This window comes from Micropterus salmoides, unplaced genomic scaffold (assembly GCF_014851395.1).
Source record: "Micropterus salmoides isolate LMB-PRFRI ecotype aquatic unplaced genomic scaffold, ASM1485139v1 Ms_hic_scaffold_9, whole genome shotgun sequence".
Taxonomy (NCBI): Eukaryota; Metazoa; Chordata; class Actinopteri; order Centrarchiformes; family Centrarchidae; genus Micropterus; species Micropterus salmoides.
The window spans coordinates 23990922-24060324 of record NW_024044681.1 but is presented as its reverse complement, the minus strand read 5'-3'; the positions used below and the strand labels follow the sequence as shown (position 1 = coordinate 24060324).

At 40.4% G+C, this 69403-nt stretch overlaps 8 protein-coding genes across 16 annotated transcripts in view; all 8 read right to left on the bottom strand.

Moving 5' to 3' along the window:
* heatr6 (HEAT repeat containing 6) overlaps nt 1-6858 on the bottom strand; it is a gene marked incomplete at its 3' end in the record, with an annotated part of 7606 nt that extends 748 nt beyond the window's left edge. Inside the window, 15 exon segments of one of the 2 annotated variants that reach the window (XM_038709336.1) lie at nt 142-228; nt 404-526; nt 615-1006; nt 1082-1181; nt 1465-1671; nt 1748-1922; nt 3432-3676; nt 3783-3947; nt 4062-4163; nt 4272-4386; nt 5374-5489; nt 5576-5716; nt 5841-5948; nt 6092-6217; nt 6538-6678. In XM_038709336.1, coding sequence (XP_038565264.1) covers nt 142-228; nt 404-526; nt 615-1006; nt 1082-1181; nt 1465-1671; nt 1748-1922; nt 3432-3676; nt 3783-3947; nt 4062-4163; nt 4272-4386; nt 5374-5489; nt 5576-5710 — 1962 coding nt within the window. 2 annotated transcript variants of the gene reach the window in all.
* A 2234-nt stretch (nt 6859-9092) lies between these two features.
* Nucleotides 9093-11285, bottom strand: dynll2b (dynein, light chain, LC8-type 2b). Its single transcript, XM_038709133.1, has 3 exons — nt 11133-11285; nt 10305-10451; nt 9093-10201 (listed from the first exon to the last, which is right to left on the bottom strand). Exons 2-3 carry the CDS (start codon nt 10434-10436, stop codon nt 10064-10066), a joined length of 270 nt encoding a protein of 89 aa, XP_038565061.1. The 5' UTR covers nt 10437-10451; nt 11133-11285; the 3' UTR covers nt 9093-10063.
* A 3506-nt stretch (nt 11286-14791) lies between these two features.
* On the bottom strand, nt 14792-19413 carry srsf1b (serine and arginine rich splicing factor 1b). Of its 4 annotated transcripts, XR_005443084.1 has the most exons (6): nt 18945-19413; nt 17687-17874; nt 17417-17589; nt 16075-16398; nt 15706-15794; nt 14792-15348 (listed from the first exon to the last, which is right to left on the bottom strand). XR_005443084.1 is itself a non-coding variant. In XM_038708736.1 (4 exons), exons 1-4 carry the CDS (start codon nt 19136-19138, stop codon nt 16198-16200), a joined length of 756 nt encoding a protein of 251 aa, XP_038564664.1. In that variant the 5' UTR covers nt 19139-19413; the 3' UTR covers nt 14792-16197. The 4 variants fall into 4 exon arrangements, 1 of the variants encoding a protein (XP_038564664.1); XR_005443082.1 differs by having other exon boundaries at nt 15706-16398; XR_005443083.1 differs by having other exon boundaries at nt 14792-15794.
* A 1563-nt stretch (nt 19414-20976) lies between these two features.
* Nucleotides 20977-30797, bottom strand: pigs (phosphatidylinositol glycan anchor biosynthesis, class S). Its single transcript, XM_038709194.1, has 12 exons — nt 30691-30797; nt 29656-29795; nt 29411-29522; nt 29233-29322; nt 29031-29122; nt 28467-28707; nt 28213-28355; nt 28010-28124; nt 27760-27905; nt 25857-25957; nt 25567-25777; nt 20977-21551 (listed from the first exon to the last, which is right to left on the bottom strand). Exons 1-12 carry the CDS (start codon nt 30743-30745, stop codon nt 21273-21275), a joined length of 1725 nt encoding a protein of 574 aa, XP_038565122.1. The 5' UTR covers nt 30746-30797; the 3' UTR covers nt 20977-21272.
* A 4275-nt stretch (nt 30798-35072) lies between these two features.
* On the bottom strand, nt 35073-45048 carry aldocb (aldolase C, fructose-bisphosphate, b). The gene is made up of 9 exons (XM_038708775.1): nt 44897-45048; nt 39079-39195; nt 38290-38501; nt 37584-37638; nt 37330-37490; nt 37099-37182; nt 36798-36972; nt 36164-36363; nt 35073-36071 (listed from the first exon to the last, which is right to left on the bottom strand). Exons 2-9 carry the CDS (start codon nt 39188-39190, stop codon nt 35979-35981), a joined length of 1092 nt encoding a protein of 363 aa, XP_038564703.1. The 5' UTR covers nt 39191-39195; nt 44897-45048; the 3' UTR covers nt 35073-35978.
* A 1187-nt stretch (nt 45049-46235) lies between these two features.
* rskrb (ribosomal protein S6 kinase related b) lies at nt 46236-54921 on the bottom strand. The gene is made up of 13 exons (XM_038709580.1): nt 54501-54921; nt 52848-53138; nt 52632-52715; nt 52210-52278; nt 51309-51378; nt 50290-50397; nt 49896-49936; nt 49076-49103; nt 48723-48812; nt 48470-48558; nt 48065-48175; nt 47825-47938; nt 46236-47712 (listed from the first exon to the last, which is right to left on the bottom strand). Exons 1-13 carry the CDS (start codon nt 54528-54530, stop codon nt 47476-47478), a joined length of 1362 nt encoding a protein of 453 aa, XP_038565508.1. The 5' UTR covers nt 54531-54921; the 3' UTR covers nt 46236-47475.
* Nucleotides 54922-55293: 372 nt separating this feature from the next.
* cct8 (chaperonin containing TCP1, subunit 8 (theta)) lies at nt 55294-62137 on the bottom strand. 3 transcript variants are annotated; one of them, XM_038708791.1, is made up of 16 exons: nt 62078-62137; nt 61452-61542; nt 61254-61333; nt 61004-61153; nt 60661-60841; nt 60481-60542; nt 60255-60392; nt 59633-59811; nt 58989-59055; nt 58810-58897; nt 58605-58720; nt 58268-58339; nt 57965-58129; nt 57584-57703; nt 56588-56727; nt 55294-55582 (listed from the first exon to the last, which is right to left on the bottom strand). In XM_038708791.1, exons 1-15 carry the CDS (start codon nt 62135-62137, stop codon nt 56620-56622), a joined length of 1677 nt encoding a protein of 558 aa, XP_038564719.1. In that variant the 3' UTR covers nt 55294-55582; nt 56588-56619. The 3 variants fall into 3 exon arrangements, with proteins under 3 accessions (XP_038564719.1, XP_038564717.1, XP_038564720.1); XM_038708789.1 differs by having other exon boundaries at nt 56592-56727; XM_038708792.1 differs by lacking the exon at nt 56588-56727.
* Nucleotides 62138-63650: 1513 nt separating this feature from the next.
* On the bottom strand, nt 63651-69188 carry LOC119895911. Of its 3 annotated transcripts, XM_038709326.1 has the most exons (6): nt 69055-69188; nt 67824-68150; nt 67392-67696; nt 67181-67276; nt 66467-66505; nt 64526-64655 (listed from the first exon to the last, which is right to left on the bottom strand). In XM_038709326.1, exons 2-5 carry the CDS (start codon nt 68130-68132, stop codon nt 66475-66477), a joined length of 741 nt encoding a protein of 246 aa, XP_038565254.1. In that variant the 5' UTR covers nt 68133-68150; nt 69055-69188; the 3' UTR covers nt 64526-64655; nt 66467-66474. The 3 variants fall into 3 exon arrangements, with proteins under 3 accessions (XP_038565252.1, XP_038565253.1, XP_038565254.1); XM_038709324.1 differs by lacking the exon at nt 66467-66505 and having other exon boundaries at nt 63651-64655; nt 69055-69187; XM_038709325.1 differs by lacking the exon at nt 66467-66505 and having other exon boundaries at nt 63651-64655; nt 67824-68146; nt 69055-69118.
* Nucleotides 69189-69403: the final 215 nt, after the last annotated feature.

Genomic DNA, 69403 nt, shown 5'->3' with positions numbered 1-69403 from the left:
ACTTTTGATTTCCTTTTGACTAAAACACCCAGACCTTTAGTCAACTGAAATTTTTTCTCCCCTTACTAAGACTAAGACTACATTTTAAAATGGCTGACAAAATTAACACTAGTCTATAGTATAGAGACAGTTTGTACTTACTTGACTCATAGGGACTCGTGAGCTCTCTGGCACGTTGTTCTCTGCTCTGTACTGCTGGATTATTCCTGTCCCCAACTCCTCTAGTAACTAAATAAAAGACAAAGACATATTTTCTTATGTCATTTCTAAATATTCATTTTCAAAAATGGTCCTTTAAACCACCTGTAATGTGGAATCTTGGAAGACAAGCAAGCACACACAAACCATGAGTGGTGTGAAGGTCACTTACAGATGGGCACTGAGAGAAACTACAAGGTGTTACCTTTGCTCCGTGCAGTTGTATGGAGGGGTCTGTCTCCCCGAGGCAGCGAGCGCTCACGTGCCCGATCTCACACAGACATGCTTGGGCTAGAGAGAAATACCCACGCACCAGGTGGGACATGACCTGAAACACACAGGATGCATTAAAAATAATAATAAAATACACCTTCTGCAATGTCTCGTCTCTTCCTGTCTCACCTATCATCTCTCACCTGTAGAGCTTCTAGTCGGACAGGGGAGGGCTCTAAAGCGGCGCCTTCTCCTGTCCCCGCTCCCTCGCCGTCTGATTGGTCCTCTCTGGGCTGAGTCACCAGCAACACACACAGCTGCAGCAGCCATGGCGGGGCGCTGTCCTCCTCCACCGGCGTGCGGGGAACGCGGGGGGAGTGTGTGCGCGAGCTCTGCTGGGAGGGTGTGAATGGTGCACGAGAGGGCGAGGACACGCCGTCTCTTTGTCTCCAGCTGAGAGCAGAGTCCTGCGGCGAGAAAGAGCCAGAGCTGCTGCCCTCCGGCTGTCGGAGGAGGAGCTGCACCTCGGGGAGAGGAGCCTGAGTCGTCACCAGGGCCCCATAAAGTGTCAAGACTGACACTCGGACATTCACGTCTAAAGACAGAAAGCAGTTGTATTAAAAGACGCATGTTTTACTGTAAACACTGTGTGCACTGACGAAATACAGACCTCTGTGGCGCACATAGGGACGCAGCTGCTTCCAGAGCGGGCCAAGCAGACCAGGTCTGAGACGGTGGTAGGGAGCGTTCGCCACCAGGTAGGCCAGACACTAACAGACAGGAGAGGTGGGGAAAATCTCTCAATACATTAAAACACAACTTGTTTCATGCTCATTCTCTTTTATGAACTGAATTTAAGAGGTGTACGTTTCAGCCAGCCCATCTTTTTTTGGTCCAGAATGAAATATTTTTTGCCAGATTGTCTGCCATGAAAGTTGGCACAGATATTCATCCTTATGACTTTGGTGATCTCCCGACTTTCATTTAGCACCCCCAGAAGGTCAAACTTTCTGTCTCAGGGTTCAGGCTTGGGCTGAGGGCATGTTATCATACCTTTATGACCTGTGTGAGGGTCTGAGGCGAGGTCTCAGCCAGCAGAGCCAGACTGAGAGAGCGGTGCAGTTCTCTGACGGCAGTGGCCAGCGAGAAGGAGAAAGGGGTGTAAGATGTACGAGGAGACGCCGTATCTTCAGCCACGGCCAGGAACTGACGGGAGCCATCCAGCATGGCCGACAACACCTGAAGCGCGCTAGCACGCACCTGGAAGGAGAGAAAAGAGATGCTACAGCCATACGTGCTGAGGAGGATTGTAACATGAGTGAGGGTAATGTTGTACCTTTGGCGAGGGGTCCTTCAGTATAATTGTGAGAAGAGTTAGAGGCGGCGGTCCCCCAATCGGAGAGTCAGGGATAAAGGAGGACCAGTACCCGTACAGAGTCCTCTTCTCTACACCTTTCATCACCGCTAGAAGACAGTGCAGTGCTGCCTGACGCACCCGACCGTGGTAAAGCCTGAAAGAGAAAAATACTGCAGTATATATATATATATATGACCTAGATTTCTCACTCATACATGCAGGAAGTGTTGAAGTATTACAAACTGAGGAAAAGCACCCAATCCATTCACTTTGTCAACATGTAAATCTTTTAATGCTGTGACGCCCTGTAGGGTCATGTGTGGGCGTGGCCACTCTCTATCTCTTGCAGGCGAAGAGCTGAGAGTGATTGCAGTAACTCTGGGCACCTGGACTGTTGCTGCGTTCCAGACCGGTCGGAACTGAGAAATTTCCAAATTGAAATTTCCAACTTCCGACCTTAAAGTGTTTCAGTTGCATGGTGGTGCAGGACGCTAAATTTAAACAAACATGGCTGACTGTGACAACCTTATGTCTCTTTGGCAAGTTTATGCACAGTTACACCCTCAGCAGTGCACCTGGTGTAAATTAGAAGGATGGCCATTTTATTAAAAACAAGTGACAAATATACGTTAGGCTACTTGTTAAATGTGTATCCTTCTAGCTACATCAGTTGGTAATCCTGAAAAGTCTGCAAAAGTTGTTGGCTATATTTTCAAATGTTTTCATATTTCTGGCCATTTTAACATATTCCTGAATAACTTTTGGGCAGAAAAGATGTCTTTCAGAGATTGTTTACTGTAACCAGCAACCTAATAACACTGACAACATATTTCTACATCAATTTACATGCAGAAAAAAAGTTTTACTTTTTGATACTAGTATGCATTCTTTTAATTTAATACTTTAATTTGCCTTTTAGTTTATCGTTTACCATTTACAATGTGTGCTTCCATGGGAGCTGACACTGTTGTGTGACGTCATTCGGCTGCTACTCGTGTTCACAAGTAGAAAATCCGACTTCAAGTGGTGTTCCAGGATAGTTTTTCTAGTTTGGAGGTTGGAAATTTCCCAGTTCCGAGTTGCCTGGAATGCAACATAATTGCCCTGTAGAGTATTTTTAATGCCTTACTCATTCTTAAGGCTGATGCTGCTGGACTGAGGTCACACACCTCCATGCTAACTTACAGCCCTCTGTTTCCCTCCACAGGTTCCAACTTTGCTTTGGTTTCTGGACATGCTGTTTTAGTTGTGGTTATTGTTTCTTGCACATTACAACACCCTTACACACATCTTCCATGCATCCATCATGCTGCCATGACATGACTGAAACCACTGATGTTCATACCCCATACTTTATCACCTTTACATTGGTACAAGTATTAATTTGGCTTATTTTGAGTTAAATAAATATATTTTGTTAAACATTTACCATGGTGTGTCTCCCTTTTGTTGTGGCCTGTTGAGCCAGGTCATAACAATGCATAAAGTTAGTTTTGTTCCTCAAATGTAACTTTTTTCAAGACATTAGCTTGTAGTAATGAAATGCATGCAAAGGAAAATAGCTTCAGCTTTAAGTAAAAGAAAAAACACACATGCTTGTACTAACAAAAAAAAAAAAAAGATGGTGGTAACATGCGAGGATATGAGCAGTGTCTCTCTTTACCTTAATTTACTCTGTGCATTGCCTTCTGGGTCGGAAAACTCAGAGTCAGAGCTGGTTCTTTTCCAGGAGGGGTAGAGAGAAGGGGCAGAGGGTTTAGACCAGGACTCCCCCTCGACTCTGCCTCCCTCTCTCCCCCCTTTCTCAAGTGCAGACACTGCCTCTCGTTCATCTTCCTCTCCATCGTCCCCTCTGCTCTCCTCTGTGCTCATCTTCTTCCCCTTTCCTCTGGGTTTCCTCTTTTTATTCTGAAGTAAGACGTGAAAAACATTTAAACCAAAAATGTGTGTTTCATCACTGATATAGAAAGTCCTTACTACAACTTATACCAACAAAAGTGAAGGCTTGTCTTACCCCTGAGGTCTTGCCTGGCACAGCGGCATCCTTTGGTGCTTCTGAGGGTTTTGGTGGTTCCGTGGGTTTCAGTGCAGAGAGACCCTCGTAGTGAGGAAGAGGCGCTGGGTAAAGCACAGGTGGCCACTCGACACTCACACCAGGAACTCCCTGGAACATGAGTCTCTGCAAAAAACATTATATAAACTCATTTAAACTGTCATGTAGTGTTTATGCAGGAAAAAGGACATAAAATGATAATACAATAAAATAATCTGTAAATGTGTTACAATTTTGCACCTTAAGTGAGGCCAGTACAGACCCAAGCTCCTCTCCTCCACCAAACTTCCACTTCCCACCTGAGAGGCAACACTGGAGTCCCTTCAGTGTTGCCTGGATCACCTGCACAGTAGATACAAGGGCAGGCATTGGTCAACTATGATTACATGTATTTTTCCCCCCATTGAACTCTTTCTACACAACCAACTTATTTTCCGTAATTATCCGTACCATGCAGTAGAAGAGCTCATCGGTGTTGGGAGGTCTGGGTGACTGCAGTGTTTTCAGGAAGACGCTGAAAGATACACTTCTGTATTGATCATCCAAAGGTGGCTGACCAGGGATCCTGGAGAAGAACAAGCCAGCCATTACAACCAAGGTTAAAAGAATGAATAAATTGTCAGCACAACACTGCGATTACATCACCTTGACATGGCATACTTTTAAGAAAGCATTTGTTTTTTAAACACATCCAGCAGTTATGGAGCAACATGCTCTTATTGGCACAGATGGGGGAGTGGTGGACTATGTTGCAGCAGCAGTTTGGTGAAGTCTCTATGGAGGTTTTGCCATTTTTTGCCATGACTTTGGGGCCTCATTGGAACCCACTGTAACGGTTAGAAATCCATGCTGAAAACAGCTGCAGCCCTCTGCAAAACTACAAGCTTTCAGTGCTTCAAATAAAATCCTTAAAATCTCTATTGACATGCAAAGTAAATGCAATTTCCAGACAAGGTCTTACAGTCTAAACATTATAAGGGACAGGGTGACATGTTGGTGTTAGCTGTTATGTTATAATGTCACTGTGTTAAGGCTGTTATATTCAGCTAGGGCAGAAAGGTCTGTTTATCGTACTCACTGTGTTTTCCACGATGTCAGTGAATGTGTGATATGCCTAGAAGCCTGTCAATCGTTTATTTTCTAGATTTAATGGGGACGGATGTTGCTGTTGTTCCTGCTAGTCTTGGGGAGTGTGTGTGTGTTAGCAGAGGGGCACAGAGTTGATAACATGAGGGTGTTAGCGTGTGTAGTACACTGCTGACAGCCAGGTTTGGTTTTTTTGGAGATGGCTACAGCCCACAGTAGCCTGTATTTTGTTCTGTAATAAAGTGCGAGCGAACCCAGCTATCGTCTTGTAGCTTCTTGTTGAGGGACGGTACAATATCTAATTTCCCCTCTTGTAATGTGCATCTCAATGGGGATATTGAAAGTTGATGTTCAACTGCTTCATCTCCGCTGCACCCAAAATGTCCATATTCATTTGTTCTGCCTCCAACATTGAGAGTGATGAACCCGAACTCAAAGAAATTAGATCGGACAAACAGTGACCTACCTGAGACAGATGTTGGCCATACATGTAAGAGCAACACGGCGTAATTCCAAATTTGCCTGAGATGGGGAACTATACAGCAGGAGGACTCCATCTTCACCCAACAAGTTGCTGAGGTGCTATGAATGAGAAAAATCTCATTGTAAATATTTCACAGTTATCATATATTACAATACACTTCCACAGGGCTTGTTTAAATACCTACATGGTGGCACTGAGGTCCATTCCCATACACTATTGTGGAGAGTGCCAGGAGGATATCCGAGTGTGTCCACGTACTGCACACTTTCAGCGCACTGGCGGTATAGTTCACCAACACATCCAATGTCTTCTCATCCATTATCACCTAAAGAAACAGTGAGTAAGTAAGAAAAAGCAGGACATGGCCAGCTTGAAAGTGCAGTGTTTATTGGCACATGAGTCGATGAGTAGTATAATCTCGACTTCTGGTCCTAAAGGCTGTGTGTTACCTTTAGCTGATTGAGCAGATGATGCACCAGCTGGCAGAGTTTGATGACTAGATGTTCTTGACTCAGTGGCACAAGACAACTGACGTGTTTCAACAAACTGCACACGTCCTGCAATGGAAAATAAGTAGAGCAACAGTAAAACAAAAAAATCCTTGACGTCACATATGTTGAAGGAGTTTGGCTTTCCTATTTGCATCCTTTTTTGAAGTAAATTTTAAGTGCGTTTACTGCCAGAGCAAGACTTGACTTACAGGGTTCTTTATAAGTTGCTCTCACAGGGAGGCGGCTAGTGGCTCTGATATGGGTGGTTGTTTCCATGTTGGTCGCTTTGATGTTGTGAGGGCATATGTTGGCTGCTACGGTGTTTTGTGTGGCCTCTAGGTGGTTGATAGGGTGTATATACACAGATTAAAGTAATGTTGTCCTCCGCAGAATGTTTTCACTTAGGACAAAATCAAATTTTACCTGACCTTTGATCACACTACTTGCTTTCATTTGCTTGTTGTTTTCAGGCATAGGCAGTTACTGATGCAAGAGAGTTAAATAAATTGCATTTTTATGAGTACATCTTCAGTGTTCAGGCATCTTTAACGGGTTGGGTTGCTCAGTCACACCCACTTGAGTTTGCTCTGAAGTACCAATTCATGGTTTCAAACAGAAACATTAGGCATATAACGTTATAGGTCAAAACGATTACCTCTGGTCGGATGTTGATACTGGGCTCGAAGGTTTTGTTGTAGTTTTCGGACAGGAGCTGGTCGAACAGCAGGTTGAGCTCCTCTCTGAGCTGGTCCGAGTCTGCTCGCAGGGCTCTGAGCCTCGCGGCGCAGCGGGAAAACTGTTTCTCGGCGTCCGACAGCGAGCCGAGCTGCCAGCCGTCCGTACGGAGCGGCGTGAACGGGGCGGCCTCCGCGGACAGAGCCACAGGGGGGAAAACGGGGACATCGCTGCGCCTCACATGAGCCTGTGGTGACAACCCGGTTTGAGCAGCCATACTTTTGCACTCGGAAGTATTTTATTTGCTTGGTGGTTCTCGCCCTTCTTTTCAAGCTTCACATCTGAATGTCAGGCTCATGACTGCCCCCTGCTGTGTAAACCAGACACACAACACCTAGAGCTCAGTTTCCAGTCACTCAGTACCCAGTTTCATCCTTTCCCTCACTAGTGGTGGAAGAAGTATCCTTTAATTAAGTAAAAGTAGGCCTACTGATGTCATACTGTAAAAATACAGTCAGGAAAATATACTTAAAGTATTAAAAGTAGTCTACTCAATGCAGAAAAATGTCACCTGTGCCTTTATCATATATCATTAGAAAAGTATAAATTATGCATTAATATAAAAGCAGGATTTTATTGCTGTAATAGGTAAGAGTCGAGCTCATGTTTAACTACAGTATTTTGTATTGGACTGCAACTAATGATTGCTTTCATTATGGATTAATGTGATGATTCTTTTCTCAATTAATCAATTAATTGTTTGGTTTGAAAACAAATAGTGAGAAATGCCATCAGTTACCCAGAGCCCAAACTGACACCTTCACAATGCTTTTTTTTTGTCCAACCAAGAGTCCTAACCTCAAAATTATTATAAATAAATTAAAATAATGACAGTGATGAATCAACTATTCGTTTTATCTGTACTTTGGTACCTTTATAAACTCAACATATGTTTTGAAAGCAAACATTTTAATTTGTAAAGTAACTAAAGCTGTCAGATAAGAGATTAATGAGAGTAGTGGAGTAGAAGTAGAAGTGTCATGAAAAGAAAATACTCACTTGAGTACAGTAAATATACTTAATTACATTCCACCACTGCAAACTGTCATAAATTACATTTAATTAAACAATATAACAATGTCAAAATACAGCATTACAAGAGAAAGTTCAGAGGGTTAAAATAAGTATCAAAAGATTAAACAATTTTTACAATTGTCCCTTTTACATATTTATGTAATATCTGCAGCATATAAGTGACCAAAAAAATCATGTTTTGTAAATCACCAGTTAGAAGGAGCATAAATTAAGAATTCAAAGTAGATTATAAAATCAAGAAGAGGATCTGTATTGTACCATGTGTTAAAATGTCTTGTTAAAAACCAATGTAACATGTTGAGGTTTGGTCATGTTTGGTTTTCTTGACTCATGTCTTCTAAAACAGAATATGAAGAAGAGACAAAAGCCAACTGAAGTGAACACGTTTATCCAAAAAAAGATCCAGTAACTTCAAAATAAGATCTATATTGTCGGTTGCAATACATAATAAAGTCATAAATGCAGATCATCACCAAAGAGAGTAGATCACATCACTGAATGACATGGATTTGATTTCTGAAGATTGATTGTGTGTTCTATCATGGTCAGTATGTTGTAGCTAGTTTCAGGGGGAGCAACAAAGAAGGTTTTCTGTGTTTTCTGAAAATTGTTTCCTCCTACATTTAATCTTTTATACATGTTCTTTTTAAATTATTATTATTATTACTATTAGTGTTTATGTTGTACATATCTGTATATTGTTTTTCATCCTTAACCTTTTCTCTCACTATTAACTTCTCTTTATCAATATACTCTTTATATTAGTCTGTCCACATTTACTAGGGTTTAGGTCAGAGCTGTGGTATTGTTTCCGCGTTTCCCTCTCCTCTCCTTGAATGTTCATTCAAGGCCGGGAGAGGATCTCTGTTCCCCAAAACATAGAAACCTAGACTGTGTAAATGATTATGCATCCCTTTGCTGAGGGCCAGACGCCCGAAGCTGCCCTAAGCAGCAGGTCTCTGGACCAGCTGTATACGTGTTGTAGTACTTCTGTGTTTTCTCTTCTATTAATAAATTCTTCAAAGACAACTGTTTGTTGTAACTCAATTATTTGCTCAATCTCTCACCAGCAATATACAAATCAGAAACAGAAGAACATTGTTTCACACTCACATGCTTGTGATGCGCTGATGCCAGTGTGTTCCAGTATTTTTTTAATGTAAAAAACAAAGAGTCCCATAACACATACTAATAAAGGAATGCTACCCTGTCACCTTGAAAAAGACTTTAAAACCCCCTTTTCACTTCAGCTTTTTACATTTGTAGGGTAGTATAGTATAAAGTACTATAAACAAAGTCACATATACCTGGAAAGTGTACTGTTTTGTTAATGTTATACTTCCCTCTGCTGGATATTTCTAGTCCCATGTTTCCTTGAACGCTTCAAACACAACTATAGAAACTAATTCACCTCAGAAGCCTTCCAGTGTTATACAAGTCTCAATTTTCTCAGCTTTTATTATTCAACAGCTTTATTTATTCCCAGTGAATAAACACATTTGCCACCAAACTTAAATCATACAAACAATACACAGATGGATATTTTGTGGACACAAGCAGAGGAAGTGACCACATCTGCCCATTCTGAAAAGGCAGTATGTACCCTGCCTCCAACAAAATTTGTCCTAGAGTATGTAAAACCAGTCTGGAAGGAAAAAAAAACAAAACAAACCTAGACTTGCTTGCCTGACAGGACATCAAGACATGTGGTCATAGTACATGCAAGTGAAACAGATTCAAGGCACGCGTACACATTTTGAACCAATTTACAGTCTCAAAGTTGTTTTGTGCTCAACATGTTGAAAATAATCACAATACCAAACTGCACCCTAAATTACATTGCAGATATACACACAGCAGTAACATTGTTAATAATCACAACTAAAATGAAACAGGAATGTTGAAGCATGTACAAAACCTTACATCTTAGATCGTATTCTTTTTATTAAGTGTAAGCAACAGTCATGGCATTTTTATTCTATCTCAGTTGACACTGAAAATTAAAGAACGGCATTTCAAAGAAAACTCTGTTGCTCATTTTAATGTCATGAAAATAAGTTATTATACAACATACCCATATGAAACAATGTACAAGGCCCGCGCATCACTGCACTGAGAAAAGAATACCCGGAAATTATGAGGTCATGGCAAGTCTGTCAGATGAGCAAATGCTGACTGAGAGCTGGTATAGGCAAGACATTTTCTATGAACAGCACATCACCAGTCCAGGCATCACTAAAGCGCCATCCGCCGATGGTGGTTGTGTTGTAAGTGGCAAACAATAACAGACTGAAGCAAGCATGAAACCAGGAGGTAAGAATGTCTGCAGAAAAGTGGTAGCAAATGTACAGCGTGGCACAAAAGTGTTAAGGGCTGAATTAAAAGTAGTTTTAGGAGGACATATTTAGATTTCAGCCGGACTTGAAAAGTAGAATGGCCACCTGGCCCAGGTAGAAGTAGATGAAATGCTTCGTCTCATGCGTCACGTAGCTGCCAAAGTTCCTCCCAACAATGCAATGCCACGTGGGGTTGTACTTCTTGTCAAACTCCTGCAGGGGATACAAACATTATTAGCATATCACAAATAAGGCAACTTACAACAGGTTCCAATAAATGTCACATTTGCAGCAGTTTGAGATTAATCTTAAGTACTTTTTTGACATAGGCGGCAATATCCTTCTCAATGTTGTACTTCTCCATAGCCTGCATGGCACAGTCCACTGCATCCTGCTGCATGTCATCAGACATGTCAGCATTCTTTATCACTGCCTTCTTGTCAGACATGGTGGCTTTTTTTGACTGCGCAGGAGAGAAAAAAAACCAAATCACGTTCAAAGACATTTTCAGAGACAGTTCTTACTAGTTCAGCAACACTGATCCTCGTCATCCCACAACTACAACACTGCTGCCGCCACCACTTAGTAGGTATCACTGCCTGTAGTTATGAGTCTGGCTGTTTGAATTGATCATTTACAAATGACAGCTAAATGAGGCTGGCACATTATCCAATCAATTGAGTTGGAGGCCTCATGGAAGTTATGTGGAAAAACCTTCAGATGTACACTGACACAGTTGATCTGGAGCATACAGTCAAAGACAAATAAGTGGGTTTGTCAATCAGACACAATGGGTTTGCAGCATGACAACTCTGCTACATTGTTGAAAAAGATGCACCTGCAGTGTGAAGCTGACAGCATTTTAACTTTAGCTTACTGCTGCTGGTAAAGTAACACTTGTCCCTCGCCATTCCTGCACCTATTCAACAACAACAACTTTCTCCTATAATATAACTCAAGCTGCCAGGTTTGCAAACAATGCAAAACAAAATAAAGTAGGAGCATTGCACAGCTTCTAAGGACAAATACAAGGCGAGATTAGCATGCCCGCAACAGCAGCCTCGGCGTCCAGCCTCACCTGCGCACAATGAAAAGGTTTTAACACACAGAGCGACACACACACTATCAAACGCATTAAACTTACCGTCTCACAGCGAAGTTATAATGTCTAGAGGTGTTCGTTAAGGGAAGCTGCAGTGTTCTTCTTTCATTTATGCAAGGAGAGCGTGCGTCTCTGCTCCGCCCTCCAAATCACAGCCTCCCTCTTATTGGCTGGAGTGAAGCCTCCACCCTGGTGACAGCGTTCTTTCACTTGCGGACAGTGCCTGCATCTTATTTCAACCCAGAATGCACCGTTTTCCCTTCCCTCCCCTCCCCTCCCCTCCTCTCCAGTCAGAGGGAGTCATCGATCCAGGTGATCAGGTCGATCGATGGTATTGATCTGCATAATTTAAGAGAGCTTGCATGCATTAAGATCTAGTTTGCACCCCAACAGGGGGGGCAGGAGCTGAATACGTGTTGTTGAGTTTTGATATCAACTGTAAATAGACAAAAGAGAAGTGCACCAGTGCAGAAAAAATCCTTTTGTGGATTTTCATCCAAACTAAATTTAAAGTAAGCATGATGAGGTAGGGTGATTTGGACATTTGGTCTAATGGGACAGTTTCACTACACAGGGTTTATTTTCTGGCCTAATGAGTGAAAATAACTCGTTTTGCTGTGGGTTACATACAGTGCATTCTTGCATTTTTGAGTAATTGGTATAACATGAACTAATCTAAACTAAGGCATATATAGTACCAGTCAGATAGTGTAAGTCTAAAGCTGTTTTCAATTTTCAGCTTGTCTGTAATTGTGTGTCCAGTCCTCTGATTGGAATATATTAGATGGACAGAGTAATCTATGAATTTCTATGAACTTGAAAAAGAAGAACAAAGCTTTGAGATACTGGAGATTATACTTAAATTAAAACTCTTCTTTTGCAGCAAAAGACTGGCCTCAACTTTCCTTGTTTCCTCCCAGCCCTCCCTCTTCCCCCCAACTGGTTGCCCACTATTTGCCACTCTGTTTAGGTGCGTGGATCCATCCTGCCCCTACCAGCTTTCCTCCTGGTTTTTTTTTTCCCGAGCTTTACTCCTCTTAATTAATTTATTTTTTTAATTTGAAAAACAATCACTCATCAGGATGCCATCAGTGATTGCATCTCTGAGGACCCACACAAAAATATGCATTTTCTTTTAATTGTTTGAAAGCCAATTTAGTTTTTCGGGTTTTGATGGACAGGGCCAGAGGCCAGGATCCTCTCCCGGTAAAATGCTTCCATGCTTCTGCTCCATGTGTCCATCCTGAAGCATAATCCTAATCTGATCCTGAATCATGATCCGGCTCTGGACTGGGGAGACAATGAGCCCAGTCCAACCCTTAAGAATACCAGCAGAACCAAAGAGAAGGACGCAAGTTAGAATCCTTCGGAAATACTTCAAAAATGTCAATAAATGTATTTAAGAGGGAGTTTACTTTGAGAGAAACAAAGATGTGGTGGACGTGTTTTATAAATATGGGGAGATACCCCAGGTAAGGTCAATATCCAACACCCGTGCTGCACCTCGAAGGACAGATCTGCGGGGAATAGTGGCACAAAACCCGGGACAGTCTGCTAACTAACGTTAACGGCACCGACAAAACAGTATGACTAAGCGGACAAGCAATAGTTAGAACTTTAAAGAGTTATCAATATTTTTAACGGTTGTACTCGCTCAACTACACAATGTTCCTCGTATGTGTACACATACCTGGCAATAAAGCTGATTCTGATTCTGATGTTAACCTGGCACTAGTTTTGTATCTGTTAATGAACGTTTCGTTCATTTGAACGAATCTTTTTTTTGTTTTTGACTCAGGAGAAACGAGTAGTCTCAGTGAGTAATTCGTTCATTTTCAAGCATGCGTGAATAGTCAGACTCTTATGTTCACTCGTCACACGGCAGCTGCATGGGCTCCTCAGCACAGGAAACAGAAATGATTAGTTCGCAATTTACAACTTTGGGTCTTTGTATTTGAGTTGGTCAATTGTCACATGACAGTTCAGCCACTGGGCTGTAGAGCAGACATGAATGATTCGTTCACCACACACCGCATTCGGCAGGCTGACTTCCTGTCTGCTGGAGAATGAGTCAAGTCAGTTGTCAGGTAAGCAGTCACTCGACTGACATTAAATAGCTATTTTGTTAATTATGTGATATTTAATAAAGCATAATGTTATCACAGCGCAGTGATGTTGTTCTATAGCTTTAACACAGCCATACTGCAACTTTAGTCCTGCTAATGTTTACAGCTAACAGCTGATGAGAGTTATTCTGGGTCCTCTCCACTTCAACTTCAAACAACTTTATCTATCCCCGTTGGGTAATTCAGTTTTAGCCTGCCAGTCCTATCAAACAAGACAAAAGTCAGTCAAGCATTCAGAAATCCTGTCAATGATATCATATTGCATTTGGGCACCAGTACAAAGCAGCCAATACACAGGTCACAGTACATGGACCAAGCAGGGACCATAATTCAAGAAGATAAATAAATAATGAGATAATAAATACAAAGTAAATAAATAAATACAGAGGTTTACAGATGCCTAGCACATGTCTAGTTGCCGCTGTCAGCAGTATTCAAAAGCCTGATGGCAGAAGGAATAAAAAAAATTGCATATCTGTTAGTGTAGAGGTAACACTGTCCTGAGGGCATTAAACATAATTCAGTGCCCTGACAGGGTTCTGCCCGGAGCTGAATTACCTCCTGAGGTAGTTTCCTCTCCAAAACAAACGGACCCGGTAATTAAAACATTAAAAAAAAAAACACACCCGCAATATTAGCCCTGTGGTCTGTTTACAGCTAACAGCTGATGGGTCCGGGTCCAGAGAACGTAAATTTTCCTTTTTATTTATCAACAGAGCCGTGCTGTTGTTCCACAGCTCTTGACTGGTAAACAACCTGCCAGCGTTTGAGAGCGATGTGCTCGTTTTTTTTCTGTCTGCAGATCCGGACCTAATGTGGCTCATTCTGTGTCCACACCTGCCAAACTACTGCGTTTGTTTATTTCTTTGTTCTTTTCTCTGTGCTGGAGTTTTTTTTGTTTTTTTTTTTTAAAAGAACTTCATGGCTTTATCCAGATCATTATTAAGTGTGTTGAATTTTAATAATAGTGTTTATTCAAATAGTGTCAAGCTTATTACGTCAAAATATTCCCAGCAAATCTTTTTTTTAGCAAAAATTGTGAAAATGGACAGGTTTAGCCGGGGTAGTGGCTATTGAATATGACAACATATTTCTGTGGATTTTACACGGTTTGAATCTGGTTGTGGCACTGTGGGGCTTTATTGAAAAATGAGAGAATGATGAGAATGACTTTGTCAACTGAAACAAACCAGGCAGTCTTCGGTGTTTGAGAACTGCGCTGTTTGTTTGTTTGTTTTTTTACATCGCCCTGTAGCGGGTTACAGCTCCGCAATAACTAGTTCAAATGAAATAAGTTACAAAAAAATAAAATAAAATAAGTTCATTTTACTCAACAAGATTCAAAGATCTGATTCAGTAAAAACACAAATTTTCTCATCACTACCTGGCACTGAGACTATCCACCGGTCTTTAGTTAGCCCCACTGATCAATCAGATAGCTTAGACCCCAACGTCATCACGTAATATACAAACGTGCTACTGCAGGATGCACAAGGCTGATGACAGATGTCGGCCTCAGGTTTGGGTGACACAATTTAGGAGAAATACACAGAAAGGATGACAGAAAAACATAACCTAATTTATTGAAAGTTTTATTAAAAGAGAATAAAGCTTTAAGATACTGGAGATTATACTTGAGAAAACCAGAAATCATCCTCCTCAGGAAAAGACTGACCTAAAAAAAGAGATACAAACCACAGTCCTCCCTCTCCCCTCCCTCCTCCACTGTTAATGGATGCCCACTGTTTACCACTCTCCTTAGCGTGTGGATCCATCCTGCACCTCCCAGCCCTCCTCCTGGTTTTGCTCTTCTTTTTTGTATAATTAAAAAAAAAGACAAATAATCGCTTGTCACAGTGCCGCCAGTAACTGTGCCTCTGAGGTCCCATACAAAATGGAAAAAAAAGGAAATGAATTTGGATTATTTGAAAGCCAATTTTGTTTGATTATTTCACTACAATGTGTTTTCCGGTTTTGATGGACTTATGTGGACAGGGCCGGGGGTCAGGATCCTCTCCCGGTAAAATGCTCCCATGCTCCTGCTCCATGTATCCATCCTGAAGCCTATTCCTAATCTGATCCTGAATCCTGATCCGGCTCCGGTATGGGGAGACAATGAGCCCAGTCCAAACCTTCAGAATACCAGCAGAACCAAAGAGAAGGAGGCAAGTTAGAATCACACCTTCGGAAATACTTAAAAAAAAAAAAAAAAAAGTCAATAAATGCATCTGAGAGGGAGTTTACTTTGAGAGAAACAAGGGACACCATCTACAGTCAATCCCAAAAAAAACTAAGATTTACTTTGGATACTAAAAGATGAGCAAAAGCAAAAAACACAAGCTTTGGGTCTCCAAATACAACTTGTTACACCTGAAAACATTCAACAGCACTCTATTGTCAAGTGTACGTTAAAAAGAAAGAAAAAAAAAACTAAAACTGAACAGCCTTATAAAGCAGATTTCACAGTTGACAAGGCACAGCCATCATACCATTGGCGCCATATTTGACTCCTCCTCCTCCTGTTTATCTTAATATGAACTGTTTCCTCTCTTCCCATCCTATCCTGTTCCTCTGAACTCTACAGAGAGACACACAAGAAAGTCAAAAGGACAGTAGTATATGCTTAAAAGAAGGAAAATCTTTCCAAACAAAACTAAATAAAGCATACAACGAGGACAATTAGTAGAAGAAAAGTAAAAGAGAAGGAGCAGAGATGGCTAGCAGAAAAACAATGATGAGAAGGGATAAAAGAAAGAACAGTCAGAAGGGGCCATGTACACAGACCAGACTTATCTGTTCTGCAAAAAATGAAAACTAACAAAAACTCAAAAACTGCAACAAAAATTGGGGGAACACACAAGACGGTTTAAACGGGGGAACACATCTGATGATGATCCGTGGTGGGTATACAGGATCTGTTGAGTGACGTGAAGATTTCCTCTCCGGCTCTGATTCACACCACTGCTTTAGCTGAAGTGAATCTAGGTGCGGGAGCGAGAGCGGGAGCGGGAGCGAGAGACTGAACGCCGGGGACGTGGAGACCCTCTGCTGCGACGTGGGGAGTAGCTGCGCGACGCACTCTTGCTTCGGCTGCGGCTCCTGCTGCGGCTCCGAGAGCGAGAACGGCCATAGCTGGGGCTGCGAGGACCGTCGGTCTTCACACGAATGTAGGCCGTCTCTCCCTGAAACACAATCAAACAGATTACTAAGCATGTGTAAGTTGCTACTTAAGACTGAAGTAGAAGGAAACACCTGCAGTCACAATACATGTTTTGGGAAACATCAGTGCTTAAAATTGCATTGTATAATTAGTGTACTTATAAATGCAGGTCCAGTTTCTTGACCTACAAAACATCTACAGATAGGTAACTAATTAAATTAAAAGGAAAAAAACAAAACAACATGAATTGTCTGTTTGGAATCAGGCCACCACGAGGCTCCAAAACTGGAGGGATGACCACCATTCCTCCACTAGATAGATAGATAGATAGATAGATAGATAGATATACCCAACCTTTTAATCAGGTAACCTCAGAGATCAAGAGAGACTCGAGTACAGCAGATAAAAAGATAAACACACTGACATAAAGTGACATGGAGTGACACAGACATCACTAAATAGATTTTAAGATTAAGATTTATAGAATTTGGTTTTAGTGATGGTGATCGAGAGCATTGTCTCACACGTTAGTCCAAAATCTTCCATAGGTGTGAAACTGGGTTGAGATCTGGTGACTGTAAAGGCCGTAGAATTTTGTTCACGTCATTTTAAAAAACTCAAACCATTCAGTGAGCCTCGGTGCTCCCAAGTGTCTGCAGTCAATATGTTTCTCCATTCTTTAAATTCAGGTTCTCCCAGTTTGTATATTGTGGTTCATTTTGGCTACTTCTGCCCTGACCTTATTTTCTAGAACTTATAATAGTCAGGTTTTAAGCAATTATGTTTTAGCAGCTTATCCAATATTTTGAAATAACCTGATAATCACTAGTCTGAGATTATTGCTATAACCAGAAGTGTGTGTATTTACTGTAAAATAAAGACAGAAAGGAACAGTAATATTATCTCTGTTTCCTGTTTCTTAAAAATCATCATCAACCATTAGTAACGCCAACGCTTGGACCAAATAAGCCAATCAGCGAAGATTTTTCCAGAGCAATTTTTTGTTGCAAGTTGGCCTGAGGCTGTAATCCTTTACGTACCTCGTGAGAGCGAAACTTGGTGTTATCCAATTTACGGACAGCGTAGGTCATATCTTCTTTGCGTACAAACTCCACTACCCCGGTTCCATCACGGTACACATCAGCGTAACATACATCGCCTGCATCTCGCATATGATCCTTCAGGTCCTGCCAGCTTCCACTGGGAGGAAGACCTGAAAAGAGAAGGGGGCGTAAGACTCATACATTCATCTATAGACTTGAAGGTAAAAAGATAAACACAACTTACAGAGTGGGGATCACATCACCTACCTGACACAACAACCCTGTTCTCTGAGCGTCGGGAGGGGGGGCCATTCCTTCCTCTTGGGGGTCCCATTGCTCCGCCGCCACCACCACCACCACCCCCCCCTCCCCTTCCACTTCTAGGGAACTCGACGCGGAGGCGGTAGCCATCATAGTCGTAACCATCCCGTCCGTAAACAGCATCCTCAGAATCCCTGTGAAAGTCAACAGTCACCAATCATCAAACTCACAATCAAAAAACAGATACTGCTTTATCAGTTAAGAAACCCAGATATCAGTTGGGCAAATGTTGTGTTTTGGTCATAACGTGTTATCTTACAATTACTTTTACAAAACATCTATATTGTGATTCTTAGTTGGGAAAACATGAAACATGCTTGGTAAAGTGACTAATTAGAAGCACAGCAGAATCAATTATATATGTTTATCTAAACATAAGAACGAGGGGGAGCTGTTGAATGAATTGCCGTTATCTGTGCGCACATTATGCCTAATGTGCGCACAGACACTTGAAGTAATACAGAACACACAAAGCAGCTTCTCTGGATAGGAAAGTTTAGCACTGAAGCCTGTTAAAACACTTAAATTAGAATAATTATTATTTAAAGCATGACAGAGAAATACAGTGTTTTAAATCTTTTGTAAATCCTATGTAGGGTCTTGTTCAAACTATGATATTTGTAGTTGTTTTGACAGTCTGAAGAAAGAGACTAACATTAGTCATCCATCACTTAGTCTTGATCTAAACTAAATAAAGCTAGTGGAGTAAAAACGTACAGTCTGACATAGTAAATTAGTTCAAAATGCACAAAGGCGTTTAAATGTTAATAAGGCTGCAGGCTATTATTTATTATCCATTCATCTGTTCATTAAAGTCTCAATTGACTGATTATTAATTGTAAAACTGCCCAAAGCACTGCAGTAATCCAAAACACAAAGAATAAATCAATTTACTACAAGGAGACAAGAAATGGCCTCAAGTGTTCAGACTTGAGAAACTGAAACAAGTGACTTTAATGACTAGTCGACTATCAAAATAGCCAATTCATTTTTTGGAGAGCAACTAATCGATGAATCATTGCCGCTCAAAATGTTAACGTACCACCTGTGGTTTTGCAGCACGCTGGTTTGCACAGAAAGCGTCTGCGGGAGGACGGAGTTTTGGCACAACCAACACACCGAGCTTCACATATTCATTGGGCATAACGTTGCCCTACCTAGCTAAAACACTGAACACTAAAGCACACTGAACAACAACCCTCACCTCGGGTCCTCGAACTGCACGAAGGCAAATGGTGGTCCTCCTCTTCGGTTTTTCAAATCAATATCACGAATGGCTCCATATTTGTAAAACAAGTCTTCAACGTCCTTTGAGCGGATGTCAGGGGGGAGATTCCCGACGTATATGCGACAGTCGTTGCTCCCTGATGGTCCCCTAATCACACTTTCACCAGACATGTTAGCACAAACCTAGCTAACGTTAGCTGCAAGCTACAACAGTTAAGGAAGTGATCGTTAGCAAGCTGGCTAACAGGTCAGAATACACGATAAAATGGCGCTCGTGTAGTTCACTGAATATAAGGTACCGTCGACGAATTACAAATCAGCTACTAAGCTGCAGCTGAAATCGTTCGGAGTAAATGTAACAACAATCAAATTTACAAAAGCTAAAAGTTACACGCTGCGACTCAAAGCCCTCCACCGACAAAGCGCTCTTCTTCTGCGATTTGATTGATCACAGACGATCGCAGCTTGCTATAAATGTGCACACCGCCACCTATTGTCCGGGAGTGAGACTCACATCCTACAGACTTAGCTGAAAAGTTCATTCTTTGCATTGGAAACCGCAGTTCTCAAAACAATCTCACCTTACGGTCCATTTAGGAGCTGTTCGGGAGCTTTCAATCATATCAAATGATCTTAATCAGTGTACAGAAATTAAAATTTTAACATCTACAAATTCTGCTAATGCAAATTATGTGATAGGATTGAAAACTCCAAAACAGCTACTAAATGGTGCTTGAAGGAAGATTGTTATGTCAACAGTAATAATAATAATAATAATAATAATAACAACAATAACTTAAACTCATATACCGCCTTTCATGAAACCCAAGAATACTTTACAGAACTGACAATATGTGACACAACAACAAATCTTTTTAAAAAAGCTACAGGTGAATCATCAATTAGGGAGTTTCCAGGCTGTGGTGAACAGATGATTATTGAGGAGTTTTTAAACATGTCCAGGGATGAAGCGTTGCGGATGTCTGCAGGAAATATGTATTTTATCCACATCATCCTTTTTTTTCGTGTGAATATATCTACGATATATTGAGGCTGCATTGGGATCGCATTGCTCATGCCACATTCAGGAGATTGGTCAGTGACCTAGATGTACTGTAAACACAAATGTATCCTGACTGAATCAAAGGACAACATAGCCAGTGCTATAGTTTGTCTCGCAAGCTAAACAATCCAAAAAAAAATGAATTACAAACAACTGCGCTGATGAAAATAATGAGATGCAATTGAACGATCTGGGTATTAAGTGGCCCATGTGTTCGTTACTTTGTCTAGTGGTAAACCGATATGGGATTATGAGCAGGGAGGCCAATATACAATGCAGATATCAAGACAAAGAAAAGTCATGTATAATTCCATTATTCAGTGCAGAGTACAATCTAATATACATGGTTATCTTAGCCAGTAACAAGTTGTTGGATTGTTGGATTATTTTAAATAATGAAATGGAAAAATACATTGGGTTGTGCTGTACATTTCAGAGCATGACTCTGGGTACTGTTTGTCAGAAGTGACGTCATTCAGCTGTATTATTCTCTGCAGTAACAATATCATTTTAATGTTGGTTTCAGATTAGATTAGCTGTCATTTAGGATAGGAGAAACGTATAAACATTTACAAGACGGTGACTGAGGACATTTAGGGCTCAAAAATACTTTTCCACCGCCGTCCCAAAACTCACAAGGGGAAGCGGCAACATCATTCCACAGCAGCCACACTGATAAAGCTGCCTGCAGATGTGTTTGCAGACATTTTCTGTTTATTTGCCTCGTGAGTGCAGGTATCAGCTGATGACGATTATCTCAAAATATCAGATATCAGTTCCATTGTCTGTCACTAACTTTGTCAATTTACTATTTGCAAGGTAAAGAACAAACTTTTATGCTCAACTTTGCACAAAATTGGGGTAAGTTGCTTCAGGGGTGTCTGCCAAATAAACGTAATAATGATATAATATCAGGTATTTTCTTGCTAAACAAAGAGCAAAAACATGAGTTACAACGTAAGTCTTTATTTGTAAATAACTTAAGTGGAATTTAAATATAAAAACAATTTAAGCTTTCCACTATACAGTGTCAGACATCCACAGCAGCCATTTGTTACAATCTTACAATAAACATGTCCTTACATGAAACAATAAAAATGATGCATGACACATTTTTAAAACACCACACCCCAATGCTGCATATGAGTCTTTCATGCCCACCTTTGTACCTAAATGTCAAGGCCACTCGCAGTTTTTTTGTTCAGACTACATTTTTCATCCCATCTTCTCTTCAAGTGTTTCTCAGTCCTTCTTGGCTTGCTTCTCTCTGCGTTTCTGTCTCACTTCAGACACTATTTTGAGCAGTGACAGCAGAATGGGCACACACATAGGCAGGAAGAGTGGTATGTAGATAGCAAACTTCTGGTCATCAGGAAAGTAGAGGAGGTGGAGGAGTGAGGGGTCAAAGAACGCTCTCTCTGATGCCAAGATGGCCTCTTTACTGTACTGAAGAGCAAAGCCGAGGTTCCCGGCCTCCAACTCTGCTACAGCCAGCTGCAGAGACGTGACGGCACTGGACACCTGAGGGACAGCAACAACAATCACATGTTGGATACAACTTATGCAATTATAGGAAAGATATTTAAATTATTTTAGAGCTTAACCGCAGATCGCATACATTTTATTCTTTGTTAGCATTTTACATGTAAAACTTCCACTGGTCTGTTTAAAACTGTCCATATAAAATCATATATCTTTTTAAAGTTTTTTTTCTAGGGCTCAATGTTGGCTAGTTCATATATCATATAAGAGATAAGATATCAGATAAGAACATTTTTTATGCTGTGTGTTTGTAATGCGTTAGCTAATCTTTAACAGCCTTTTTCTCAAAATTACATTTTTCCTGTACGCCAAGAAATTTACTTTGCCCTTGAAGGCATTTAGATCATCATACATTTACACCAATCCCATGCGTATTTAATGAGGAAATACCTAATTTGTATATAAAAAATAAAAAACATAAAAAGTTATCATTCAAAAAAAGCTTCTATTTATGTATACATTTAGCTTGTTGCATAAGTTGCATTGTGATATGAGTAATCTTGAGAAAAAGGCCTATTTGAATGTGGTGTCTCGCCTTAAGGTCCTTTGCACGGGGCCTCAATATGATTGTTTTAGTCAACCAAGGGTCAGTGGTCGTCGTGGTGGGCTAGTGAGCGTGTATAGGAAAAATTTAAAATGTCATCAAGTACGCTGTGATGAATTTATTTATATATATATTTGAAGTTCTCACTCTTAAAGTTGGAGGGCTGCAACCTATAATATTTGTTATAATTTATCACCCCGCAAAACCGCCTGGAGGATTTTTATCAGAACTTCCTGAATTTTTATCTACTCTGGTTTTAAATTATGACAGAATTGTTCTTTGTGGCGATTTTAATAATCATGTTGATGACCCCAACAATGTTAATGCAACTGACTTTTTAAATATGGCCACTTCTTTTAACTTCAAACAGAGTCAAAGGGCAAACACATAACCGTGGTCATACACTGGACTTGGTTTTTACCCTGGGTGTCAGCATTTCCTCTGTGGAATTAGTGGACATGACCATATCTGACCACAGATGTATTGTTTTTAGCTGCGATTCGCCTGTTACTCATGCCGCCTCACCAAGCTCTGTGTGTTCTCGCTTCTTTAATGAAGAAAGTGTTTCAAAGTTTTGTGCATTCTTTCAGAGCCAAAGCCAACACCTGTCTGATTCCAACACCAACAATCTGGTCGATCACTTCAATCATATCTGCTTGTTGTCACTAAATATTACTGCTCCTCTAAAGGTTAGGCCTACGTCTAAAGCTAGTAAGCAACCCTGGATAAATGACAGCATTCGCAGCCTAAAAAGGGAATGCAGGAAAGCAAAGCGCAGATGGAAAAAATCCAGTCTCCAAGTCCATTACCTCAGTCTGAAGGATTTATTAATTAACTACAATAACATGGTTAAGGATGCGAGAACACACTATTTTTCTGAACTCATTACTACACATAAACACAATCCCAGGTTTCTGTTTAAGACTGTGGATCAGCTGGTAAACCCAACCCCTCCTTGTGCCTCAGCTGGAAGTAATGATGACTGTGAATTGTTTTTATCTTATTTTACCAATAAGGTGGTGTCAATCAGAGCCTCTATTACCCCTGCAGCCTCTTACTCAGAGGTTCCTCACCAGCAACAAGAGAGTTTTAACCAGTTTAATCCCATCGACTTGTCTGAGCTTTTAAAAACAGTATGACAAATTAGAGTGTCCTCCAGCCCACTTGATGTAATACCTACAAAGTTTTTACTGAAAGTAATAGATTCTGTTGGGCCCCATTTAATCTCTGTTTTCAACAGCTCCCTATCTACTGGTTGTGTCCCTGATTATTTTAAAACGGCTTGCGTGAACCCACTTTTAAAGAAACCTGGCTTAGATCCCTCCCTCCCACATAATTTTAGACCAATTTCAAAACTGCCTTTTATTGCAAAGATTCTAGAAACAATTGTGTCCAAACAGCTGCTCACTGTACTGGAAAATAACAAATTATTTGAAAAGTTTCAATCTGGTTTCAGGAAGTACCACAGCACTGAGACTGCCCTGCTTAAAGTCACCAATGACCTTTTAATGTCTGCTGATGAAGGTATGTGCTCAGTCCTGGTACTCCTGGACCTCAGCGCTGCTTTTGACACCATTGATCACAACATCATGATAGACAGACTGAGGCACTGGGTGGGGATATCTGGTACTGCCCTAGAATGGTTTTCATCCAACCTGTCAAATAGGAAGTTTTGCGTGTCTGTGAACAACTATGTCTCTTCGTTCTGTCCAGTTAAATATGGTGTGCCTCAGGGGTCGGTCTTAGGACCCATTTTGTTTTCCTTGTATGTGCTTCCCCTTGGACATATTATCCATAAACATGGTATTTCTTTTCATATTTATGCTGATGACACACTAATGTACTTGATCGTCAGATCCACAGACCCTGGAATGCTGAGTTCACTTAACAACTGCCTTTGTGAAGTTAAAAAATGGATGTCAAATAATTTCCTCCAGCTGAACTCAGACAAAACAGAAATCCTGGTCATTGGGTCCCAGCAGATGGCAAAACAAATACTGCCATCTGCTGGCTCCCTAGTAAATCACATTAAGCCTGTGGCAAAGAACCTTGGTGTTTGGTTTGATAGTAATTTAAATTTCGAGCAGCACACCACAAAGCTTGTTCAATCATGTTTTTATCAACGTTAATATAGCAAAAATTCGATCTATGTTAACTTTTAAGGACACCGAGACCATTTTACACGCCTTCATCTCATCACGCCTGGATTATTGCAACAGCCTTTTTACCTGTTTAACCCAAAAATCTATTGATCGACTCCATACTGTCCAGAACTCAGCTGCCAGGCTTTTAACCAGAACAAAGAAATATGACCACATTACTCCTATTTTAGCTTCATTACACTGGCTCCCAGTATGTTTTAGAATTGACTTTAAAATTCTATTTATCACTTTTAAAGCTCTTCATGGCCTCTCGCCTTGTTATATTTCTGAACTTTTAGTCCCATACACACCAGCACGTACCTTGAGATCCTCGGGCAGAGGTCTGTTAACTAACTAACTAACTAACTAACTAAAGGGGACAGAGCGTTTGCTGTCAGGGCCCCGAGGCTCTGGAACAGCCTGCCCGAGGAAATCAGGTCAGCTGAGTCAGTGAACTCTTTTAAGTCCCTTCTTAAAACATACTTTTATAGGAGAGCCTTTCCCGATCTTATTTGACTTTATTTTATCCCTTTTATTTTATTCTATTTTACTAATTTTATATTTATCTTAAACGTGTATTTTAGTCTTTTCAATGTTTTCATGCTTTTATCTTGTATTGTTTTTGTTGTCTTTTGGGTATTATTGTTTTTACACTTGTTAAAGCACTTTGTAACTTGTTTTTGAAAAGTGCTCTACAAATAAAGATTATTATTATTATTATTATTAATAATACAGAATCTAAAGTAACCGTTTCTAGTGGTAGTTAAATGAATGTTTTTCACATTTATCAAAGAAATGTGTTGGGGGTTTAAGGTGCTGACCATAAACAGCAACAATCCATCTAATAATCTCGAATACAAGGCATTGTCTTTTTTTTTATACAACTAAGTTCTGATTGGCCAATAGTTTCTCTAACAGAAGAAAACAGCTGTCAAAGAGCACAACACCGGACCAGATTAAAATTGCTTAACAAATCTGAGATGTGGATGGTGATTCAGAGGTCTGGAAACAGGGTAGTCAAATTTCATTTCAGTGATCAGATGTCCCAAAACAAAGCCCTATATGGCCTGGTATGTTCATCTACACTTGTCTGTGAAAGGATTTATTTAGTTGAAGTATTTTCAGAAAGGGAAACTATATTTGGTGAAGACAGAGGAAGATGTGCTTTTAAATACTGATAAAATGGGCCACAAACCCACAGCCACAGACTACAAGTAAACAAAAATATGTGGACAGGGATGTCCATAATCTATTGTAACACATATGCACACAAATACTACTGACTAATGCAGGTGTGTATGCATCATACCTGTTCCGCAATGTTGTCATTGATAACAATGGTGCCTATCTGGTCCAGCAGCTGGGCCAGTGAGGTTATGGTGGTGGTTGCTGTTGCAACATTTTCCACGCTCCGACTCCACATGAGACGGTCCAGCTCCCAATCAGCTAGTCCTGTACTGCCGCACGGTGCCACCAGGAAGCCAGGAGGAGGGGCAGACGATTGCACACCCAGCAACAGTCTGACAGGGCACAGTACAGGAAGGTTACCCCTTGTATACAGGAAAAGCAATACCTATAGTGCTTTAGGAGTCCACTTACCGAAGCTGTGCAAGGAAAACCCCCATGACTTTGGCCATGTTGATGTTGACGTCAACAGGGAATGCAGCCTCTGGCTCATAGAAACCATTAATATTATAGACCTATAAATATATGGATAAAGACATTTTCTCTTGAATCAGTACCCAACACAACAAATTCAGAGTGTAAAATCACTGCATAGCTAACACATTATTATTGATATATAACACATTCACTTATGTTAAGCTACAGTGAGGAAAATAAGTATTTGAACACCCTGCTATTTTGCAAGTTCTCCCACTTAGAAATCATGGAGGGGTCTGAAATTGTCATCGTAGGTGCATGTCCACTGTGAGAGACATAATCTAAAAAAAATAATCCAGAAATCACAATGTATGATTTTTTAACTATTTATTTGTATGATACAGTTGCAAATAAGTATTTGAACACCTGTCTATCAGCTAGAATTCTGACTCAAAGACCTGTTAGTCTGCCTTCAAAATGTCCACCTCCACTCCATTTATTATCCTAAATTAGATGCACCTGTTTGAGGTCGTTAGCTGCATAAAGACACCTGTCCACCCCATACAATCAGTAAGAATCCAACTACTAACATGGCCAAGACCAAAGAGCTGTCCAAAGACACTAGAGACAAAATTGTACACCTCCACAAGGCTGGAAAGGGCTACGGGGAAATTGCCAAGCAGCTTGGTGAAAAAAGGTCCACTGTTGGAGCAATCATTAGAAAATGGAAGAAGATAAACATGACTGTCAATCTCCCTCGGACTGGGGCTCCATGCAAGATCTCACCTCGTGGGGTCTCAATGATCCTAAGAAAGGTGAGAAATCAGCCCAGAACTACACGGGAGGAGCCGGTCAATGACCTGAAAAGAGCTGGGACCACCGTTTCCAAGGTTACTGTTGGTAATACACTAAGACGTCATGGTTTGAAATCACGCATGGCACGGAAGGTTCCCCTGCTTAAACCAGCACATGTCAAGGCCCGTCTTCAGTTTGCCAATGACCATTTGGATGATCCAGAGGAGTCATGGGAGAAAGTCATGTGGTCAGATGAGACCAAAATAGAACTTTTTGGTCATAATTCCACTAACCGTGTTTGGAGGAAGAAGAATGATGAGTACCATCCCAAGAACACCATCCCTACTGTGAAGCATGGGGGTGGTAGCATCATGCTTTGGGGGTGTTTTTCTGCACATGGGACAGGGCGACTGCACTGTATTAAGGAGAGGATGACCGGGGCCATGTACTGCGAGATTTTGGGGAACAACCTCCTTCCCTCAGTTAGAGCATTGAAGATGGGTCGAGGCCGGGTCTTCCAACATGACAATGACCCAAAGCACACAGCCAGGATAACCAAGGAGTGGCTCTGTAAGAAGCATATCAAGGTTCTGGCGTGGCCTAGCCAGTCTCCAGACCTAAACCCAATAGAGAATCTTTGGAGGGAGCTCAAACTCTGTGTTTCTCAGCGACAGCCCAGAAACCTGACTGATCTGGAGAAGATCTGTGTGGAGGAGTGGGCCAAAATCCCTCCTGCAGTGTGTGCAAACCTGGTGAAAAACTACAGGAAACGTTTGACCTCTGTAATTGCAAACAAAGGCTATATATATATATGCATGCTAATATTAACATTAATTTACTCAGGTGTTCAAATACTTATTTGCAGCTGTATCATACAAATAAATGGTTAAAAAAATCATACATTGTGATTTCTGGATTATTTTTTTTAGATTATGTCTCTCACAGTGGACATGCACCTACGATGACAATTTCAGACCCCTCCATGATTTCTAAGTGGGAGAACTTGCAAAATAGCAGTGTGTTCAAATACTTATTTTCCTCACTGTATAACCATTGATAGTACTTAGACTACTGTCATCCAGTGTTGCTCTTTAGATTATCTTACCATAATTCCACCCCACCGTGGAGAGTGAAACGCATTAGAAAGCACCTCCTGTTTCTTGTGGTCATGAATGTAAAGCGGTGAATGGCGGGCATCCGGGACGTACAGAAGAAAATTCAACACCGGGTTGGAAGATGCAGCATTTGAGCCTCAAAATGAAAAAGAAAGAGGGGGAAAAAAAGAAGAAAGTTATATATAAAATACACCAGAACACACTACACAATGTTTCTACTCAGTGTGCGTTTTCGGTTACCCAGTCTAGCCTCCACGGGGTTGATGACATGAGCGAGGCTGTCAGAGTTGAGTGTGTAGGCGCTGCGGCTGCTGTCAAAACGTGGGTTGACACCGAGCATGGCATAGTACAACGTCTGTAAGGGAATATGTTCATTAACATACAGCAGTTGAGCATCTTGTCATCGTGATGTGGGTACTGCACATATGCACATATATCAGTACCTGAGAGTCAATGCTAAAGTTGGCCAGAGGGGCCAGTTTTGTAAGCAAAGGCTGGATGTAGGTCTGCACGGCACCCTCTATGTCCCAGTGTAGCCGGTGTGACTTTGGGTCTGGGTTCAACAGACTGAATGTTATCTCATAACCTAAAGAGAAGATCAGAATAAGCAGAGAACAGAATAAGAGTTGAATTGTATACTAACTGAGACAGAAATTAAGCTGGCCCACTTTACAGCTGTGCTGCAACAAAGACCGACCTGGGCTGGATTTAAAGGTTCTCATGCTATCAGCGATGCTCTCTTTGTTGCCAGGGCTGAGACGGACTCTGTCGCTGAGGGCAGCGGTGATGTCGGTGTGGCCAAAAGACATCACCTGCAGCACCTGCTTCATCCGAGGCTCCAGGTGAGCCAGCAGTTGCTCTAGTGTCTTGCCCACTCTCATCTGGCCGCCAATACGCAGCAGGGCTGTCCGTCGCTGACCGATATACACGTCCACATCCTGAGAGATACAGGTTGGTTTTGTATTATCTTCTTCCTTCCCAGCAACACAAATGACTCATAATTCTGTTTGCAAGCTGTGCAGAAGGTACTGTGTTTAGACAGTTAAACACTTAGCGGATAGCTTAGATAGATTATATCATCTTTTCAGCTACTCGATCCAATAGAGAACTGAAATTCATCAAAGTACAAAACTACACAAAGACTTTAATTAACATATGAACATTTACACACTAATGAAAAACGAAGAAAATAAAGAATACGAAAGAGTAAACAGTGGCCACACAGTACTCAAAAGAAATTCAAAACATTGTGAGATTTAACCTCAGGCAGCAGTGAAGACGACTCTGGGATAACATACACAACCAAAGAACCACACGGACTCTCACTGAGCGTGTGCAGCGATAAATCTGCCTCTAATGAAAAACAAGAGAGACAGGGAGAAGTAAGACAGAGAGAGAACTGAGACAGCAAAATGTTATCTGAAGAGCTGAAAGCTGGATTTGACAGGCAGACATCATCTCACCTGCAGCAGTGGGCTGGTTCAGGGCGTCCTCCTCCATGATTGTAGCTGTGCGGTACCTTGTCTCATACCTGTACCTCAAAGCTGTGTCCTCTGGAAACAAAGCAAATTTGAGAAAAGAATTAGCTTGCAGTCTTCATATTTGGTAACCATAAGATCACAGACAGCATGTATAAATCACCATCTACTGTGTGTTCCTCTTCCTGTGTCTTTGTCAGTGGGATCTTCTTCTGCTGTTCTGGGGTCACAGTTCCACGTGCAAAGACAACCTCCACATCAGCACTCAACTGTAGCTATAAAAAAAAAACAACAACAAAGAAATAAAGACAGATTTTTAAAAAGATACACATGTATTACACACCAGACAAGATTAAATGAACCACGAGATGGGGATGTGCAAATTAATAGCAAGTAACATGAACAAACCTGTAGATTAGCCAGCTCTTTTATCTGACTGACAGGCAACCAGGCGCGGTACGTTTCAGTTGTCCGCCACCACAGAGGGACTCCCACGATGATGACCACCGCTGCTATGGACAGAGCAGCAAGCCGGCCACGTCTACGCTCTGAGAGACATGCAGAGACAATACAGTGAGATAACATAAATGTGTCAACCGTCTGAGATTCTACCATGTCGAACGTATTCTGTGGTTGCTGTTTTTTTATTGTGTGTATGGTATATTCACTGTTTGTAAATATATTGTATGAATATGGAGGTCTAGTTGTGTTTTGCAAATCAATGTGCAGGATTGTTTTGTGACAATGATAAATTTGTTTTTGTTTTTTTACATGTCTGGCATCAATGTGACAAATAACTTGATTTGTTACTAGATTAGGCAAGAACAGGAATCCCTGTGTCGTTATTTTACACATTCGCAGAGTCTGTCAATTGAGTTTCTAGAATAGTATCCATATCGTTTAGCCCCGGGACACCTCACTGGCCACTGATGATTAAATAAAGTTTACATAAATCTGTTTATTCAATAAAATACTGAGCTAGATGCAAGATGTCAGGCCTACTCAACACTTAAGTATTAACATGCAAACGTGTATAGTCCGACACTAACGTTAGTCGGACGACGTAGAAGAATAGATTGTCCTTTAGAGAGACAACATGGACCTGTGTTTGGCTCTACTTAGGGGAGATCTGGGAACCCTAATGTTGTCGTTAGTTGTGGTATAAAAAAGAAATAATGAAAACAAAAGATACAAGAAAAAACAGCAGGTGTGCTTGCAGTGTCTTTAGTGAGAGGGAGCATCATTGCTGCAGCTGCTGATGCGGCTAACGTTAGCTGTTAGCTTCAGAGGGTGTTAACATAGACACAACAGCGGCCACTTGCCAGGGTCGCTACATCTGTTGTACGTGTTAGCTAACTATTCTATAACAAAATGATCTAAATAATTTTATTGGACGGAATTTGGACATAGTTTAAAATAGAATTCAGTTATGAATCTACTCACCCACTTCCGTGGTAGCCATTTCTGTCAATGAACGGAGCGGGGTGCGTTTGTTCATCCCTACACTCCCAGTCACACGTCACATGACCGAGATTAAAACACATTGGGTGGCTGTGAAAACAATAGCAAATTGCACTTTGATTACATTTAACCAAATACTGTAAGAAACAACGGTCTGCCCGTCTCTACCCAGAGAAGGCAATTAGTTGGTTTTAGAGGTAGGGACTGTAAGTTAACCGTCGGCCCACCCGGTGAGAATATTAAACGCACAAACACAATGTGAGACGCAGCCTGTCTGTTAAAGCTGCACCCCCTAGTTTATACGTCTATGGTCTACAGCTACTTTTATCTGTATCTGTAACAGAAAAATCACAACTGAGGCCAAATCAGTGTTTACTGTTAGTAATCAAACATGACAGACTGCAGGCAATAGGCTACTAGTATTGTTTTATATGTGTTTGGTAGGCCCAGTGTGTAATAGGCTTGTTTATATTTGGAAACTAGACTATAGGCTAATTAACATGATCGGCAGAGGGCAGGGTTTTATAAAATGAAGAAATTGTCTCTTTTCCAATAATCCTTATGACTCTGTATTATTTTAAATGCTCTGTTCCACAGATTACCACCAATCCAGTCCTTTCTACTTGTCAAAATTCTACCTTTATATAAAATACAACCCAACTTTTCTACTTGCCAAAAAGTGATTGCAGTTTCTACCTTGTGACTGAAAGGTTTTTCAAAATGACTTGATTTCATTCATGAGTAACATAAGTGACAGATTATCGCGTAGTTTATCCAGTCAATTTTACTCTGCAATCTAAAAAATGTGGTGTGCCAAATAGTTGTCTGTATGTGTGTGTGTGTGTGTGTGTGTGTGTATTTCTCAATGTGTGTTTTCCTGACCAAAAGCTTAGGCCTGTGTTTTTGGAGGTTGATGACTAGATTATCATAAGAGTGACTTTGTGTCAGGGATTTCCCACATTATCACATAGTGAGTAAGAAGGGGGTGTTATTAATTAGCGTTGGATGAGAGGTGTTGAGTAGGGAAAATAACTCTACCCCTTTCATCCTTAAGTTTTAAAACAGACTACCCCCCCTTCATCTGGCTAGCAATTAACAAGGGGGTGTGATTAGTGTTGAATGAGAGGTGTTGATCTGGGAAAAGAAGGACAAAGCTGAAATGAGTTTCTACGTTATCTTGGTTATCCCAGAGAGGCTAAATATTCTTTAAAACACTGTTTCAAATTTGTGAAACCATTATTCTGTTTGTGAAAATGACAGTAAGAGGTTGGGAAACTGGGAAATACTGGTTTTGACCCAAAATCAGACTCACAGACTCAAAAAGAGTTTAGCCTACTTTGTCAGCAAGCACAACACAGGACACCAACAGGTTAAAGAGGTAAAGGGTTAAGTTAGGCAGAAATAAAGTTTTAAAAACAGGTCTCACCATGCCCTCAGCTCATCAGTTGTTTGAATGTTTTCATCAGAAAGCGACTCGCGTCATTCTAAAGAGTTATTTAGACTGTAAGAGGGGAAAAAGCGAGGAAATCTATAAGTAGGCCTAAGTTATTTTAAAATGGTCATTCCCCCGTTCTTTATTCATTATTTCATAAGTGTCATCTGTATATCCCACAATTGCTACATTTGGTGATAAATGCCATTTGGTTCTTTTTGCCACAGACTAATGGAGATAGGCTATGGGACTACAGACAGATTTGGGGATGTAAAACGGGGGTTGCTTCCTACAAATACTGTCAAATGGTCCATCAGACCAAACAACACAGACATCAAAGGTAAGACAGGTGTGAGGAGAGGGTTTTTTACCCTATATATGCCTGACTATGCTGTCCCCACCATCACTTGAGGACCCTTTGTGGAGTGTCGTCTCTGTAGACACTTCAACTAATCCCTGCAGTCTGTAGAAATGGCTATTGTTGCTGGTGAGTAAAAACATAATTCTAAAAGTTGTTTGAAAATGTTATAGGAGTAGTTTTTTTAAAATCCTGATTTATATTTTTATTTTCAAAAACAGTTCTGAAGTGCCTTGGGTCCTCAGGACGGGAACAAGGATCAAGAAAGAGAGCATATTTCTTAGGTAGGCCTTGCCATGATGATTTTTTATATGCACACATTGTGTTGCATTTGTCTGCAAAGAATAGTACCTATTCATAGCAAATTTAAAATAACATGCTGATTTTTCCAGAGGAAATTCATTTATTTGATGAAATTCCTCAAAGATGTGAAGCTGAATGCTCGTGCTTGTTGGAGGCAAAGAAGAAACATCCAACCAAAAAGCCCAGCAGGCATAGTGGTCAGTAATCTGTATCTAAATCTACAGCCTACTTAAACTTAGTTTAAATAACACAATGCTCATGATTTTAACTGTTGTCTTCTGTTATCTGTGTGTGTTTGATCAAACAGAGGAATGCAGGAAATGCAACAAAAAGACAGGACCTGCCCCCCAGCTCATTTGGATCACAGATACTCCAGAGTCAGGATGTTCTGAAGAACCTACCATGATTCGGGACACTCCGGACTTGAGAGAGGCGGTAAAAAATATCGGCCCCTAGTCTTTTTCCTCTTGATTCTGCGCCCAAAGAGCATTCAGAGTTACTGGACTGGACCGACTCATATATCCAGTGATGACAAGCAGTTTTCCAAATGATGAAGCCCAGCATAACAAAACATCACACAAGGGTTAAGAGGCGAACTGCCAATTCAAAACAATCCTTAAGCCGACGCATGTTCATAAAAAGAACAACAAGGATGGTGAGGCCTGCACATGGTAAGGCCTACAGATGTGGGCTATAGAATGATAAACACTTTGGAGGAAAGACACCAAGAGCCTTTACGTCGTTACAACTGTTAAGATTCTGCAATAAAATAACAAAAGAGATGTCTGGACTTAAAAGGGATTTTGCAAGTTTATCTAATTCTTGAGAAGACATGGACAGTTGCAGCCCCAGAGAGGCTGAACACTGTAAAGGATTCTCTGAACATTTGAAAGGGAGGAAAACACTACACAATAATGTGGAATGTCTGCAAAAAAACACAAGTCATGTACTGTATAAGATGAGAACATTGGTGTGGGATGCTGCTAATAATGCAATACAAGACACCGATAGATCACTATGTTGTTGTACAAGTGGCACAGGATGGTATGCCATGGTACAAATGACTGTAGGTGAATATGCAGATGTAAAACTACTCTACTAAATTCTACTCTACTGTATGTATCCCTTTGAGTGATTATGAATTCCACATGGGCCATAAGTTTTGTTTTTTGTACTTTTAATATTGATCAGTGTATTTTGACATTAACCAGAGGAAAACATGTGGATATTGATAATGGTATGCTATGTTGAGCAGAATCTTCGATCAGTAAAAATACAAACACATGTACTGTTTTTATTCTTTGAAGTGTGTACAAATAAACACGATAAAAACACTAGTGTTTGGCTGATTAGCAGAAAAAAGAAAATTTGGAGCTTGTTTTTTCCTCTGTGGGGTAATGAATGATCTAATGACAGACATTCATGACCAAAACATGCTGTTAACAAGGATAATTTGGGTGCTACCACTTCATCAGTTTCTGAGGGGAAACACTAAATAATTCCCCACTCAACCTACCTTGAATTGAAGCTAAGAAGTAATATTGATGGAAATAGTGTTAAGAAATAATTGATTTGATGTGGTTACTTATTGAAAAAGAAGGTAGCTTGTTAAAACAATCATATCTGACATTTTCATTTAATAAAGCTAATTTAACATTCGTCCTTTCATGTACTGACTGTTTAATAGGAATCAGTTTTCCTGTTTAAAATAATACATTTTATTTGTAACGCACTTTATATTTAAGCAAATCCCCAAGTGCTAAAAATAAAAAAAGAGAACACAAAGATAAAAACAATAAGGCAAAGAAAAGGGCAAACACCACATTTGTGTTTAGAAATAAATTCTTATAAACTGAAACTGGATGAAAACACACATATGGTCTTTTGTTCACCTTCTGGATAAGTCCTTATTAAATTCTACACCCTTATGTTTCAGGAAACTTATTTTATAAAACATACACCAGACAGAAATCTGTCTTATTCAGAATAGTTTACATACACGAAGCTACTAGACAAATAATACTGCTTTAAAACTGCGGTTATTTAGTCCAATGTTAGATAATCTGTACCCACAGCAAGTCTTGCGTTAAAGGTGACATTTAGCTAACTGGAAGTAAATTCACTGGAAGAACAGGAATATAAGTGGGACAGAAGAAGACTATTGCACGAGTGTTCAAGTGTCAGGTATGCAGAATAAAACGAGTATCCAAAAGGAAAATGAAGACAGACACAATAAGAAAAACAGCAATAATGTCACACAGAGATCTCTGCTAGGTTCTTTTTTGGTAATTTGTTTATTTTTCTCCACTATTTGACACACCGAGTGCTTCAAGAACAATATTAACATCACAAACACCACAGGACTCTAAAACACAGCAGTGACTGACTCCCCCGCTGCTAACCCACATATTGGTCCACATTATAGTTGTCAGTAGAAACCATCTCCTCTTCCCGTGGGGTCGGGCTGGGGCAATCAGGAGGGGGGGACACAAACATCACATAATATTGACACCTTCACACAACTTAATACATTAATTACTGTATGCAATTTAAAGCTAATGTTTTACTGAGGTTAGACACACAAGATGTTTTCTCTGATTAGTGGTGATTCGAAGTACGTGAACAGAAAGATTAGGATGAATCCTGGTGTATAGTGGTGGTGTATTACGGAGTGTCTGCTGACCTCTGCTGGAGCTACAGCTGTCTATAAGCACAACGAGCACTCCACACATTTGGACAGTCGCTCACAAGATCAAGTTAACGTTTGTGCCCTCTGTCAGGGGGCAGACGTTAATACAGTATTTTAAGGATGAGCCCGACACTGCGTTCTGACAGAAGTGAAACACGCTGATCTGACCTGCTTGGGAATTGAATATTGACTGATTATCTTGGTCTACTGTTAAAATTTTTATCTGAGCCCAATAACCATTATAGACAGCTAGACATGACTAAAATGGTTCATAAATGGTCTCAAAACAATTAAACAAGCCTGTTCCTTTTAGTATTGTACTTTTCCATTAAGTTTTTAAATATATATCTAATAATGTAATTTTAATAACCGACAACGCTAAAGTACAGTAGACAGTGCAGGCCTGTGAGTGATGGAGGAGTGAGGGGGAATAGCAGAGCAGATATAAGACTACATTTAGACCACAGTTGGATGTGGTACTTTGATGTTTAGTAGGCGTGATTAGCCACGTAGAGGGATTTTCCAGCGGCGCCAACAGTTCCAGAAGACTCGTACTTGCCAAGCGCAGCCAGACCGTTTGCCTGGAGAAGAGACAAAAAATTGTTTCTAATTAACAACATTGCACAAAGGGAGTTTCAATTTCATTTTACCCTGCAAAGATGTTTTGTCTGACCTCAGCACGTTTGATGAACTCCTCGGTGGCGGCCTTCTCGTTGCTCAGCTCTCCTCTCCATGCGCTCAAGGCAGAGGCCTGCAGGGCGCGGCCGTAGGAGAAAGTCAGGGCCCAGGGCTTGGGGAGCGGACAGTTGTTAATGGCATTAAGGTTCACGCTGGCCTCTTCTTCAGACTGGCCACCTGACAAGAATGTCACTCCTGGGGGGAAAAAAACCCAGAAACAAGCAAATACACACGTTATCAATATGCTCTAACCTGATTTCAATTATCTGGTTTCCTTAATATCTGAGGGTGGGACAAAAAAATTAATTCTCTTGCAATACATGATGTGGATTTTTCAACGGGTCCATAAATCCCTAAGAATGTCCTAATAAAAATGTGATATTCCAGAAAGTACTGTGTAATTTGGCACTAATTATCAGCAAAAAAGAGGCAGCATTCAGTTGGTACACTTGCAAAGCTAACATACCTCCCAGTCAGACCACAAAAAGTCAGCTAAATACAAAATTTACAGCAATAAAATAATGAATATATATCTACTTGGATTTTTCAAAAAAAAAAAGAAAAAAAAGGAGGATCTGGTTCTGAACTTAATGCAACTAATGAAATCCTAACTAACATAACACTTTGACCTGTGACTGCAGGAGGCACAGTGCGGCGCAGGGCGGTGACGGTAGCCATGGCGATTTCCTCGCTGCTGTACTTGGTAGAGCAGGAGTGTCCAGCTGTGACCATGTTGGGTTTCAGCAGTGTCCCTTCCAGGTAAACATGGTGGTCTGACAGAGCCTTGTAGACTGCAGCGAGGACCTGGCAGCAGGACAGACACGTGCATGTCAAAAGACTGAGATCACTGTCACTAACATGTAGCAAAATATAAATTTTACAGAAAGTACACAGGTTTGTTTAACATAAAAATTCCCTTAGTAAATTCACCTTCTCAGTGACGTACTGGGTACGCTTCAGGTCATGGTCTCCATCAGGAAGGATCTCGGGCTCCACAATAGGAACAATACCATTCTAGGAGGCGTTCAAAGAAGAAGTTTAACGCAAACTCTCACCATGTCATAGAAACACTACGTGAGTTTGTTATATGCTCAATTGTGGGACTTTAACTTAACAACATCCTCAGTAACTAAATAACATCCTCAGTAATCAAACACTAACCTGCTGGCAGATGCTAGCATATCGTGCCAGAACATTAGCATTCTCATAGATGGCCAGCTCAGACGGCGTGGTGTCACTGATCTTCAGCACACTGCGCCACTTGGCGAAGTCTGCACCGTCCTTCTTGTACTGCGCACAGCGCTCAGACAGCCCGTCCAGACCTGCACACACGCACACACAGAACCAGCCATCAGAAACACAGCATGGGGGGTTTAATGTTTGTGTGGAGGAGGTGTGTTCCTAATGCCTCCTACCCTGAGTAGTGGTCTCTCCATTTGTTCCAGCGAGGGGCACAACACCTTTGTCCACCTGTAAAGAGGGAAACGGAAAGTGTTTGATTCCACTTTCCACTTTTTGGCTTATATTAAAAAAAGGGACATAATTGGTTTTCTATAGTATTGCATTAGAGCGGATTGAATTTCACTCTTACAACTAACCACAGCTTTCCTGAACATGCATCCTGAAGGTTCTTTCACCCACTGTCCTCTCAACTTGCTCGGCTGTTATGGGTGAGTCTGTGTGTGCAACGAGCCTGTGATTCCATAAACGGCGCAGGAGCCTTTCTAGTTTTAAACGGCCAAACAAATGACAAGTGTGTTTTTTTATCTACTTTGATTTAAATACTTGGCTGTAGATTAATATCAACACTGTAATAGTGGAGACATTCAGAGCTAAAGCAAACAGCCACCAAATAAGGCTGAGCTTACCATAGTCATGTTCGCTTGCGTTTTAGGAGACTGAGGATGAGTGTGACAAACCATGCACAAAAACAGCCAGTAGCTGAAACCAAGTAATTGTTAAAATTTGTGGGAGAATGGTTGTAATAGTAAGAGAAATGATGAGCATTTTTGTCTTATTCAATTAACAAACCAATTTAAACTGACTGTAAGGCCAGGTGACACCCACCGTTTCCCAACTAAAGAGGTCAAGTCTGGAGGTTTAAATATATGCACTCGTTACCTTGATGCCAACAACAATGCCGCGGTCTTTGATGAGCTTGGCGAAGGGAGTGCCATCGTCTGTGCTCTGGTAGAGGGTTTCATGGAAGAAGATGACTCCTCCGATACAGCTGTCGATGCGCTGGTCGGCTGTGAAGAGCAGTTGGCGGTAGCGACGCCTGTTCTCCTCTGTGTTCTCAACTCCGATGGGGTTCAAACGTTTCCCCATGCTACCTGTAACCACACACACACACACACGACTCAAATCAAGGCAGACTTTATTCATGAGTACGTAACTACTTAACTGTTGAGGATAAAGTAGTCAGGGTTTGACACTGCTTGCAATGTCTATTAGTAGGGCTATTCACTCAATGACAGCTCAGTTGTAAAGACATCTTTTTTTAAATGGACCGAACTAAAGGACTATCTAATGCATGAGAACGTAAAATCATTCAATCAAAACATCCAGGTATTTTTGGTGAAAAACTGTGCAAACTGAAATCTGAAAGATATGTTGATTTGCGATTGTTGTGTCAAACATTCAGGACCCTTAACATTAACATTACTATATTTAGAAAAAACACTAAATTATGCCAGAATGTGAGCTGCAGCAGGGAAATGTTAACCTAAATGCTTCATAGATCTATCAGACTTTGCTTAACACTGACTTACCCTCTCTACGAATTTGTGAATGAAAGTGAAGAAGGTTTGGTGCACAGTTATCTTAAAGAGTGTGAGGATGTACCAGTCCATGTAGAACTTCACAGGAAAGACATCAATTATGTTATCATTTGCAACCACACACACATACCGGTGGACTCATCGGCAGCGAGGATGCCCTTTCCTGGAGCTACTATCCTCTGAGCAATGTCCTGCAGCTCCTTCTTCTGCTCAGAAGTCAGTGCAGGATATTGGTGAGTCATGATGGCTGAAAGAGAGAGGGAGACAGAGATATGGAGACGTCACATTGTTTCAATCTCAACAACTGACCAGCACTGGCCTCCATTTTTGTCCGTCCTGTCTCTACAATGTGGTTACCTCGCTGTAGTGCTAAGCTCTTCTCAGTGATGGCAGGAGGATGGGTGAAAACGACAAAAAGCCTGAGACATTCATACCATCTGGGGTTGAATATGACATATATGAAATTCTTCCCGATATATTTGGTTTATTCGAGACAGCAGCAGCTGTACTGTTGACGATATGCACAAAAATGCTTCGAACCAGATTATTTTGTTCCCAATTCCCTGCTTCGCTCTGCCATAAATAAGCAGTTACATAACACCGCTCCCCCCCGCCCCATTCGAACCACAGAAGACCGAGAGAGATTATGTAACAGGCCTCCTTTATACACTCTGCTGCCAGACCTCATTATAGCTGCTCGAGTGGCCGCAGCACGGCTCATTTCTCCCTCCTCAGCAACACTTCTCCTGTTTTCCCCTAATGTCATTTCATCTCTCAATGCACTGCACGTATACATGCCTTTTATTTATTTGCAGTGATTAAAACAAGGCTTGTTTCCATGTTTTTCTTCACCCGACCTAGTGTCCTTCAAACATCCTTCTGTGCTCACTGAGGCATGCTGCAGCAGCTTTCTGACAAGTACAAGATGCACACATAGGGCTTGTAAATTCCCATTTTCACACATCCCTAAAACTCATCACTCCCACTAATGCACATTATGCCAGAGAACAAGCTGTGACTTCTTTCTAGTCGACTGCACCGCTTGCCATGCGGCTCCCCAATGAACAAGGTCATTGGTTATAGCTTTGTTCAGCATCACACGTATACATGCATGAGCCACACTATTGGACCAGCCACAAACTTCTGTTTGTGGAAAATAGTCCTTTAGGGACAAATACAGAGCTGACTGAGTTCCAGACAGCTGTCTATGTATGCTATACAGGAAAGAGAGCTGGACAGAAACAGTTATATTTACGATGTTCTGCTACACTGACTGTAAATGACTAAACTAAGTATAAGCTATCTAAATACACCGTAAATGGTATTTTATTACCATAGAAAAAGAAACCCATGCAACATAAACCATAGGGTTTAGCATAGCTCACCAACAAACTCATGACAATTGGATTCCCCTCTGAGGCTGGTTTGCTGTGTTAGGACACTGCCTGACATACCTTCTATCATCTGTGTTAATCCTCCGCTTAAAGCTATGAGATAACAACCTTTAGAGCACGCACACACACACACACACACACACACACACACACGCCTCACTGCTAACAGTTCAATTCTACGTGCAGGTGGAATTAAAAGGCCTGCAGGGTACAGTACATCTCCTGAGAGGAACCAGGAGTATAAACTGCATGCAGACCTCTCTAGTGAATAACAGGGCATTTACACTTGACAAAGGCCAAAACAAGGGCATAGGCATGATCTGTGTGTGCGTACGGCCTCGCTCCACTCTGTCAAAACTCATGCTCAGCAAATACCTGCTATCTTTTGTGAAACACCTGCGTGCTTTAACAATAATGTCAATTTGTGGCTGGGTTTCTGCTGAGAAAATATTGCAAAATAATGTGCAAGGCAATGTGGAAATTTAAATCTTAGGCCATGTTTAGTCCATCACACAATGGGAAGTTACTAAATATGTGAGCTGTAAAGAAAATGTTTTAAAACAAACATTGGTTCAATTGGCAATATAGACCTGAACAATGATGCCTGGAAGTTTTTCCGCATTTCTTTTCTATTGCCTGACAGCATAAAAAAGGACATGAAGGACAATGCCTTATTGTGTCCATGAATTGCTTCTGACATATGATCAGCCTGGAGCAGGTTTGGTAGCGTTACATGTTTCACATGTACACGGTTAAAAAAACCAAACATGTGATGGGCTAATCAATCAGGAACACTATTGTGCACCAATATTCAACAATTACTCAAGACTTACAGTATCTCACAAAAGTGAGTACACCCCCACATTTATATGAAATATTTGATTACATCTTTTCATGTGACAACACTGAAGAAATCACACCTTGCTACACTGTAAAGTAGTGCGTGTACTGCTTGTATAACAGTGTAAATTTGCTGTCCCCTCAAAATAACAAATTACACAGCCATTAATGTCTAAAACGCTGGCAACAAAATTGAGTGAAAATGTAAAAAAAAAATAAAGTGTCTTTTGTGAGATACTGAAAATCCACCACATAAGAAGCAGCATCGCCTCCATCTCCTCAGACAGTAGTAGGCTAGATGTTGCATTTGGTCTCAGTTACTGGAGGCCATAAACAGGGCTACAACCTGATTCATGCAAATGGAATTATAAAAAGACACCAAGCAGAAAGAGGCACTGATATGTGTTTTCTATTGTTAGCATTTGCTGCATGTGTGTCTCCAGAAAATGCTTTTAGGTTCCTATGGATGGAACCTAAGAACAAGATCAATATTTAGTGGGAATGATTATCCAAAAATCCAATCAAGTGAAGAGGGGGAGGGGAGGGTTCTCTTTTAATGAAATTGGAAGGGTTTCTTCAAGGATATATTGATTTATTGATTGGTTTGTTTTTTTAAGTATCCTGCTTGAGGCTTCATTTCCTCGAGTGGTGTACAAAGAGGAGCTTCATGGAAAACCCAACAAAATGGTTTGAGGCATTTTAAATCCTGCACACCCTAAAAATTTATCTATCCTTAAATCACAATTAGCCGCCCCACCTGGGGACAGCTTGGAATAGCCTGGTGGGATTGTTGCAGAGTAAAACAGTTTCTTTATTACCAAAATGGCAGATCATTAGCATATTATGTTCATTATTCAGCCAGTCTGATCACTTCAAGTCTTAACCGTTCAGAAATGTCACTTTGCTATGATTTAAAGAAGCAGCCCTCTGATCCCACTATCACACACTACCACTGTTGACAAGGTTTATCTTCCAGACAGTGTGCAGAGCTTAGCTTCTGACAAAGGACATCACTGTATAATTTGAAAACCATAGGTTTTATTAATGCACTTGGATCGTCACGATGACACGTATATTTTTGAAATTAATATTTAGTTTGTCTCAACTGTATCTCTCTCTTTCCAGCCTGTTGCACAGTGGCCAGCCTCAACAAGACAAACACCATCTGTGCACTGCGACATGAAGATGCAACGGCCACCTCCCCACTGTGGCGTCATGCAGAACCCCTCAAAGCTGTGATCACTGCATGCTAAATAAACTATCATTAAACATCAGTCAAATGCAGCGCTCTGCAATCATATCGCAGGCCAGACCTACAGGTATGCACTGAAGGGACAGTAATCTACATTAAAATTCATATCTATTACGCTCATTTTTTAAACACTGTTAAAACTTTTTCATTGAGGTTTAATTAGACCCTAGTTTGACACAAAAACCTATTTCAAACTCCACGTATCTGTTGTTTGTATAGACTTTTTCACTTCAGTAAAGGACAGGATGATGACACCAGACATCACTCTGTGTTCTTTACGCTACAGCAGTCAGTCAATCAATCAGTGCCGCATAGGCTCACTTACCAAAACAGGATGCAGTTACACATCACAAATAAATAAACATCAAACTCAGTTCAGAATGAACATCTGTAGCAGTCATGCAGCAGCTGGTCTTGCTTCAAAGCATTGCTGCAAGCATTAAACTACAATATAAGCTTGCGCTCTACATTGCCTAGTATTTATAAGGCTGTAGGCAGGACGCCATCTACCTAAACTCAGGCTGGCACTGATAATATTTATTGATAGATGATATTATAGTGATAAGCATGTGCATAAGGAGAGTATTGAAGCGTTTGAGGAGAAAAAGAACATATTTCTTGTTGCCTTGTTTGTATCATTATCGCCTCCTGGAGGTTAACCCACCTTGGTATTTTCTCTACATTGCAAGCTGCATGAGCTTTAAAGGGGGTGAAATGGCTCCCGCGGGGCAGCACTATTCAAAAGTAAAAAGCCTGCTTGGTCTGCTGCGTTTTGTTACCAGACGGGCTGTTGGCCTTGGCACTGATGCACGTCTCTGCGTTTGGGCTGCTCCCAGCAGCGCCAGCAGGAGCGCTGTTTCCCATGCGGCTCTCTGATACAAGAGCCTAATGGCAGACGTCAAGGCTGCGTGCATTGCAGTTCAGAGAGAGAGGGTGACACTGGTGAAAATGTGCAGATGTGTTTCAAGACATTTACCTCTTAAACACTGGTAAACTGACCTCTTAAAAAAAAAAAAGTTCAATACATTTTGGGTTGCCATTACACACAGAAGGAGCTCTGATGATTACAGTTAAAAGGAAAAATGTGATTACACTACAGTGTGATGTTGTAAAACTAGGATTAACACTAAATCAGAATATATGTGCCCTATGTTCCAGGGTTTATGTTTATTAGATTAACATCCAGTCTGATTGTACAACTAGCCTATAAATGTATGAACCTCCATTTCTAATTTTTATACTCTAGAGCTCAAATGATTAGTCAATTAATCAATTATCTGAGAGACAGAAAATTAACTATTATAATCAAATAATCTTTATTAATTTTTTAACACAAAATGCCAAAAATTAACTGCTTCGGTCAGTAAAATGTGGCTATTATGGTTTCTTAGTTTGATGATAAATAAAATCTCTTTGGGTTTTGAGCTCCGTGAATTATTATTTTTAGACATGTTGAAGTCCAAACAGTTAATTAATAAATTAATCAGAATCGAAACTGAAAATCATCTTTAGTTGCAGCAGCTATACTTCTATTTAGAAACTATTATCTTCCTCATTGATTATTATGCGGATTTGTCTTTTGCTTAATTTCTTAGTCTATAAAATGTCAGAAATTTGTTGAAAATGCACCTCACATTTTATCAAAGCCCATGCCAATCTATTTAGATTCCTTATTTAGTCTGACCAACAGTCTAAAAGCCACATATATTGAGTTTACGATCAAACGCAGCGCATATTCACGTTTGAGAAGGGTAGGGGCCTTAGAAAATGTAAGGCTCGTTTGAACTGTCAATCTGCTAATTGATAAATAATTTCAGCTCTACAGTGAACATTAGCTGAATCAAATTATGTGCTGCATACTAATGTTATGCGTGTAAAATGAAGTCTGGTTGTACAAATGCATCCATTTGTGAATCTAGATCAATTTTTTCCTCCTTCCCATAGATTACTCATCCTCAGGCCGCCCCTCCTCCCATAACATCACAGGAGGTGTACGTGCTTTGTCACAGATACACACACCGACAGGAAACCACTGCTGCCATGCGGATTACTAACTTCAATCTACACAAATTAAACAAAGTAACAGCGTGTGTCGATTTAAGATGAAAGCAGACGCGAAGGACTCTCCTCTGGCTACTTTCATCCTTGAAGGTCACCGTATTTACGCCCTTCCGGTTGCGTATTTCCATGATGGTCTGCAAGTTTTAATAGACATTTCTAAACAGGTTGGAAACTTGAATGGCTTTCTGTCAAAGGAGACGACGGCACACGAGTCACAGGTACTGACGGCTGTTATTAATTCATGGCTAACTAGCTGAGGGAAGATAAAGTTAGCTGTAAGTTAGGTCGTGCAGACCAGCATCACGCCACCATCACTTTTATTTTAATCGTCTATCCGTGATCAGTAACACAGGGAGAGTGTCTGAAACTGTCATACAGATCAGACCCCGGTTTGTTCTTACCTGCTGAAGGGTATCTGGACGCGGAGAATACAGGTGAGCTGGGTGCTGAGGATGCGATGGAGTCTCCTGTTTCACTGCTGCAGCGCAACGTGACCCTTAACAAAACCCCTCGAGCCGGGGGCGGAGCTCATACGCCTCTGCGTCACGTATGGTCACGTGACGGTACGACGCGGAATGGCTTCATAGCTCAAAGCTGTTGCATGATTCTGCAACTTTGTAGAAAACAAGACAAGATGTGAAAAACCTCTTTAATAATTGGCAAATTACTCAGTAAAAAGTCTATTAATTTATAGGCTTTATATTAATTTATATCTCCCTCATACAATGTATTTTCTGCTCGTTTTGTTTTTATTGTTTTGTATTTTTTATTTTATTTGTCTAATCTGTCTGCCTCGTCCCTTATTGTATATCATTTTCTTGTGTTGTGGTGTTGTTAATGTACATTGCCCTGTTCAACTGAATGTATTTAATAAAGGAATTATTTTAGCCTGAAGCTTAATAACATAAGACACTACTAACTGATTATCCTACAGTGCCAGACCTCCAATTAAACAGCCTCAAATCTATGTGCTAGATAGATAGATTTTTATAGGTTACCCTCAAGTTTGCCATTTGGTCTGAAAGACATCAGAGGTCCCAATAAAATGCCAATCAGGCCATGTTGGGAAAAAGAGAATTTGTTGGAGAGATTTGGGTTTTGTTTTCTGGTAAGGCAGTGTCAAATTCTTATAATTTATAATATTGGATTGCAACTGGCGACCTGTCCAGGCTTTCACCCAATGTCAGCTGGGATTGGCTCCATCCCCCCGGTGACCTTACATAGGACAAGTGCTTAGATAATGTATGCATGGATGTGGGATTGCTGATGCATTAATATGTACACAGGATTTCAGTGTCAATGGTGAAAGTAATTTTAACTATTTTATACACTGTTGAGTATGTTGATTTATAGGATTTCTACAGTATTAATTTGTCAAGTAACTATAGCTGTCCAATTAATGTAGTGGAGTAAAAAGTACAATACTTTCCTCTGAAACATAGTAAAGTAGAAGTATACATCATCGTGAAAGGGAAACATTTAAGTAAAGTACCTCAAACTTGTACATGAGTACAATACACACTTAAGTAAATGTCCACTGCCTGATACTGAACAAAATGTAATTTCTTAACCAATCATAGGCATGCTATGTTTCTACAGACACAATGTGGCGTAACTGATGTGGAGCAATGATGATTTTCTGTTCACTGACTGATATGTTGAAAACTATTTCACTTCTCCTTGTCTCTGTCACTCTTTCTTCAAGCCATCTCACAAAGGCAAAACATCCAAATCAGCAGATCGCTGTGTAGTAAGAGTTTATTATTCCAACTGTGCTATACCGTAATTACAAAAATACATTGTAACATAACATATAACATCAAATAGCATCCAAAATTTTTATATAAACTTTATAAAGAGGAATTCATAAATAAGCAATTTTGTGAAGAAGAAAAAAAATCAAGCTCAGGATCACACATGTGAGGCATTCTGGGTACACATCAACAATATAATTTAATGATCAGGTAGATGCATGATGGTGCGATTAGTGGCTAGGGTTATGGCAGCCTTGGACAATAGAAAAAGCCCTGTATCTATCAAAATGTTAACTGGAGGTAAACAGTACTGTTGGTCATTCAACCCTTACAGTCCCAGCTCAGATATGGACAGCTGGGTGCCATCTCAGAGTCAAAATCAAGGCTGACTTGGAAAAACCAGAGTGCTCCCCTGAGTCGCAGGTTATAAATGAGTCAAACTAAAGCAGACATTGAAGGTGAACATGTCTTAATCTGAGGTTGTGACGCTTGCACGACTTTTACATAGTATAGGAGGAGAGACGATTCTGCTGCTAGAGAATTTAGGCAGTAAAGGTCAACTTTGGGAAAGGTTATATCACAGCATTGATAAAGGTACAGAGTAGGTTTTATAGTAAAGATCACAGCATGACCACTCAGAAAGAGTTTTTTTCAACCAATTCTGCCAAAATAATCATGCAACTTGAAAACAAAGGCAGAAGCTCAGAAATACACTGATTTTGTTGAAGGGGTCTGGTTGAAAAAAAAAAAAAAGGATTTTGGTGCATTGTCTTCAATCAGCATGACTTTTCCATATGGGGTGAATCTGATAGCAGTCAAACATTATGTGTTAACAGGGCAACCATGACCAGTCACTGAATGATTGAAAATATATAGACAAAAGTGCAATCTTTCTTGCACAACTGTTGAGCAAATGCTGTCGACTTAAAAAAGTGCTCATTGGAAAAAGGCAAACAAGTAGAAAAAGGAACAAATAGTGTCCAGTAATATGACAAAAATCCTCCATAAAACTCAACACAAGTAGGAAAGTGGTGTTTTTTACTCAAATGAATCATTTTCTTCTAAACTAAAAATCCTATTAAATCATATGTAGCTATTGTGGCTTTTACGACATAAGACATTTTAGAAGGCGCACCACACCTGAGGGTGAATAACTGTGCAGAAATACATACATGTAGGCCTTTACCTTAAGTGTGTAAGTAACCATACTGTAACTCAAAGTCCTGTCACACAAACACTTCTCTGCGTGGGCCTTTTTCCTGAGCAGGCTGCAGTGGGCTTGTCGGGCCAGGGAGCGGTGCAGCTGTGTGAGTTTGTGTGCTGGTGTCCAGCTGTGTGTCCGGTGTGGCGGGAGGGCTGAGGAACGAGTCGTAGTCGAAGCCTTTGAGAGGCTGCAAGGACAAAGTGAGGCCTCGTCGAGCTTTGGCGGCTCGGTCCGGTCTCTCTCTCAGCTCCAGAATCACCTGGACAGGAAAAAACAAACACTTCACTTTGCTTGCATATTGAACATTTCTTCAACAAGTTGACTCATGTTTGAAAAACTAAACTGACTACATCCAGGCATTCGTCAGTTACCTCCACAGGGTGGCGCTGAAGTAGGGCGAGGTCAAATGTTGTCCCATGGAAGAAGGTTTGGCGTTTGAAACGCTCAAGGGTCTTCAAGCGGCGGGAGGGGGTCTTGCACAAAAGCTGGACAGAAAAACGTGTGTAGGTCAAGATATGACATCAAACTAACCAATCTGAGCAGTTAGTGGATATTGATGCATGTAGTAAAATACGACCTATAGATTTGAGTGTTTTGTAGTAAATAATTACCTCGGTTATTAACAAGGCCAGTGGGGGGCTGAAGCTGAGGGGAATTTCATAGGGAAAAGTCCTCACTTTCCTCAGCATACTGCAGTGGTCTGGTTCTGGAGGCACGGGGAACTGAGGAAGTTTGTGTTACATGAAGAGAGATAATTCAGGGTGTTTCAATTTTCAGAAAGTCACATTTTAGACATCTACATGGTAAAACATGAGGCTTCTAGTGACTAGATTTAATTAATTAATAATAATTAAACAAAACTGTAAAATTACCCCATGAAGAAAGCATCAAATGCATCTTACACAATCTTTGTTTACAGCTAAATTCAAGCTCAGCTACGTCACTGAAAGTATAAATGTGAGTAATATCTGCTAATCTTGCAAGACGTACTGAGCCTACTGGCAACAACACCTCACCTTCCCAGTAACCAATGAGAAAAGCAGAATTCCCAGCGACCACCAATCAGCTGCATGGTTGTAGGGTCCGCCACTCAGCACCTCTGGGGCTGCAGAGCAGACAGAGCACATTATACTATTATATTTGTACATTAATATATTAACTTCTTCGCATAATAGATTAAAATAATGCATATAATGTTTGTCTGTAAATATGCGTCATCAGATCTGATGGACTTAACTACAGAAGTGTATGTGGAAGAAAATTTCTCACCCATATATTGGATGGTTCCACAAATGGTAAACGCTCTTCCTCCTCTCTCCAGGCGACGGGACAAACCAAAGTCAGCTAAGCGGAGGTGTCCTAGAATAGACCATTGTCTCAACATCATGATGAATCTCTAGATTAAGATTCTTCCTACTGATGCAGTTGCAACTAGTGAAAAATATTTAAATACTCCCACCATAATCTGATCTCATTAGTGAATGTAATTGGATTTTAGTTCTAACACATGTACTGCTTGTGTTGATGTGTATTTGCTGACAGCTGTGCACAGTCAGGATGCTCTCTGGAAGGTTCTGTGCTTCTGTGCTATGCTGCTCTCTGCTGGGGATTTATTTACTCACCATTGTCTGTAAGCAGGATATTCTCCATCTACAAAAAAAGTGCCACATAAACTGAATTAGACACCCATCCATATTTACCAATGTACTAAATTAACTATATTAAGAAAACCTCAGATTTTTTTATTCTCATTGTTAAATAATTCTACACAAAAGTTTGGACATTTTAATAGTAAAAAAAGAAAAGCCTCTAACAGAAAACTTTTACAACTAAAACTGCAAATAGCTTGTCAGGAAATGCACATCATGTACAACAGGAATTGCTTTACTTTAATGGGAACACAAGAATACGTCAATTGACTCACTAACAAACAGTAATTAATGTGTGCTGGCAGATACAGGAAAGATTTTATGTTAATGAATAGCTCCACTCTGAAGCAGCATTATCTACTCTGGACTGGTAGAAAGAAATGGCTAATCTCTACCACCATTTATTGTTTAGTAATATAAAAATAGAAATAATAGAAATTGGTAGTACTTATTTTCTTTCTGCTGCTATTTAGTGCACAATTTATTTTATTGTTACTCATAAACATGTGTTAGCTGAGATGTGGATGATTGATGTTTAGCATTTGGGTTTGAATCTATGTTACTGAATGAAGTCTTTCATAATTTCTGATGTTTGATTTATAGTGCTGTCTTGTAATCTCATGCTGGATGGGCCCAAATATGTGACAAGACAAAACTTCAGTGTTTAGCAAGGGCTGATGTTATCTACAATATTTGTTATAAAGAAATACATTTGTTTATATTTTGTACCATTAATCAGAATAAACAGCCTGTCAATTTGGTCGCAAACTAGTGAATTACCTCCCTCTCTTACCTTCACGTCTCTGTGGATGATCCCAAAGTCATGGAGAAAGCCTGTGAAAAAAACAATTATGAAGAACAAAAACAAAAGACTCAACCACAGAACAAAATTTTTTTCAAATGCCTCACTCTGTCTTGCTTCTGGTTTATCATTTAACCATGCCACTGCACTGTTGCTGTGGGAGATCCTTTGAGATCTTATCTCATTTTAATTAGACCTCTTTTTATAATTACATATAATTAAACACTGCTAGCAATGGAAACTTACCTGCAGACATCTCTGATCTAATTAAGATATTTGAGGAGAAAGGTGAAGGTCTATAATATGTATGATAATATATGAATATGATAATAAAAAAATGTAAGTAGGTTGAACCATTTCTGTTAGTATTACGTAGCGTACTCACCAAGTGCACATCCCAGCTCTGCTGCAAACACTCGTATTGTGTCCTCCGTGAAGCAGCCAATCATCTGCCAGTAGGTATACAGGTCTCCTGTGCTGCAGTAGTCACACACTGTGGGAGCAGGGAAAGCATTACAAACATGCCTCTGTCATGTTTTTTTTTTTTTTGTATTATTGTTTTTGGGGTATTATTGTCTTTACACTTGTTAAAGCACTTTGTAACTTGTTTTTGAAAAGTGCTCTACAAATAAAGATTATTATTATTATTATTATTATTATTATTATTATGTAGCGGGAAGAGTGAGGGGTAGTGAAGGTCAGTGGGATGTGGAACACACACTGATGAAAGAAATTAGGAATGAGGAGTGAGGACAGTGTAAAACTAGTTTCCTCTGCAAAACCAAACGGAGAACAAGTCAACAATCTTTTTCTGCAGATAAAGGCCTCAAGGAGTCTCACTATATAATACAGGAGGATGGTTGTATATAGTCTTGATTTGTTTCAAATATGCACCATATCTACATTTATGGCTTAATGATTCAGTGATGATTCACTGTTTGAGCAAGCAGGGGCGAGCTCTCTTTTGAATGTTGCACGTGTGCTCTTGTTGAGCTGCAGCAGCATTCAACATCTGTTCCCCGGGCTAACGCTCTCTTTTCACAGGGGGTGGGGAACCAAACAATCTGGGTCACACTTTCTGAGTCAGTGGCTGATTTGGGGGGGAAAAGGGTAAATGCTCAGGAGGAGAGGAAAGGAGAGCACAGCAGATACAGGATGCACAGGCAGTGGTAGATGGGGTTTGCTGGGTTGTAGGGGTTCAGGTTTAATTCTGAGGGCGAAAAATAAATAAAATAAAAAGACTAAATTGAAGTCTCTGTGTTCATCATATTCTAGGTGTTGGGCTGGGGATTGTGGGAGAGTTTGGGCAGGGCTACCAGTGTTGAGGTGAGAAAAGGTAGAGTGAAGGGTTTTTGGGGTAGTAGATCTGGGTTGGATTGGGTCACTGGTCTCTGGCTGACTCACTAATGTAGAGGTGGCGCTGAGTCTGCCAGCAGTCCTGGAGGTCATGGACAAATGGATGGCGAACCTGACGCTGCGGGCAAAGGTCCAAGATCAATCTGAAAAATCTCATTTTTGGCCATTGATCAAAGAGACTTTGATTCATACTTTTATACTCTCTGGGTGCAAATAGTTTTCTGAGATACTGACCTCACTCACAACTTCAGTAACTTCAGGTCTTGTTGGTTAAAGACTCAAAATTGTTTGGAATTAGACATGAAACTGGTTAAAATTAGACATCACAGAAGTAGTTCCGCCTCCTCAGACCGATTACAGTGTGTCCCATAAGATATCACACAAGGTCTGGATACATTCACTGCATCTTACGTCCATTTTATTTATACTGTAATATGAATACATCCCGTCAACACTGGCAATTACTACTCAAAAATGTATAATAATGCATCATCTGTATCCAGATATTTTATGTTTGTTTTCACAATGTTTCTACATTAAATATTTGATTTTGATGTTATCTGTGCATACAGTTCAAGACTGAAAGGCAGTTAAAGAGACAGCCTCGATGTACTTCTCTCCTGATACTGAAAAATACTGATATTAATCCATTTATTTCCACCCTTCTGTGATAGGTTGAACATAAAATGTCACTGTTTTTCTTTTTTACAGCTTAATAGGGTTATATTTTTATTCTTATTTTATTCCTTATTTTGTTTTTACTTAGAATACCATTAAGTCAATAATATAATCATAAACACATATCCATTGCAAGTATGCAAAATATTGCTTATTGCATGAAAAGTGGCTCAGGACTGCACTTACTACTTCCAAGTGCATTTAAAGACATATAAGACTTCCAATATCTGTAAACTTACAGTGATTTCAAAGGCCTGTTCTTTATACCCACCTGGACTATAACTTCTTCTTTTGACTGCTCCAAGACCCCGAGTCTTAGAATCTCGGATTTAGGTATAACCTGTTGGCCGACAAAAATACTGAGATGAAATAAGAGTGTGCAGGACTGTAAAGATTTTTACATGCTTGACATACATTGGTGTGTATGTTAAAGCCTCAATGACTCCAGGTAAAATGACAAGTCCTGACTTGAGGGTAATTTTACCTTTAAAAAATACTTTTTAGCGATGCATCAAGTTTTGCCTGCATTTATATATTATATATTATTTTACTTTCATGTTTACAGGCCAACAAATAGTCAAATGGCATACTAAGCAAAGACAGTATTAAGTCACAACCAGCCAATAAACTGGCTGTTCATTCATGGCTTTGATCACTCAAACCACAGTTAAAATGTGAGATTCAGGCACTCACTTTGACAGCATATGTTTTCTGTTTGGTCTTGTCCTTAACTTTTAGAATGGGTCCAAATGAACCTTTGGCGATGTAACTCAACACCTGGTGGAGCAAAATAACAGAGACAGAGAAAGAGAGAGAAGCGAAAAGGTAAAAATAGTACATGTATTCTGCATTATCCAATCATATCAAGCTTTACACATTATTGGCATCTATGTTGTAATTGAAATATACCTGAAAGTGTTCGTGCCCAGGCACACTTTTGTGGGGGAATTCAGGCAGGAACATGGTAATGAACCCCGGCAGGCTCCATTCTGCTCTCAGCTTGTCTGGGCCAACTCCCGCCAACCTCAGGACGTGCTCTGGGATGTCGGGGGCTTTGCCTTGGAGCATTCGACGCTGGCCCAGACGCAGGGCAGGTGGGGCCAGGCGACACAGGCCTGCTGGGATAGACAGACCCATGCTGGATAGGAAGCCACGCCATCCAGATGAGAAATCCTCATCCTCCTGCCCTTCAGCGTGCCTCTGTAGGGGAGACAGGAAGAAGAGAAGTTTACGGCTCTGTGGAGTTACCCTGATTATGCATCATGACAGTGAACATTTGAACTCACTGGCATTTCTGTATGTTTCAACCAACGTCTACAGCCTAAAGCTGACAAACACTGATAATCCGGGGACTTTTCACCGGACACTGTGTTTCACGCAAGAGCAAGTAACACATATCGAGGTAGGCGTGCACTGCTAAAAGCAACATTCTTCTCTTTCTTGACCTTTTGGGAATTCAACTCATGAGCCAACAATGCTGTATGAACAATGCAGGACAAAGGGAGGCTTTTAAAACACATGTATCCCCCTGTTTAACCAGGGGAAGTTACCTAAGCATTGCTTCATATACACACACTGGGGAGCTGCTCAGTGCAAACTCATCTCTTCTGCTGTTGGATTACAGTATGTTTCCAGCTCTTTAGCTCCACATATGCAGTATTCTCTATGAAAGACAATTTCTGAATCACTTATTTTCCACCAATCTGCATTGTCCAAATCTACTTCAGTGACTGATTTCCTTCGCCTCTCAGAATTACCTGTGGCTGCAAGAACTAATATACAAACTACAATCTGTTCTTCTAGAAATAATTTACCACTGCATGGTTGTTGTCTACATTAGCAAAATGATCAGTCTAACTTACACCAGAGGTTATGGATGTCAGGGTAGTATGCTGCTATCAACCCCCATCCTGGTGATTTTGTGAACTTGTGCAGTTGTGCAAACCCCCTAAAATACACCAGGTTTCACTCAAAACCATCCCTGCTCTCATTTGTGATTAATAAGAGGGCAAAACAATGCTCGGTCTACATCTGATCTGCAGTCACTCTCTCACAGAGCCCCTCTCCCCTGCACAGCAGATCAGATGCTCTGTGGTGCAAGATGTGTGTAATCAACCATGCAGGATGTTATTATCATCCGAGCCAAATTAGGGGACATATATAGTCACTCAGCAGAAACAACTGCCATCAATGCGACATGCGCGTGACATCTGACAAAAGACTCAGCAACGTTAGGATTTAATTTGGACAGTATGTGATAATAAAAGTACCAATAGATTTTTAGATGTCAATACCGGAAGCTTGTCGATATGCCTTCAAAGTAAAAGCATAGCTATTACAAGTACCTTGGAAGACAACAGAAAATGTTTTAAGGGATATTATAAAGTGTAATGTTAATTAACTACGCAATGTGATTACACTTTAGTTCATATGCCGCTAAAGGATACGTTAAAACGCTGCCATCCAGGTCTGACCCATCGTTACCACCTGGGGATTTCGGGAACCCCCCTCCCTTGCCTAAGTGCGTCACACCTTAGCAAACAGGAATTTCACTCCACTCACCTTCCTGTTTTTACTGCCGTCGGCCCCCATCAGTGTGACAGCAGGACATCTGTTCGGTGCGACACCTGCTCCTCATCCAGGCACTTCACGGTCGCCTATCCAGACTTTCATGCACAACACACAGACTAATTTGTGGTTTCAAGAAGCGAATTAATACTGCACAGCAAAAATGTGCGGTTTATCAGGCTCTCCGGTGCAAAACGTGACAGATATGGCGACATAAAAACAAGTTAATCCCGAGTATGGGCAACGTCAGCGCAAATCCGCCCACATATTTGCCATCCAATGAGACTGCAACCTGGTGGAGTTGAGCTCCCCCTGCTGCCCTCTAATCACAGCCACAGACATCAATCCTATAAATCACGCAGCAGTAACACCATGAATTCTGTGGCACCTTGTGATGCATCTTCAATCGACCTCTCCATTCAATTCTTCCGTTCACTTGTTCTAAAAATAAAACCAGTGCATGCATAATTTCTGCTGCCTCAACACCATATTAAGAGCAAACACCACAGGGCACTGAAAGGTGAAGTCATGCATTTTGTGGCATACAAAGCAAAAAGGTGCAACTTAACAGGATGGGGTCAACTGACAGGAAATGTCCAAAACTGGACCAACGGCACCAACCCCACCCTAACGTTAATTTGTCTAAAGAATTGAATGACTATAAAACTCAAAGATAAAAAAAATTCTAATCTGTGACTTAACCAATATCTCCAGCAATGCGAACTGCCAACACAAAGCATTACAATTACCGAACGTGGCTGAGTAAAACAGAATCCAAAGCAAGACATGACAGCGAAAGTGCCTTTTATTTGGGACTGAGAACACACAAAAAAAGCAAACAGTGCCATCCGTACATTTTACTTTCACATATTTACCAATGTATGGTCATTTCTATGAAATAACCCAAACAGTTGAGCTTTAAATAAACTAGAAAAAAAGGATTTTGTGAATGCATGTGGTAGCGGTCAGGGTTAAAAAGGAGCATCCGCTGGACAGCATCAGACTTAATCGTCCTCATCGAAGTCCTTTTTGCCCTGGGGAGGTTTGGGTCCCCCTGCTGGTTTGGCCATGATGATCTGAAAGGAGAAAAGGTAGCGTTCAGTCAGTCATGTCAGTCCTCAATCAAGAGAAGTGAGATCAACGCAGCAGGCTGTGGGGCAATGAGGCAAGTTATCAACTTTGACACTCAAACATGCCTGTTTGAGTGTAACTAAATGAACTGCTTGAAGAATGTAACACCATGAACTATGTGTCAGTTTAGGTGCCATTAGGTTTTTTCCCCCTTTTCAGCAATTTCAACTGAAATATTTGCCACAGCACAAATACAAACACAGAAAAAAAACAAACTGTGCCCAAAATTATTTGCCGAAACTTTCAAATAATGACATATTTTCAAAGTAAAATAGTTGATTTAAATATCTCAGATACCAAGGAGGGCCATTTATGGTTATTAAGTATTCATGACCTCATACAGCGATAGAGGCTGTAAGAAGGAAAAATGCAATGAATGCTTTTTAAAAAATAAGATTAAATGGCCACGAGAAATAGACTGGTTTGGGATTTTCTTGAAGGTGGTGTAAATAAACTGAGACTTCTATATGGAAGTGAGGGAGTAAGCTGAGATCCAGAGACTTGTACAATGGCTTCAAAGTCATTGGAGTACATCTTATTAGGAAAATGACCTTCACACAACAAATCCACTTCAACCTCTGGAGCCCTGCATCTCATTTACATGGTCCCTTTATATACACAGTTATGTTCCATGCACCATTTTGTTTTTATTCTTCACTTGCCTGAGGACATCCACTACAATGAGAAGAGGGCATGCAGCATGCTACCAAACAACACGTATCGGTTTTGTGCAGGTTTAGACTTAGTGACACACCTGAGTGTGATTTAATCCCATTAGACTATCTGCTTCAGCTTTACAACATTTCTCTGCAGTGAGTTGTGTATCACACCCAGTATTAGTAGTGACAGGCAAAAGAACAAAACATTTCACAACTTCAGTGTCCCGTGAGCGAGTGAGTACATCCAAGTGAGTTTTCTGAGTCAAAAAACACACACATTCCAGGACCTACTGACAGAGAGGGTGTGTGTGTGTGTGTGCCCTCTAGTGGTGAGTTTCAAAATTATCAGGCGCTTCGTCCCAATCGTCCTTGTCCCAATGGCCTCTCTGCTTGGGAGCCTTGGGTCCCCCTGCAGCCTTAGCCATGATGATCTGCATCATATATACACACACACAAACGTTAACTACCCGGATTCTATTCATTCACATAGTCCCCCATAACACAGCACCTGCTGAATTTAACAAGAACATTAGCTTTATAACAAATTTAAAAAAACACTGCCTTGTGTGTATGAACCTGATGAGAAAGAGGAAATGTTAAACCCAGATGTTTCATTAAGACAAAAAAAAAAAAGTTTTGAATGTAAAGACCAGATTTGATGTGTTGTACCTGAATCTGCTACACGCCACAGATTTCAGCTCAAAAAGTTAAAACACTCGAGGTAAATTAAAATGATCATGATTTTAGAATAAATTATCCAATTTATCAATGATGAAGAAAAAAAATAGCAAAGCAAAATACAGCTAATCATTTCTGTCTGCAGATTGATGGGAAGGCTTTGAGCAGAGTTCCACAGGCAGGGAGAGAAAGTCTGAAAGTAGGAGACGGATGCTTTGTTTTTGTTTTCTCTTCTCATAAAATTTGTTGAAGAAAAACACAAGGTACAATGTGAAGGCATTGAGACAACGCTCCACTTCTTGAATTCATACGCCAAAAGAAATAGGGAGCAGCTTATCACTTATCAGGTCATAACTGCTTCTTAAGCTGACTTAATCAGACATTAAGTTCAGTGAAAGACAAAAACTTGAATTCAGGTTTAAGCTGGTTGGCATGCTAACTCGTCTTTGACATGACGTCAGAACTGTTTAAAATTTTAAATTCTTGCCATATCTTACACATTGTACCTTCAAAAGCATTCAATGTGCATGAATTGGAATTTGCACATAACCTATTTCCTTCTTTGTGGCTACCTTTGCGTCACGAGTATTTATGTGTTTGAGTACACACCTGATCAACTCTCAGTACTGTGATGGCAGCGTTGGTGGCCAGTTTGATGCCCCAGTGTTTTACCAGGTAAGGCTCCACAATGCCACATTCAAGCATGTCCTTCACAGCGGGGCCTTCTCCCTAAAGACAACATCAAAAAAACAAACAAAAGAATTTAATGGGTTGCTCTGTATTCAGGAAAACCGAAAACTAAAATTAATTTTTGTACTTGCACCCATTTGAACTATAATAGCCACAAACGTAACATAATAAAAGGCCACATATCAGAATGTTAAATGCCATTAAGTACTGTATTTAAAATGTATTTTACATTTCAGACTGACAACACTCCAATGAAATCATAATCAAGTCATTAAGTTAATCTCATGTTCACATACACACCTCAATGTCAAAGCCTATGTTTTTGTTTCCCTCATGATGTGCAGAGTAGAGTTTAGAGATGAGCTCACTCCCCTTCACACCAGAGTTCTCTGCCAGCGCACGGGGCAAAGCCTCGAAGGCTTCAGCAAACTTTTTAATGGCATACTGATCCAGACCTGGGCAGGACTACAGAGAGGGGGTAAATAAATAAATAAATAAATTAATGTGTCTGCAGAAGGTGAAACAGTAAAGAAAAAAGGGCAACACCAAGAGGCATTAGTCTGAACCTGGTGCACTTCAGTTAATGTACTCAAATCTACATACCTCTCCATATGAGGTGAGCTGTTTGGCCAGCTCAATTTCAGTGGCTCCTGCTCCAGGTACCAGTCGTTTGTCCTATACATGGAGAATTAGACACAAACTGTAAGGTTGTGCGGGTCAAACAGTAGATTAAAGAGTTGCACTTAAATACTAAGACTCTGCAGGCATTAGCAATGTGGCATATTTCTCTTCTCTGCGAACAAAAAATACCATTTTTTGACAGATTTTTAATTTAGATTTTTTTTTTTTATTATTATTATTTTTTTACCACAGCTGCAAAAAAAAAAAAAAAAAAAAAAAAAAAAAAATAATCCTACAGTGAAGTATTATGTCGACTTACCCTGACCAGAACCTTGAAGGTGTTGACTCCATCATCTATAGCCCTTTCAATGTCATCCATCAGGTTGTCAGTGGAACCTCTTATCACCACCGTTGAGATGGCACCGTCCTCTTTCTCTGTTCAATCAAGACCGAACATGTTAAGCCTAAAACTCAAGACGGAGCAAAGACCATGTTTAAAATGAAGACTCATAAGAGTGATTTACCATGTTTGAAGACCACCACCTGAGTGTCCCCCACCTCTGTCAGGTACACACTGTCACAGTGACCCATCTCCTCTGGAGTTGGCGCCGTCTAGGGAAGCAGAAATGAATCATCATACATGATGTAATGGTCCCTTTTATTATGGTTCAAATACCTGATCTGAATGAAACATGACACTCACCATCCTGGGCAGTGCTACAGCTCCCACAGTCTTGCATAACCTCCTGAGGTCCCACTTTGAGTTAAGCCTAATGGGGAAGAGGAGAATTTAGGGCTGGGATGTACACAGTACACACCACAATAGTAATAATTCTGTAGATTATTATTATTATTAGATATCATGTGTGTATTGACACATTTTTTGTAAAAAAAAAAAAAAAAAATACACATGATAATGACAGTTATATTTGATAATAACCCCAGACGTTTATTATGAGGAAAGATGAAAGACATCACACTGGTGGTGGTTTTAATCAAATAATCTTATAATATTTTTTTTTCCAGCACTGGAAGGAACATTACTGTATGTATTTTGCATACTGAAATCTGTCTCTCTTTTTGATGACAAATCTTTTATTTAAAAAGGTATACGGAAAATGACATCCATTGTAAATCATCCATCCATGTAAAACCTGCACATTTACCATACTATCCTGAACTAATGTCAGTCACATAAGGTGGAGGTATGCGTGTAGGTCACTTTGCAACAACAACGCCAATACCACTAATAGCCCTCTCTCATGTTAGCCCATTTAGATCACACTATGTGCTTTTGGTAATTACTATCTCTGATCACTTGATAATTGATAACACTTAATTTCTTACCTGACCACCATGAGCTGGTACTTGTTGGCGTAGTGCAGCGCCATGTCAGCCACTTTTCCTCCAGTTACCACCACGTTGGCACCAGCCTCCTTGATGGCCTTCACCTGAGCCTCCATCATATCCTCCTCTCCCTTACTGAAGTCCATGAGCTCCTGTGCGTTATTTATCAGCACTGTGCCCTACGCGATAGATAAGTCTATTGTTAGCACCAAGATCGGTACCTTCACATAACTTTACAAAGCCCAGACAACAGGCCCTTTTCACAGCAGACATTTTGACTTGTCATAGTAGGAAAAGCACAGGCGTTACTATTAACATTAATAACGGATCCACGTTTTTCAAAACATCCCAGTAACTGAAACAGAAAAAAACCCTAAAACACTTTCACTTTTCTAAATTTGACATTTTCCTGAATAGTAGTTAACAAATGTAGCCTTAATAAAATGTCACAATCTTTTCTGCAATTACAAAATTACCACTTGTGTCTCTTCTCTTTGGAGAGGTGAAAAAGATTCAGAACTTTTAGCCCATTATTTTAGGCCAAATGTGAAATGTGTCATATTTAAAACTGACCCAAAATTAATAGGAGATTGAAAAAAAATAAATAAAAAACACACATTACCTTGGTCTCTGTCACGGTGCAGTCAAAAGGGCAGGAGAAGACAGCGATCTTGGCATCTTTAACTGATGTGATGTCACCCTCTGCCTCCTTCTTAAAAACCATGCCATGCAGCATGGAGGATGATGTCACCCCACAACCCTGAAAACACCACAGACATTAACTTAGAGGCAAACAACACTCACACACAAAGAGAGGCAAAACATATTCAGATGATAATGCTACTCACCAAAATCTTGCATACTCTGACGTTATCAACATTAAAATTGCCAGACTGTGGGAAGATGGACACTGTAGCACAAACCGGTAAAGAAAAGAAAGTCAGAGAAATTAAAAATGAATACTAACAAATTATGTTTGACAGCTGTTTGCCCTAGGCTGGTATCAGCTGTCTGGATTGCTGACTCACCACAGGCCTGTGCGATGAGGTTGGCGAGGAAGTCTTCGTGGCCGTACTGTTTACTGATGACTGCCGTACGGATGAGAGATGTCGCCTCTTTAACATCATGAAGGTTGTTGGCTGAGGAACATACGCAGTCTGGCAGGATCTCCAGAGCCTTTTTACATGCTTTGTCATAGCCTTCAATCACCTGCGGCAGAGAGGAAAGGAGACACTGAGCAACTGCAGTGATTCACTTCTTTGGGATGCTAAAATGTATGTACAGGACATTTGTGTTGTTTTTCCACAAGTGTAACGCTTACTCAAGTTTCAATAAGAAAATTATGACAATCAGTGACTACAATTTGTTTACCTCTGACACAGAAAGACCCATCCTGAGCAGCTCTTCAGCCAGCTCCAGCAGAGCTCCAGCGAACACCAGGACAAAATTTGTACCGTCTCCAACCTCCTGCTCTTGCATGTGGGAGGCCATCACGATCATTTTGGCTGCTGGGTGCTGCACCTATAAAACAAAGTGTTGTTCACAAAAACTGTTAAATTGACTCCTTTATAAATAATTTCCTGTACACAGTGTGTTGCACAAGAAATTAAGGTTTCCTCACCTCCAACTCTCTGAGAATTGTTGCGGCGTCATTGGTGACAAACAGCTTCTCCAAGTGGTTGATGACCATCTTGTTCATACCTGAAAAGTGACAATGTCACCATTTAGCCAGCACTAATTTTGTAATGAGAGGTAGAAACACAAACAAGACAAGACTTACAAATACAAATCTCTCTTAGTGTAGGAGGTGACTGCTTACCGTTTGGTCCATAAGCGGTGCGTGTTGTCTGAGAAAGCTCCTTACAGGCTCTGATGTTACGATAGACTGCCTCTTCAAGCCCTGAATAGTGCTGCATCAGAGAATAAAATAATAACACGTGACTTTACAAGAGAGGTGCATTACATTGGTACTCCAAATACTACTACTGTCAAATAACTAATGGGAAACAAACAGTATAAAAAGAATTTAATGGAAACGGGGGTGTAATGATTATTTTAGACAATAATGTAGGCAAACGATAAACGTAAGAGTTGAATTAAACTAAGCTAACCCAAAACAGGAAGCATCAGCATCAATGAGCAGCCACGGACAAAGCCTCGGCTCTGACAGTTAACTAAGGGTGTGACTGCTAGTTAACACTGCAGTCATATACAGCATGTTTACGTGCTAGAAAGAGCAGTGAAAAAACGCAGAAACTAGCCTTAAGTCTATCACAACAGCCCCGGGTCCAGCAGTAGCTCGGAGCGGCCTGGCTGCCTTCTAGAAATCTCCCACATGACAGTGAATGAGTGTGCTAACTCCGGGGCTAACGCTAGCTAGCATGCTAGTTCACAAGCAAACACTCAAAACTACCCAACTACTCCAAAACACTGACTAAACCTTACCTTGGCGCCATCCTTCAACATCTGGGCAAAGCCCGGCGCTTTGGGTACATGGAGAGCCATTTTCCGATGTTTATCTGCCCCGGTATCCTAGAGAAGGTAGCCGCGGCGTGGGTTCAGCTCTGGGTACAAAGCCGGAGAGACCGAGGAGGAGCGATTTCAGCAAGGCGTGGAGCGGAGGACGGGTAACAACAAGGGACAAAACTGAGCGATTCTCATTTCACCTGCTGCGTCACGTCACGATTGTTGCCTTTATGGGTTATATGGTTATACATAAAGATAGGCAATCGTAACATTCAGCAAATAGTGCCTCCTTACTAATAAAGTAAAGGAGCTCCTGCTAGCCACTTTTGTCGCAGACTTAATGGAGACAAAACTCAATGGAGACTTAACGTGTTAATAGTTTATTCTGTGAATTGTAACCAGAGACAATAATACACCTGTTCTGGCAATGTCCTCTCTCTAGCAGATTCTGGAAAGATTTGTCTCAATATATTATTGGTAACACTGACTCTGAATTTTCTCTTTGTTGGAAAAATCTACTTTTGTTTGTTTGGCTTTCACAATAACAGTAACATAAACAGAAAGAATTATTCCTAATGAATCTTTTGATCGTTTCATATCCACAAAGCCAACTTTAATCAGTCCAAACCTTTATTTATAGACTTTGAAAAGGAATCTGAGCACTGCATTAATAACATTTCTGATTCCAAAAATAAGAAAGCTATGAAAACGCTTCATTTGTTCTTTGTTTAAAACTCTCTCTGGCTCTGTTCATGTCGTCTGTATTTGTTTTAACGACTATTGGTTGTCCGTGTTCATTGTCTTTGCTAATAAAGTAGGCCTATATAAAAAAGTATAATATGGCTATATATCCCCCACCAAAAATCTTTTCTTTATTTATTTGTAAAATCATTTAAAATCAGGAAAGATAAATTATCTATAAAATATAGTAATAAAATTATCAAAAGTAAAAGACCTCATTATGCGGCATAGTCACACAGTCAGTCACAGTCACAGTCAGTTCGATTATATATCACTGGATTAGGCATTAAGAAGCATTTACAACTTTTAAGATACTCACTCCGTCCTCCATAACTGTGTCGCTATTTTCATATTACCATTCATGTACCTTTTTGAAAAACATTTTCAGTCGTTGCTCAGTTTAAAAGTTATGTGGAGCCATAAGCACGAGTGGTCAATGTATCTATTGGAATTCAAATAATTGACCAACATCGGAACAACCAGACAAACTCGAAAAAAGCAAATAATAGCCTATACAATCCCACCCAATGACATTTTTTCACCCACTGTCAACTACACTTGACTCATGTTTGGATTATTCTATGAAATATTGCAATTGCATAAAAAGTGAATTGTATGTGCTGAGGATCTGGTTCAAACCAGTATACGTATTATGGACATACATACTGAATATTACAACAATAACCTCCCACATCATTTAATTTGAAAGAATGCCTGCATTGTCTCAAACAGGAAGCTATTATTTTGTTACAGCAGCCCAAATTACAATTACCATGTGTTGCAATAGTGACATTAAAGACAAGGCTTCTGGATTGTTTAAACTAACAGGGTTTATTTTATTTTTTCACATTTAGGCACAATGTCCCCCCTTCGCTCATTACTACAGATAAGGGGGTACTAATACATGGAAATGGACAGTCACTACACTAATAATCTGCTGGATATTGCTTTATAACATCATCATTGTTGTCATCAGGTAATGAGTCGTTACATCTTCACCCCATCACATTATCAAATGATTTGTGTGTACAGTATTGGTGCATGAGTCATCCACAGGCCATTAAGAAAGATATGAAAATCCCATTCAAATCCTGCCTAAGCTACATATAAAAAAGTCCCCTTTTATAGAAAATACACTTTACAATTTGGCATTATCAAATGACATTTAAAAACTCATAACAAATGTTAGTTAATTTATTGCATACATATAAAATAGAGGATAATGGATCTTCCTCCGTCAGTAAATTTAGTGTTAATTATGCAGATACAATTTTGGTCGTATGCAGCTTCTCTTTTAAAAATAAATTTCAGCAACTAGCAAAAAGACTATGCAGAGAGTAAGAAAACAAACTACAATATTAGTATTTTGAAAATGTATCAAAGACATTTGGTTGTAGCAGCAATGACAGGTGCATACACCACAATACAAAACCCCCTTTGGTAGCTACAATGAGGATAGTTTACCCACAGCTAGCTAACCTAAGACGTGTAAACACACAAGAAATATTTGGACACAGTACATATAGAAAAGAAGACAAGCTGCCATGTCCCAGTGTCATGACAACACTACATGTAAATGTAACATTGATACCTCAATAATGATAAATGTTAAACATGGTTACAAGAGGTCCTGTGTTTTACACACGTGTATGTAATTCAGTTGGGTTTGCGAATAGTGTTCACAGCTGTGTGAGCCCAACCTCCCACTGTGTTTGAGAGGTCCGTGGCTCTACGTGTGAGGTTTGAGCGGCTGAGTTTACCGCTGGGGTCCAACTTTCTCATCATCGCTCCTCCAGAATGTTCTTTTGTACTGGTTCTGCAGACAGAGGGAGAGACCGAGACAGAGAGAGACACATTTACTGCAGAAAGCTTTAAAAGAGGGAGAGCGAAAGTGTCCATGAGCAGCATCGACTCGGCATTAATGCCAAAGACAAATGGAAAAGAGGGACAAATTAATCATTGATTTACTTCTCTCCTCTTTATAGGTGCATCTACAAAATTGAACTGTTTAAATTGTTTACTCTCTTGTTTGTCTGTGGTTGTTATTATTAATGTTATGGTCCTATCAGGAGACTTATGATATTTTTCTCAACGAGAAACAATATTTTTAAGATTTATCAAACATCAATGTGATTTATGAACTTGAATATCACACTTTTAGATTTTTAGGTTATTTCTGAGACTGAGAGACACCATGGTATGTAGAAAGTATTTAAAAGATAGTTTTGGTATTGTTAAACCTGGGCCCTATTTCCACATATTTTGCAGTCGAAGGTTTTACTTACTAGTCTTTTCGACACCAAATTATGAGAAAATAGGGACCTAAAAGTACTTACACTACCTTTAAAGAACTGATAAGGGGACAGAGGACAAGTCAGTATCTAAAACAAAGGGAAGTAAAGGAAGAAGGAAGTGTGAGTCTGCTAGAGAAGAGTAGGGATGTCCCGATCCGATCTCAAAGATCTGAGTCAAGGCCAACCAAGGCATTTTATAAATGATCGGTATCGACTTTAATGAGCACGAACCTACGTTACAGAGAGCACAGTTTGTGTCAGGACACAGCTAAAATGTCTACAGTATGGAAATATTTTAAATTGGAAAACGAAAGTAGTCCAACAGCCACTTTTAATGTCTGCAATATGAGCATTTCACGAGGCGGTAGTAACCGAACTGCGTTCAGTACTACCAATTTGATATAGCACCTAAACAATAAACATCTAATGTAATAAAGCAAGTTTACTCAGGTAAAGGCTGCACCGAAACAACACACACACACACACACGAGGATACTTTATGTTCAAGTAAAGCTACCACTTTTAAGTGGAATTGAGATCATTTCTGTTCATTTTTTAGTTTTACTGAATGCTGGACTAAGCGGAACTGTGATTATTATTTGTTGTGACTGTGAATTATTTGTTGTGACTGTGAATGTTAACCTATTACATCACTTGAAAGTGGAACTGTGATTATATTACTCATTTGAGTGTTCTAGTTTTACTACTACAATGCTGCAATAAGTGGAATTGATAAGAGCCATTTTCTTTATAAAGACATCTTTTAGTTTGTTTACTTAGTAGTTGTTTAAGTTAGTTTGTTAAAAAACAAACAAATGAAAACCCAATGCTGCAATAATTGGAATGGTAATAAGAGCCATATAAAAAAACATCATTTGTTTACTTGTTATTTTGTAAAAAAAAAAAAAAATTAAAATTAACATTTAAGAAGAGCTTGGTTGTTGGCATTTTTTTGAGCTATTCAATAGTCAAGCATATATTGGATGGATTTTAATAACTAATGTACTTGATCAGGGCTTGATATCTGCAGACACTCATTATTAAATGATTTGGGGCAAAAAATACTTGATCAGGACATCCCTAAAGAAGAACATCTTTTGCTTGGACAGTGAGTTATTCATCAGTCATAAAGTAGCAGCTTTTCATTAAGGACAAACCAAGACTCTCACAATTTCATTTACACAGCACTCCATGCATCAAAATATGGGCACCAGCTAGCTCTGCCATGCGCTTTCATGTCACAAAATTAGTTACACTCAATTAGTTACACATAGCATACGTTTTCACAACTCATCTGGTTTCGGAAGCATCATTTTGTGATATTTGGATTTACCTTCTTCCCTACTCCGCAATTAGAGAATAGTTGAACCGCCTGTTGTAGGAGGAAAACAAACTCTTGTTTAAATTACCAAAGTACAAGCTGTTCATACAGTGAAGAGAGCAGTTGGCTGCATGTAATGCACACCGATAAAAGACAAGGTCTTTGTGCATCTGTTCTTTTCACAGTCTATCTCACTCCTTGTGGGCCGGTCCAGACCATGATTCAACATTTTGAATGTCAACACAGGAAGTGATGCAAACATACTCCAAGTGCTCTCAAGTGCATTTTTGTCATTTCATCTGGCTCCAATTCCCACACCCATACTCTCTCCCCTTACTGTGTCCCCCTCATCCAAATACCAGAAACACAGACCCAGTTTCAAACTGACCCGGGAAGAATGTGAGTCGGGGGAGGGGAAGGAGGTCTGGGGCCCCTCAAGCTGCGCTGCAGCCTGAGATTCTTTGGGTGGGAGGGTGAGGTCGGCCTGCGCCTATGGTCTCCTCCAAGCAGAATTCATATAACTAAAAGGAAATGGCCCGATTGACTGCTTCCTCAAACACACACAACACTCTGATTCGCCTACAGCATACACATGCTTTCAAAAGTATTTCATTGGTCTTCCACCCAATATTCATTTACAGCTAGAAGAAAAACCCCAAACAATAAAACACTATTTACCAGACACCAAGTGATCAATATATTTAATTCAAAATAAAGATGCTTTACCTGTTGTCTCTGCTAATAATGTTTTCAAAGGCCTTGGACAGATGTTTGAGCCTCTTGAGTCCACTGGATACTGACTCCAAATCTCTGTCAAACTTTCTGTTACAGCAGAGAAACAAACACTTAAATGAAAGTAGAAAACAAAGGTAAAAAAACTGTATCACAAATCCAACTGTGTAGGTGGTTCTAAAGCTCTGAATGATGGAAGACTCACAGCCTCTGGTTCTGTGTGTTGGGGGAGGCAAAGGGACTTCGTAATGCAGCCATGCGGACCAGCTGCCTCCTTCCGCCTCCTGTTTTCACCCCCCGTACACCAGCTTCAGGGGTCCTTCTTCCTCTAGACCCTGGGGTACGCCCAGGTGTGGCTGCTGATCTAGGGGTGCGCCTGGGTGTTGCTCGGCCAGGCGTACGTCTTGGGGTGCGAGAAGTTGACGCACCGCCCTCTTCCCCATCACATGTCCGACCCGGGGTCACTACCAAACACTCTTCACGTGAAAACTCTCTGGTCCTTTGCAGACTCTGGGTAAAACGACACAAGGGAAGGAAGAGATGATGACGAGGGGACACATCATCACTTGTACATTTTCATAAACAAAATCCCTTGGCACCTAGACCCCACCAAAGTATACCAAACCAATCCATCTACCTGATAAACTCCACTGATGGAGTTCCGAGCACTGCGAGTGAGTTTGCGGACTGTGTTGGGGTTTGGTTGCTTCTTCGGGGGTTCCCAAGTTGGATTCTCTGGGAGGGAGTTGGTTTGGACAGAACGTAGCGGGAGCCGCTTTCGCAAAGACATCCGCAAAGAGTTGAGTGAAGACGAGGAGCGAAGCTTGCGGAAACGGTTGGGTGCTTCTGGGGAGCTCTCAACCCCATCAGACTCATCCAGGACTGTATGTGCCCGCCAGACTCCCACCACAGCTCTACCAACTCCATCCATCACTGAAGACGCCATGCTGACTGTGCTTTCTTGCTAGACAGATTAACAGAGCAGCAGAGTATGTATAATTATAATTAAAGTATTTTTAATAGCAAGTGCTTTACACAGGTGCAAGGCCAATGACTCCAGATTTCAGTGAGACTGCAGCAGATAATTAGTCTGCACCAATTTAAACTATGGTTAATCATTTGAGTCATTTATCAAGCAAATCATTTCTCAAATGTCACGACTTGCTACTTTTCTCTATTTATATGATTGCACATTTAATGTGTCTGAGTTTTGTACTTTTGTTGAAAACATCACATTCAGCTCAAACACATTTTATAAATCCATTTCAGTGATGACACGATCAATTTAAAAAACATTAATGTTAGTCTTTGGTAATAATAGATTAGTCATTAGTGTAGAAGTAAAAAAAAAAGAGAATTTAAGTTTTTAAAACTACTTCACAATAACGTTACTGACCAAAAAAGTGAAAATGTTTATAAACAAAGGGCAATGAAGGCGAATATGACCCGTAACAACCTGCACAATGAGGCGGCAGTTGGTCGTGTTAGTGAAAGTCTCGTGGCTATTGTTTGATAAGGATTTCTTGCTTTGCAGTCTGCCCTGCCTTGTTTTAACTTCTTACTAACGCTATGGCTTCAACACAGCCAGAGGAGCGATAGCAGCGATTTATCACAGTTAACAGTTAAGTTACAGCTTCACACTCTTAACAATGAAACGTCTTCAAGTAATGATAGCCATTAACAAACAACAAAAAGAGGGCTGTGCTCGCAAAGGCGCCGATTGTTTATCTGCAATGAGTAACGTTAACGTTACAGCGTCAGCTAACGTTAGCATACCGCATTCACACCAAATGAAGTCTAATGTTGCGTTGAATAAATTTGAAAAGACGAAAGGACACCAGCTATCCAACCGTCTACCGCTGGCTTACCTGGAAGTATAGCTGTGTCTGTCCTCTGTGCTTTCGCTGCCTGCTTCTGTCGTTTCTTTCTTTCACTGTTTGAATTTGGCGGTGGACCGCAGACCGCAGGCTAATACCACGCCCTTCACGCAAAGCTCCCTAAATAACGTAAGACGTTAAGTCGTGGCGTGCACAGTTGATCGGGATGACGTAAATGCCTCGGATCAGCCTCGGATGCGCTACCACCGGTGGACATTGAAATATAATATTTAATTTTTATTGAAACAAAAACCTGATACCATTACAAAACTTCTATGTCTGTCCTATTTGAATAAATGGTATTTGGGAATAAATGTGATTTTATAATTTACAAGACGTA

Coding starts and splice junctions, on each gene's coding strand:
- dynll2b (XM_038709133.1), bottom strand. CDS start 10,436: ATGTCTGACAAGAAGGCAGTGATAAAGAATGCTGACATGTCTGATGAC. Junction 10,202..10,304: donor TTGCCGCCTATGTCAAAAAA/GTACTTAAGATT, acceptor TATCCCCTGCAG/GAGTTTGACAAGAAGTACAA.
- srsf1b (XM_038708736.1), bottom strand. CDS start 19,138: ATGTCTGGTGAAAGTGTGATTAGGGGACCATCAGGGAGCAACGACTGT. Junction 17,875..18,944: donor GTGCAGTTCGAGGACCCGAG/GTGAGGGTTGTT, acceptor TGACTTTCACAG/GGATTCTGAGGATGCTGTTT. Junction 17,590..17,686: donor GAACAGGGTTGTTGTGTCAG/GTAGGTGATGTG, acceptor TTCTCTTTTCAG/GTCTTCCTCCCAGTGGAAGC.
- pigs (XM_038709194.1), bottom strand. CDS start 30,745: ATGAACAAACGCACCCCGCTCCGTTCATTGACAGAAATGGCTACCACG. Junction 28,356..28,466: donor AACCTTTAAATCCAGCCCAG/GTCGGTCTTTGT, acceptor TCTTCTCTTTAG/GTTATGAGATAACATTCAGT. Junction 21,552..25,566: donor ATGACAACATTGCGGAACAG/GTATGATGCATA, acceptor GCTGTCCCTCAG/GTGTCCAGTGCCGTCACGTC.
- aldocb (XM_038708775.1), bottom strand. CDS start 39,190: ATGACTCACCAATATCCTGCACTGACTTCTGAGCAGAAGAAGGAGCTG. Junction 37,639..38,289: donor GCATTGTTGTTGGCATCAAG/GTAACGAGTGCA, acceptor CCCTCTTTACAG/GTGGACAAAGGTGTTGTGCC. Junction 36,973..37,098: donor CCCAGTACGTCACTGAGAAG/GTGAATTTACTA, acceptor TCCTGCTGCCAG/GTCCTCGCTGCAGTCTACAA.
- rskrb (XM_038709580.1), bottom strand. CDS start 54,530: ATGGGGGCCGACGGCAGTAAAAACAGGAAG. Junction 50,398..51,308: donor TCAGCGCCACCTCTACATTA/GTGAGTCAGCCA, acceptor CTGCTCCCACAG/TGTGTGACTACTGCAGCACA. Junction 49,104..49,895: donor TCATCCACAGAGACGTGAAG/GTAAGAGAGGGA, acceptor CTTTTTTTGTAG/ATGGAGAATATCCTGCTTAC.
- cct8 (XM_038708791.1), bottom strand. CDS start 62,137: ATGGCTCTCCATGTACCCAAAGCGCCGGGCTTTGCCCAGATGTTGAAG. Junction 60,842..61,003: donor TGGGTCTTTCTGTGTCAGAG/GTAAACAAATTG, acceptor TCTCTGCCGCAG/GTGATTGAAGGCTATGACAA. Junction 60,543..60,660: donor CCTCATCGCACAGGCCTGTG/GTGAGTCAGCAA, acceptor TTTGTGCTACAG/TGTCCATCTTCCCACAGTCT.
- LOC119895911 (XM_038709324.1), bottom strand. CDS start 68,132: ATGGCGTCTTCAGTGATGGATGGAGTTGGTAGAGCTGTGGTGGGAGTC. Junction 67,697..67,823: donor CCATCAGTGGAGTTTATCAG/GTAGATGGATTG, acceptor CGTTTTACCCAG/AGTCTGCAAAGGACCAGAGA. Junction 64,656..67,180: donor ATTATTAGCAGAGACAACAG/GTAAAGCATCTT, acceptor CTCTGTCTGCAG/AACCAGTACAAAAGAACATT.